The sequence below is a fragment of the Scophthalmus maximus genome, chromosome 13, assembly GCF_022379125.1.
Source record: "Scophthalmus maximus strain ysfricsl-2021 chromosome 13, ASM2237912v1, whole genome shotgun sequence".
NCBI classification, from domain to species: Eukaryota; Metazoa; Chordata; class Actinopteri; order Pleuronectiformes; family Scophthalmidae; genus Scophthalmus; species Scophthalmus maximus.
The window spans coordinates 3,952,291-4,024,379 of record NC_061527.1 but is presented as its reverse complement, the minus strand read 5'-3'; the positions used below and the strand labels follow the sequence as shown (position 1 = coordinate 4,024,379).

Sequence of the window (72,089 nt, the reverse complement as noted above, 5' to 3'; positions counted from 1 at the left end):
ACATGTAATTTAAGAGATCAAATGAAACGGTGGGTATGAACGCTTGGAAAATGACAGGTGGTGTAAACGTCATAAGTCGGGGGGAAAACGTTTTGGACCCTCGCGGAACATTCCTTCGAAGTCTGAGCGTCACTGAGCCGGAAGGTCGAGAGGTCAACACGGGTAAGAGTGTCTCATAGAGATGTGAGATTATCACTGTTACCAACCCAACACAATGCAACAGCTAACAGCTTGCTAAAGGGATTAGCTGTGCATTTCACTTTTTTTTTCTTCTTCCTCCAAACACACACACACACACACACACACACACACACACACACACACCCCGTTCCCTGGCAGAGTGTCGGAGCCTCGTCCATGTGTCACACAGATTTAGAGATTAATCAAACAGAAAAGCGACAGCGGGGGAGAGGGAGAAGAAAGACGGGAGGGAGGGAGCGGAGCCAAGTGCGAGAGGCCCCCGGCCAGGCAGTGTGAGGGGCCTCGGGAGGACCTCAGCACCGGCCCCTCTGCGGCCCTCGAGGAGCCTGCTGGATCACACACAAACACACACACACACACACACACACACACACACACACACACACACGACAAATATTGGGATTTGAGCTCCGGCAGGGCACAGGCAGTGATGTGTGTGTGTGTGCGCGTGTGCGTGTGTGTGTGTGTGTGTGTGTGTGTGTGTAAGCCCCTGAAGCAGATGGTCGGGGATGTTCGTTTAAGACAGACGATTGATTTTAGGAAACAGATATCCAGCCTCGTTAAACAGAAAGCACCTCTGAGACCTGGTGAGGGCTGGAGGGAGGGAGGGGTGGAGGGAGGGAGGGAGGGGTGGATGGAGGGAGAGAGAGAGAGTGTGCGTGCTTGTCTAACCTCTGCCACTGCCAACTGTAGAGAGATGGAGGGAGACGGGCAAACGAGGAAAGAATAAGCGCATGAGAGAGGAGAGTGAAACTGCACCCATTGAACTTCATCACCGCTTTGGGGGGAAAAAAGAGAGAGGAGGGGAAAAAAAAGGGGGGAAGAGAGCGAGGGGGAGAAAAGAGGAGAGGATAATGGGGTTAATGCCGACAGACAAGCAGCGGCGGTGTTGGGGTTAATAACACTTACACTCCGTCTCTCTGGGGAGGGAAGTAGGTGGCTAGGCCTGTATTTGATCTGCGGCTCATACATTACACGTGTGTGAGCGCAAACATGTGCTGCCTGAAGAGTGTGCGTGCGTGTGCGTGTGTGTTTACAGGCCTGGTGCGAGGCTGTTTTCTTACATAAGTCAAATCACCGGGCAGATGGAAATCAGAAATCATTTAATACACCTTACACAAAAGTGGTCCAGGCTAATCCAATTATCTAACGATGACACACCATTAGAAAATTACCTTTTCACCACCGGCTCCCGCCGAGGACGTAAATCTTTAATAATCTATTTAAACTAGATGCCGTCAACGTGTGTGTGCGTGTGGGTGTGTGTGTGTGTGTGTGTGGGTGGGATTAAATCAAAGTAAACTACAGTTCGCATGTTCGCAGCAATGAAAGAAAACCCAACGTCAAATATTGAGGCAATGAGACTAACAATATCAGGCTTTGCCAACATGTGCAACACTTTTTCGTATAAGATCAATTATTTGCTCATTGACTTTCATAGAAAGTAAATTTTACACAAAAAGAATAAATAGAAGCAAACATACCTAATAGTGCCGAAAACAAGCTTAAGTGCATATTTCTTTTATTTTGAACAGAAATCACGAGTCAACCTTGAGATATCGTTTGACAAAGTTGAGAGAGCTTATTATCTGCGGCCTGGCGACAAAGGATGAAGAAAAAGGGACGAAATTTAGTCTCTGGGTCTCTTTCATTAAAACTGTATTTTTTGGGGGGGAAAGCACCAAAGAAATATTTCTAAATAAAACGGCCCAATGTGAAGCGATCAAACTGTATCTGACGAATAAAGATTGTAGCTATTTCAAACACAAATCTGGAAACTGACCTGATGCACTTGTGCCACTGGTAACGGGATTGTTGGCTGGTGCATTTGCGTCATGCATGTTCAGTGCACGTATGGGAAATAAAAAAAATACATCCCCACATCTTTAACGATTTACCTGAAGGACTTGACAACGTAAAGCACTCAAAGATGATGTGGGCATCTAATCAGAGGAGATTGCAAATGATGGACCATAGTCAGTTTTTAAATGCTCCATCTAAAACATCACACGCTTACTGATCTTTTATGTGTTGATGAATTCCACAAATAAAAAGCAATGTCATATTCTGTTTTATTCTGTCCCTTACTCCCTTTCATTGGTGTCGTCCTCTTTCTGGCTCGTGAACCCATTTCTAATAGTCAGATTTAGAAAGACACTTTAATCCATTTATTTGCAGTGTTGTGAATACAAAATGATCTGTGATGAGGAACATGTGTTTGGTCTCCGCGGTGAGAGAGCTCCAACACGTGTGTGTGTGTGTGTGTGTACGTGCGTGTGTGTTAATTCCCGTATCCGTAGAGCAGCCGAGGCCGTGCCTTAACCTTTCGGGCTGAGCGGCGATGTTCGCCGGGATAGCAGACACACGACTCCCTTCTCCACACTCTCCTCCGCTAAAGGTCTCGGTCTCTCTCTCTCTCTCTCTCTCTCTCTCTCTCTCTCTCTCTCTCCCTCTCTCTCCCTCCCTCTCTCTCCCTCTCTCTCTCTCTCTCTCTCTCTCTCCCTCCCTCCCTCCGGTGTTGCACACTACTCCAGGTTTTTCCCTCCCTGTCCCCTAATCAGGGATGTGACATTGCAGTGGAGGTGCACAGAAAAGAGGTGATTGGTGAATTTTTCTTCCTTTTTTTTTTTTTTTTTGCAAAAGTGCGACCTGTTCGTGTTAAAAAATAAAATACAAAATAAAGCTTCTATCCTTCCCTGCATCCCTTTAATTGGCTAAAATGATAGCCTTTCATCAATTTTTAAAAAAGCTTGGCACCGCCGCTATTCCTCTCTCTCTCCGTCTCCATTTTCCCACTCCCCCCCTCCTCCCCTCACCTTCCGCTCCCTTTCTTCCTTTTTTTTTTCTTCCTCCTTTTCTGTTTTTGTCCCTTTATTCAGATCAAATCTTGGTCAGTGTGGATATCCACCGAGGCCACGCCGCCGCAGCCAAAGTCTTTGTGTTTCAGCATTACGAAAATTAGGATGGAGACTTCACCACAGAGAGGCGAGCGACGAGAGGTCTCATTAGTCGGCGGATCACAAAGAGGGAGATTATCAGTCTGCACACAACAGTTAGAGATTTAAATGACATTAAACGGACCGGCTGTCGTTTTGATATGATACCTCTATGTAAGGGGGGAAAAAAGGCAAAATCCAGCAAGGGGGGGGGGGCGTTCACCTTTTTAAATATTACATTGCTGCTATTTGATACCGACATCAGAGGCAAATCACAGCCACACTGCGAAGTTCGCTGTAGTCATTATTTAAAAAGAAAACACAGCTACGTCTTAATGCTTTTTTTTTAATTTAAGTCTCTCTCACTGTATTAATGTGGTGGCTTTATAAATAGAAAAACTGAAATTAATTGAATCATAATTTCAAGCTAAATTAAAGCTGCAAGCAGCAGTGGACGGGCCCGAGTACTCGCGGGGCGCGCGGGACGGCGGGGTGTGTCGCGCTCAAAGCGGCGCATCATTTGGGTAAACCTGCCATACACAGCACTCAAAAGTATCATTTGGGTAAACCTGCCATACACAGCACTCAAAAGTATCATTTGGGTAAACCTGCCATGCACAGGACTTAAAAGTGTAGAGCGGGGTGTGTCGCGGTCGAAGCAGCGCATCATTTGGGTGAACCTGCCATGCACAGGACTTAAAAGTTTAGAGCGTACTACTTCCTGTTGCCAGCAGGTGGCGCTGTGACGTGTGGTCAATATTGATATTTAGCTGTGTTTAGGCTGGGCTTATTATGATGCTTGAGAAATTTGGGACAGATCGGACCATGCATGTGTAATTACGAGCAACTTCCTGTTGGCAGCAGGTGGCGCTGTGGCTTGTGGTCAATATTGACATGTAGCTGTGTTGAGGCTGGGCCTATTATTATGCTTGAGAATTTTGGGACAGATCGGACCTAGTACTGTAGAACATGCCACTTCCTGTTTCCAGCAGGTGGCGCTGTGATGTGTGGTCAATATTGACATGTAGCTGTGTTGAGGCTGGGCCTATTACGATTCTTGAGAATTTTGGGACGGATCGGACCATGCATGTGTGATTACGAACCACTTCCTGTTGGCAGCAGGTGGCGCTGTGACGTGTGGTCAATAATGAAATGTAGGTGGGGTGAGGGCAACATGCTACTTCCTGTTGTTACCAGGTGTTGCTGGAGTAATTGGTTATAGTAAGATGTGAAAAAATGCCCCAAAGTCCTACTCGCTGGATCCAAAATGGCCGCTTTTCCTCAAAGAGCACTACATTTGTGGACACTGGACCCAAAATGTCGCCCGTCGGTCGTTGGAGATGAAAGTGGAAGTTTGGGGCGAGCCCACGGCCACACCGTTGCAGTGACTGAAATTCTTTTGATATCGTTTGATCACCAAAGTCTGTAGATGATACTGAGCGAATATGGAGTTACTGCGTTTAATCGTCTAGGAGGAGTTCGATCAAATAGGACGTCTGAAAATGGCCCGTAAAGCAAGAATTTGGCACATGTAATTGCAAATGGTTGACTCCCTGTTGGTTTGACGTCATGGTGCCCACGGGGTATTTTCTAGGTCCCGGGAGGATACACGTGCACAAATATTTTCATAATTTTACATAAAAGTGAAAGGTGGTGAAGTGGTCTTTGAAGGGACTTTGAAGGTCTGTAGGTGGCGCTATCGAGCCATTTTGACACAGAGCGACTTAAAAAAACTATGATTCAGAAGGGCTCCCCTCTCTGCACATGGTATTCAAGTTTCGTGACATTCCGAGCATCGCAAGTCCTTCAAACACACCATTTTTAGGTAAAAGTTCAGAAAGCGTCGCTACGGCAACGACCTTTGCTCAAGAGGTCAAATTTGGCACATTCAATGCCAATTTCCCCTGTTTGTCTTGGAGCCTCTTGGCTCCAAGAGGCTTTTTTGTAGGTCCTCCCATGCTGCAGGTGCTCACCAAATTTGGTTCAGGTAGCTCACTGTTTAAGGTGGGGGCTTTTAGTTTTAAGGGTTTTAGGGGGCGTTATGGCGCCCTGTGGAGCCATTTTGACACAAATGCGCCTAAAAACCATTTCTGATCCCAGAGTTGGGCCCTGTCAACGTGTGTGTGAATTTTCAAGAAGCTCCAAGAATTTTGAGTCCCTCAACCATCTATTCGTATTTTCGTGGCGATTACAGAGCCGCCACAGGAACAGCGTTTAAGATATGGCGCCGAGGCCCTAAACGTGACAAGACCAATTTGTCAGAAGCACGCTGACCGAATTTGAGGCCAGTGTGGTCATCCTGGCACGTACGGGACTCAAAAGTGTAGAGTGTAGCCTGAAGCAGATGGTCAGGGATGTTCGTTTAAGACAGACGATTGATTTTAGGAAACAGATATCCAGCCTCGTTAAACAGAAAGCACCTCTGAGACCTGGTGAGGGCTGGAGGGAGGGAGGGGTGGAGGGAGGGAGGGAGGGGTGGATGGAGGGAGAGAGAGAGAGAGTGTGCGTGCTTGTATAACCTCTGCCACTGCCAACTGTAGAGAGATGGAGGGAGACGGGCAAACGAGGAAAGAATAAGCGCATGAGAGAGGAGAGTGAAACTGCACCCATTGAACTTCATCACCGCTTTGGGGGGAAAAAAGAGAGAGGAGGGGAAAAAAAAGGGGGGAAGAGAGCGAGGGGGAGAAAAGAGGAGAGGATAATGGGGTTAATGCCGACAGACAAGCAGCGGCGGTGTTGGGGTTAATAACACTTACACTCCGTCTCTCTGGGGAGGGAAGTAGGTGGCTAGGCCTGTATTTGATCTGCGGCTCATACATTACACGTGTGTGAGCGCAAACATGTGCTGCCTGAAGAGTGTGCGTGCGTGTGCGTGTGTGTTTACAGGCCTGGTGCGAGGCTGTTTTCTTACATAAGTCAAATCACCGGGCAGATGGAAATCAGAAATCATTTAATACACCTTACACAAAAGTGGTCCAGGCTAATCCAATTATCTAACGATGACACACCATTAGAAAATTACCTTTTCACCACCGGCTCCCGCCGAGGACGTAAATCTTTAATAATCTATTTAAACTAGATGCCGTCAACGTGTGTGTGCATGTGGGTGTGTGGGTGTGTGTGTGGGTGGGATTAAATCAAAGTAAACTACAGTTCGCATGTTCGCAGCAATGAAAGAAAACCCAACGTCAAATATTGAGGCAATGAGACTAACAATATCAGGCTTTGCCAACATGTGCAACACTTTTTCGTATAAGATCAATTATTTGCTCATTGACTTTCATAGAAAGTAAATTTTACACAAAAAGAATAAATAGAAGCAAACATACCTAATAGTGCCGAAAACAAGCTTAAGTGCATATTTCTTTTATTTTGAACAGAAATCACGAGTCAACCTTGAGATATCGTTTGACAAAGTTGAGAGAGCTTATTATCTGCGGCCTGGCGACAAAGGATGAAGAAAAAGGGACGAAATTTAGTCTCTGGGTCTCTTTCATTAAAACTGTATTTTTTGGGGGGGAAAGCACCAAAGAAATATTTCTAAATAAAACGGCCCAATGTGAAGCGATCAAACTGTATCTGACGAATAAAGATTGTAGCTATTTCAAACACAAATCTGGACACTGACCTGATGCACTTATGCCACTGGTAACGGGATTGTTGGCTGGTGCATTTGCGTCATGCATGTTCAGTGCACGTATGGGAAATAAAAAAAATACATCCCCACATCTTTAACGATTTACCTGAAGGACTTAAAGATGATGTGGGCATCTAATCAGAGGAGATTGCAAATGATGGACCATAGAGTCAGTTTTTAAATGCTCCATCTAAAACATCACACGCTTACTGATCTTTTATGTGTTGATGAATTCCACAAATAAAAAGCAATGTCATATTCTGTTTTATTCTGTCCCTTACTCCCTTTCATTGGTGTCGTCCTCTTTCTGGCTCGTGAACCCATTTCTAATAGTCAGATTTAGAAAGACACTTTAATCCATTTATTTGCAGTGTTGTGAATACAAAATGATCTGTGATGAGGAACATGTGTTTGGTCTCCGCGGTGAGAGAGCTCCAACACGTGTGTGTGTGTGTGTGTACGTGCGTGTGTGTTAATTCCCGTATCCGTAGAGCAGCCGAGGCCGTGCCTTAACCTTTCGGGCTGAGCGGCGATGTTCGCCGGGATAGCAGACACACGACTCCCTTCTCCACACTCTCCTCCGCTAAAGGTCTCTCTCTCTCTCTCTCTCTCTCTCTCTCTCTCTCTCTCTCTCTCTCTCTCTCTCTCTCTCTCTCTCTCTCTCTCTCTCTCTCTCTCTCTCTCTCTCTCTCTCTCTCTCTCTCTCTCTCTCTCTCTCTCTCTCTCTCTCTCTCTCCCTCCCTCCGGTGTTGCACACTACTCCAGGTTTTTCCCTCCCTGTCCCCTAATCAGGGATGTGACATTGCAGTGGAGGTGCACAGAAAAGAGGTGATTGGTGAATTTTTCTTCCTTTTTGTTTTTTTTTTTTTTGCAAAAGTGCGACCTGTTCGTGTTAAAAAATAAAATACAAAATAAAGCTTCTATCCTTCCCTGCATCCCTTTAATTGGCTAAAATGATAGCCTTTCATTAATTTTTTAAAAAGCTTGGCACCGCCGCTATTCCTCTCTCTCTCCGTCTCCATTTTTCCCACTCCCCCCCCTCCTCCTCTCATCTTCCTTTTTTTTTTTTTTTCCTCCTTTTCTGTGTTTGTCCCTTTATTCAGATCAAATCTTGGTCAGTGTGGATATCCACCGAGGCCACGCCGCCGCAGCCAAAGTCTTTGTGTTTCAGCATTACGAAAATTAGGATGGAGACTTCACCACAGAGAGGCGAGCGACGAGAGGTCTCATTAGTCGGCGGATCACAAAGAGGGAGATTATCAGTCTGCACACAACAGTTAGAGATTTAAATGACATTAAACGGACCGGCTGTCGTTTTGATATGATACCTCTATGTAAGGGGGGAAAAAAGGCAAAATCCAGCAAGGGGGGGGGGGGCGTTCACCTTTTTAAATATTACATTGCTGCTATTTGATACCGACATCAGAGGCAAATCACAGCCACACTGCGAAGCTTCGCTGTAGTCATTATTTAAAAAGAAAACACAGCTACGTCTTAATGCTTTTTTTAAATTTAAGTCTCTCTCACTGTATTAATGTGGTGGCTTCATAAATAGAAAAACTGAAATTAATTGAATCATAATTTCAAGCTAAATAATAAATAAGCACATTTATAGAATTTTCCCACGATTAAGAAACGCATTATGTTTTTGTACTTACAAGAAATATTTGTATTCCTGTCTTTGCAATGTCTGTGAAGATAACAGATCGGTGTGTGTGTGTGTGTGTGTGTGTGTGTGTGTGTGTGTGTGTGTTCCCTCCCTCTGTACATTCCCTTGCATTTCTCTTCATGTATGCACCAAACACAAATTCACATCACAACATTCAGCCGCACTCAGAGTCCACGCGGCGCTTCCTTTGCCGTCCAACATGTAATTTCTGATGAATACATTTTTCTCGCCCTCCCTCCCTCTCTCCCTTTCTCTTTCTCCGTCCGTCTCTTGCCTGTTTTAGGCCACAATCATTTGTCATTTCAGGAGCCCCCCTTTTTCATACATTCGCTGTAGAGAAACGCTCCATTATCCGAGCCGACGATCTCCCCTCCTGTCTGCACGAAACAGACCAGCAGGGGATTCACTCTCACACACACACACACACACACACACACACACACACACACACACACACACACACACACACACACACACACACACACACACACACACACACACACACACACACACACACACACACACACACACACACACACACACACACACACACACACACACACACACATTACAGTCAACCGACACACACATATCTCCGGTTGAAAGCGAGAGCAGACAGATTTAAGGACGGCTGCTCTGAAGCCAAACTGACAGAAACCATTTTTTCTTCCTCTTTTTTCTTTTCTTTTTTTCTCCACGTCAAGCAAATAATATTTTACGCGACCCCGCGAGGTGCTGATGTTGATTTATTGCGCGAGCCAATAAAAACCTATGTTAATTCCCTATAAAACAGAACATTGTGGCACAAATGAGGGCGGCATAATGGAGTGTGATTAATCACATTACAGAGACACGGTGTGGTGACATGGCTACACACACACACACAGGTTATAATTCGGAGTCATAACTGTCAGCAGTCTAGTGGATCACATTGAGTTACAGGACTGACTGGCTTCAGCGGGCCACTCCATAATAAAAAATAATACTCAAATTAGCAGGGAAATTAGATGTGACATGGAGACATATTTTCAGTGTCACATCCAATTAATTCCCCCAATTTTCTTTATGAAAAATGAGCACTCCCTAGTACATAAAATTCCTGTAATAATAATGGCATTTTCTTTAATTTAGAATAAAGATAACAGGTTTTAAAATAAGCTCGGAAAGATATATCTATCAAATGTCTCGTCCTCTGTCTCCTGACAGCGGCTTTGTACCAGACGGCCGATGGTCAGAGGGAAGCCGAGCAACGCTCTCCGTGTTTTCTGTCGCTACGAATAACAATCTAATACAAATCTGAGTGACAATTAGATGCAGCTATATTTGATCTCCTAAAAAATTTTTTTTTAAAATCACAGTTTACCTTTTACTTTTCAAGTTAAAAAACAGGAATACATTTTTTTTAGTATTGGTGAAATTAAGGCGATCCACATCCCGGTGAGGCTCGCGGATGGAGAGCAGAGCGGAGCGGAGCGTGTGCGAGGGGGGCGAGTGAAGTCTGGTGCTGTGATGCCATCTATTGGAGCCCCGGCTGCCTCCATAGACAGGAGAGGCTCTTCACAGCAAAAAAAAAGAAATGCCGGGCAAAAAGACACTGCGAGGCTCCGTACTGCTCAAAAGAATTATGGGGAAATATGGATGAATAATGGGTGAATTAAAAAAAAAAAAGTGTGTAAATTAAACTGAGGGCATCTCTTTGTTAAATTTTTCCACCGACACGTGTAGTTTAAAAACAAACAAAAAAATCTCGGAGAACAAAATGTTCATTATCGGTTTGAATTAATTCTGAGCTAAAAAAAAATATAGAAAATAAATCACAGCATTTTGTTGAAGCAGAACAAAAATAGTGAAGATGGAAGCAAAGAAATTGGACTGGATGAGTAAAGTCAATATTGAAACTGATGAAAACGCCAACTGGCATTTAAAATACAGTATATATATATATATATAGGTATAGGTATATATATATATATATATATATATATATATATATAAGTAGAATTTTCTCATTCAAATGCCCGGCCAATACAAACAGATCATTTTGGGTTGTGAGGGCAGGATTATGAGACACGGTATAGAATTGTGGATTACACAAGAAAGAAAAAAAAGATTTGACTTCCTGGATATAAAAAAGAGGTTTTGTCGAGTTCTGCTCTCGGCTACGAGAAGGTGAAAATCTCATGCTGTAATTGTGTCACAGATTTTTATCCCTGTCGATTCACTTTCACACCTGATCTTCAGAATACGCTGGAAGCTTTGACTCTTCTGAATAAGACACATTAATAAGACTAAATCCTGAAACACAATTAGATGCCATTGTTTTCAAGATTTTAAAATATGCTTTTTTCTGCCAAAATATCTTGAATCATCTTACACTGTAAGATGAAGCAACAATATTAAATATGTAATAATCAAATAATAAGTTAAATTCATTGTTTTGACATTTAATATCTTCAAAGTGATAATGTTTAATGTCAAGAACAAAAAATTTGTGTTAAAAAAAAAAAGAAGGTCAACTCTACGAAACATCATTTAAATATTCACAAGGTACTTGAGGTAGAGCGGGTCGAGAGGTCGGTGGTTCGATCCCGGCTCCTACTGTCGGCATATCGGACTGTCCTTGCGTGGGATACTCCACGTGCCTCTTGGCACACTGGACTAAATTAGGTCTTTATGTAAGAATTAAATAACACGCATATCAAGAATTATATGACTAAACAAATCAATGTTAAAACATTACCTGCAGGTTTTATAAACCATTGTACCATGTTTGAGAAGGAATACTCACAAGATAGCGAATATCTTAAAGTAAAAAAGACAATATTGCCAAGTACATAATCTAAAAAGGATAAACTATCTTTCAGTGTAACACTAATCATACATCAATATATTGTAGTGCTGCTGCTGCTGCTGATCTGAGGGTTCTATATGAAAGCTCGTCTTGTTTTTAGGTAATGTGCACCCACTGGTTTGTATTTTGAGAGCACATATTGAACATAACATGTCAAAAAAAAACACAACAACAACCTCAGAGTGGACTTGTGTGTTTGTGTATTGTTGTGTGACCGGTGTACATTTCCTGCGAGAGCTGCAGAACGGTGTGTGTATTAGTGACACTGAACCTCTGCACAAAGGATCCAGTCTCTGGTTATAAGACCTGTGTGTGTTATGCAGATGTAGGAAAAATTAAATGGAATTAGAGCTGCAACAGTTAATCGATTACAAAAATGAATCGCCAACTATTCTGTTAATCGATTTGTCGTAGTTTTTATGGAAAAAGAAGTCAAAATTCTCTGGTTTCAGCTTCTTAAATGTGATTATTTTCTGGTTTCTTTGCTTCTCTGAGACAGTAAACTGAAAATCTTTGGTGTGTGTGGACAAAACAAAACATCATCTTGAGGTTTGGGGAAACACGATCGATATTTCTCACCATTTAATGGACCAAAGAACTAAATCGATTAATCGACATTGAAAATAATCGTTAGTTACGGACATGAATGGTTTTCAAAGCTTGATCCATTTGGTTTCCATCTACATGTTTCCTTCACACTTTCACAATTCTGCTCCGTTTAAGTTTTCTGCAAAGCATGTGCCAGAAAAATAACAGGTAATCTGCATAGTAGTAGTAGTATCTAGTTTTGATATGAGCATCATGTCCTCAATCACATATTCTGTAAAGAAGGTACAGTCAACATCGACAAAAAGGCCTCCGTATTAAAAAGAATTGTGATCGAAGATGGTTGCGGCCGTGAAAATCCGAGCGGAAGCATAATGAAGACAAAGAGTGACGTATTTACTAAAAGAGAGAGAGTGAGAGAGACGAGCTGCTCACATGGTTTTGGTTCAAGTTCTTTGAAGGTAAAAAAAAAAAACCACCGTTCCGTCAAAACATCTGGTTACTGAGGCTCTTGTGATTGACACGTGTCAGTATTTGAGATATAAACTAAAATGAGCAAAACAACCAGGCGTTGCCTTTATTTCCCCAACGTCCTTCCTGTAAATCCAGACTTAACAGATTCACCAAGGAACTAAAAGTCTGGACATTAAAATCCAGATCTCTGGGTTCTCAAGAAGAACATTAAACCGACTTTTAAAATACTCCACATTTCTAACATCTTTTTAGCAACAATATCAAATCTATATTTGGGGAAATTGGTTAAGTTATTTGCCTCCGACCACAAAAAAACCCACAACTATAAACCGATCCACTGTGATCACTGTCTTGCCAATTAAAAAAACAAAGACAAGCGGCTTCTAGTGGCCTGAAATCATAGCAAATATTGGTGAAGTCCTTTAGATGAAAGAGTCTTGGATTCATTTCTCGTTGATGCAAGTCAACGTTTGTCCGATAGCTACAGTAATTCAACAAAGTAGAAAGTTATTATATCACAAAGAAGCTTGAGCTTCAGTTACTGCGTCGTGGCTTTGACGTCAACGTTCCTCCCATGTCTATGAAAATATTCCGTTTGTTCAGTTGTTCATGTTTTGTCTTTTTAATGAAAGATACATTACTCAAATCTGAATAGCAGCCTTGTGTTCAGGACCATGGACAGCTCCTAATGGACGCTCTGGAAAACCCCCTCTGCCTCCTGCAGGATCTTCGTACGTAGACGACGAGGTTTGTCGTAGCCGCCGTGACGAACCACAGCAGCGGTTTTCAGAACTATTCTCTGCTTGTTTTTTTAATTAGGCAAAACTATAGCGTCAAAAACAGTACAAGATGCACCCACAAATCTGTCCAGCAGTGTAGTTTAGATCAAAATGAAGGGGGTTGCACGCGAGCAAGGGGCCATAGCCTTCCTCCACTTAATGTCCCTGGTCTCATATCACCGTATCCCTGTTGCAATCAATCCCATCCGCTGTAAGACATCATCTAACTTGAAGTGGAACTGTGACCTCTGTGAAGTTGTACCATAAAGAGATTTGTGCTTATCATTATAATTATCTTTTTCTGGAGGTGTCCTGTCGGGCAATCGTGATCAATTTGTGGCGAGCTAACCACACGAACTGAAGCCCCCTTCCAGTGTGGTAAGATGAACTAAAGTCTCTTGTTTCCTTTTCCAACCCGGAAAAAATAAATATGGACCGGACTAATTCAAAATCTTTTTTGCATTAAACAGGCCTATTTGTCTTCTACTGTATAGTTGTGCTTATATGTTACAATACAATTTGTTAAACCTCACCTCCCTGTGCGTTTGTGTTGTAGTCCCCTCTTCTGAACAAATTCCAAATAGTCAACTGAATCTAACAACATCCCACTTGTTACGAGTAGATAAATGATGATATCACACCAGCGGGGAGTAGTTATTGGCAGGAACGTCAGCATGTTGTCCGCCGCAAGCCGGGAGCCGCGACCGAACGCCGGCAGCCGCGACCGACCGCCGGAAGCCGCGAGGTCCGCCGGCAGCAAGCCGGCAGCCGGAGGTCCGCGGGCAGCACGCGGGCAGCACGCCGGCAGCCGCTACCGACTGCCGGCAGACGCGATCTGTTTTTCCGCACTTCAAGGGGGGAGGTGCTGCTCAGGTTGGGGGCGTGGTCGCCGCAGTAGCAGGAGTCAACTTACGTCACTTGACGCCCGGGCTGTGAATGGCTCGTTTACAGACCGTCTGCACCATCAACCCAAACCACGAATCAACGACTCATTGTTTTCTTTTCATTCTCCGTGGGCTGGCAGACACCCCAGATGACCAAATATACGTGGAGGCAGGCTGAAAAGGTGCCTGGAGCATAATATGGCCCCTTTAAAATACGCTTTTTTCTGCCAAAATATCTTGAATCATCTTACACTGTAAGATGAAGCAACAATATTAAATATGTAATAATCAAATAATAAGTTAAATTCATTGTTTTGACATTTAATATCTTCAAAGTGATAATGTTTAATGTCAAGAACAAAAAATTTGTGTTAAAAAAAAAAAGAAGGTCAACTCTACGAAACATCATTTAAATATTCACAAGGTACTTGAGGTAGAGCGGGTCGAGAGGTCGGTGGTTCGATCCCGGCTCCTACTGTCGGCATATCGGACTGTCCTTGCGTGGGATACTCCACGTGCCTCTTGGCACACTGGACTAAATTAGGTCTTTATGTAAGAATTAAATAACACGCATATCAAGAATTATATGACTAAACAAATCAATGTTAAAACATTACCTGCAGGTTTTATAAACCATTGTACCGTGTTTGAGAAGGAATACTCACAAGATAGCGAATATCTTAAAGTAAAAAAGACAATATTGCCAAGTACATAATCTAAAAAGGATAAACTATCTTTCAGTGTAACACTAATCATACATCAATATACTGTAGTGCTGCTGCTGCTGCTGATCTGAGGGTTCTATATGAAAGCTCGTCTTGTTTTTAGGTAATGTGCACCGACTGGTTTGTATTTTGAGAGCACATATTGAACATAACATGTCAAAAAAAAACACAACAACAACCTCAGAGTGGACTTGTGTGTTTGTGTATTGTTGTGTGACCGGTGTACATTTCCTGCGAGAGCTGCAGAACGGTGTGTGTATTAGTGACACTGAACCTCTGCACAAAGGATCCAGTCTCTGGTTATAAGACCTGTGTGTGTTGTTATACGTGTGTGTGTGATTAAGTTCCTCTGTGCGGAGGAGATAATGAAAGCGATCCTGTTGTTCTGCCTCGCTCACTATCTTCCCTCCACGGCGTCTCACTCTCTCTCCCTCGTCTCTTTATTCCCTTTGGTTTTTTACTGCAGGGGGCACTGATAGCACACTGCTCACACACAGCACACACACACACACACACACACACACACACACACACACACACACACACACACACACACACACACACACACACACACACACACACACACACACACACACACACACACACACACACACACACACACACACACACACACACACACACACACACACACACACACACACACACACACACACACACACACACACACACACACACACACACAATCAGGCCACGAGAAGTAAGGTACAAATGTTCAACAAATCAGAAACAGTGACTATTGTAATATAAGGAATATTATGCAGATGTAGGAAAAATTAAATGGAATTAGAGCTGCAACAGTTAATCGATTACAAAAATGAATCGCCAACTATTCTGTTAATCGATTTGTCGTAGTTTTTATGGAAAAAGAAGTCAAAATTCTCTGGTTTCAGCTTCTTAAATGTGATTATTTTCTGGTTTCTTTGCTTCTCTGAGACAGTAAACTGAAAATCTTTGGTGTGTGGACAAAACAAAACATCATCTTGAGGTTTGGGGAAACACGATCGATATTTCTCACCATTTAATGGACCAAAGAACTAAATCGATTAATCGAGAAAATAATCGAAAGATTAATCGACATTGAAAATAATCGTTAGTTACGGACCTGAATGGTTTTCAAAGCTTGATCCATTTGGTTTCCATCTACATGTTTCCTTCACACTTTCACAATTCTGCTCCGTTTAAGTTTTCTGCAAAGCATGTGCCAGAAAAATAACAGGTAATCTGCATAGTAGTAGTAGTATCTAGTTTTGATATGAGCATCATGTCCTCAATCACGTATTCTGTAAAGAAGGTACAGTCAACATCGACAAAAAGGCCTCCGTATTAAAAAGAATTGCGATGGAAGATTGCGGCCGTGAAAATCCGAGCGGAAGCATAATGAAGACAAAGAGTGACGTATTTACTAAAAGAGAGAGAGTGAGAGAGACGAGCTGCTCACATGGTTTTGGTTCAAGTTCTTTGAAGGATAAAAAAAATCCACCGTTCCGTCAAAACATCTGGTTACTGAGGCTCTTGTGATTGACACAACGTGTCAGTATTTGAGATATAAACTAAAATGAGCAAAACAACCAGGCGTTGCCTTTATTTCCCCAACGTCCTTCCTGTAAATCCAGACTTAACAGATTCACCAAGGAACTAAAAGTCTGGACATTAAAATCCAGATCTCTGGGTTCTCAAGAAGAACATTAAACCGACTTTTAAAATACTCCACATTTCTAACATCTTTTTAGCAACAATATCAAATCTATATTTCGGGAAATTGGTTAAGTTATTTGCCTCCGACCACAAAAAAACCCACAACTATAAACCGATCCACTGTGATCACTGTCTTGCCAATTAAAAAAACAAAGACAAGCGGCTTCTAGTGGCCTGAAATCATAGCAAATATTGGTGAAGTCCTTTAGATGAAAGAGTCTTGGATTCATTTCTCGTTGATGCAAGTCAACGTTTGTCCGATAGCTACAGTAATTCAACAAAGTAGAAAGTTATTATATCACAAAGAAGCTTGAGCTTCAGTTACTGCGTCGTGGCTTTGACGTCAACGTTCCTCCCATGTCTATGAAAATATTCCGTTTGTTCAGTTGTTCATGTTTTGTCTTTTTAATGAAAGATACATTACTCAAATCTGAATAGCAGCCTTGTGTTCAGGACCATGGACAGCTCCTAATGGACGCTCTGGAAAACCCCCTCTGCCTCCTGCAGGATCTTCGTACGTAGACGACGAGGTTTGTCGTAGCCGCCGTGACGAACCACAGCAGCGGTTTTCAGAACTATTCTCTGCTTGTTTTTTTAATTTGGCAAAACTATAGCGTCAAAAACAGTACAAGATGCAACCACAAATCTGTCCAGCAGTGTAGTTTAGATCAAAATGAAGGGGGTTGTACGCGAGCAAGGGGCCATAGCCTTCCTCCACTTAATGTCCCTGGTCTCATATCACCGTATCCCTGTTGCAATCAATCCCATCCGCTGTAAGACATCATCTAACTTGAAGTGGAACTGTGACCTCTGTGAAGTTGTACCATAAAGAGATTTGTGCTTATCATTATAATTATCTTTTTCTGGAGGTGTCCTGTCGGGCAATCGTGATCATTTTGTGGCGAGCTAACCACACGAACTGAAGCCCCCTTCCAGTGTGGTAAGATGAACTAAAGTCTCTTGTTTCCTTTTCCAACCCGGAAAAAATAAATATGGACCGGACTAATTCAAAATCTTTTTTGCATTAAACAGGCCTATTTGTCTTCTACTGTAAAGTTGTGCTTATATGTTACAATACAATTTGTTAAACGTCACCTCCCTGTGCGTTTGTGTTGTAGTCCCCTCTTCTGAACAAATTCCAAAAAGTCAACTGAATCTAACAACATCCCACTTGTTACGAGTAGATAAATGATGATATCACACCAGCGGGGAGTAGTTATTGGCGGGAACGTCAGCATGTTGACGGCTGTCGCGGCTGCTGTGATCCCACTGCAAGATGAGAAATGTACTTTGCCTCCCATAACAGATAAGGTACACAGGAAGCTGAGTACTGTATATATTCCTGTATGCTAAGAAGATAAAAATGTAAGAGATATAGCTGATAGACAGAGTGGAAAGCATGAGTGGACACTAAATTGTAAATGTCCGAACTCCTCACTAGAGCTGCAACAGTTAATCGATTAGTAATCGACTACAAAATTAATCGCCAACTATTTTGGTAATCGATTAATCAGTTCAAGTAGTTTTTATGGGGGGGAAAGGGGTCAAAATTCCCTGATTTCAGCTTCTTAAATGTGACTATTTTCTGGTTTCTTTGCGCCTCTGTGACAGTAAATGGAATATCTTTGGTGTGTGACCAAAACAAAGCCTCATCTTGGAGTTTTGGGAAACACGATCAACATTTTTCATCATTTTATGGACCAAACAACTAATCGATTAATCGAGAAAAAAAATCGACAGATGAAAATAATTGTTAGTTGCAGCCTTACTCCTCATCCTATTGTGTTTGACACCTTATGTATTTAACCTGAAAGTACAGTATATCACAACTAGAAATTATATTCACAATACTTTTTATCTTCTTCTTCTGGGAGTGACGCCTCTTGTGAAGTGTCTGTCGATCATTAAAACCATATCTAGTAAAAAAAAAAAAACCACTTCCCCTCAATGTGACGTCTCCATTTTCATACAGTCCAGCCATATATTCTTTCAATCTTTTGACAAAGAGGAGGCAGAGACGCCGATACAGAGCGCACTCACAGAAACTTAGCAGACTGAAGCACCTTCCTTTGGCGATTGAAACCACCATTTTTTCTCTCACGGGCCCGATTTAATCTTCGGGTTGTCCACCCCCGCGCTGCCGAGCCACAGTTTGAAGCCCACTCGTGCGTGTGCCGCGGGAGGGTGACGGCCGCAGACTGCAATGCCACGGGGTCTATCTGATAATTGACTGCCAAATAAAGGGCTGTTCCTCTTCGGAGTCCTCTCTGACTCCCACATCAATCAGTCTTCACTTAGAGGAGGCTTAGCCCGGCCCTTCACCGCCACCACCATCAACCCCCTCCCTCCCTCCACCCTGCCATTCATTCATCCATCCACCACTTCATTCCTCGCACCCCTCCCTCTTTCCAATTATCCGTCCATCTATCTATCTATCTATTGGCCCTGACCATTTATCCCTCAGCCTCGCTCCTTTCTTCACTCTATCCCATCAACACCACTTCTCTTGACGTGCTAACAGCTGTTTGACAGTAATGGCTCTAAAAGCAGAGCAGGGTGCCAGTCAATGTGTGTGTGCGTGTGGCTGTGCATTGCCTGTGTGTATAGACGATAGATAGATAGAAGCCTTGAGGCCTCAAGAGGCTTACACACGCACTGCCATCAATGACAGCTGTACTGTACTGTACACACTAAATCAATATTAGGTGTAAGTCTCTTCAATTTCACAGCTAGCGTTTCATTGCAAGCGCTATTTCTAAGTGATGGAAAATGCACTTTCAAAAATATATATATATTTATATTTATTGAATTATCAACATGTTCAGTGCAATAACATTCAGATAAAAGGTCTAGAGCCGAAATAGTGAAATGCATGAATGCATGCGTGTGTGTGTGTGTGTGTGTGTGTGTGTGTGTGTGTGTGTGTGTGTGTGTGTAGAAGCAGTTCAAAATCAATACTGTTGCATACAAAGCAAACACTTTACACAGAAACTGTTCATCAGGAAAAAAAAAATGTAGTTGCAAAAAATATTTATGACTTAAAGTGTGTTTACATCAGTTGCATGTATGCAGGGTTAGGTTGTGTGTGTGTGTGTGTGTGTGTGTGTGTGTGTGTGTGTGTGCGTGTGTGTACTCTTGCATGTGTGCATATTCACCCTCAGTCATTTGTCCCTCCCCTCCCCAGACTGTGTATTGTGATGCTGTCAGCTTGCTGTTTGATGGATGGCAGACAATTACAAGAGGCCTCGTCATCTGCACCATTAGTTATAGATCCACACGTGCGCGCACACACACACGCACAGCGGCGCTCCTTAAATCCCACATACTTCTTCTATAACACACTTAAACACCATCTATGGAGCCTATAATCTTTAAAAACTAAAAAACGTATTCACTCCTTAAGTGCCAAAGTGTTTCTTGAGAGTCATGAAGATGAGAACAACAGAATAATAACAATAACAGAAACCAACGTCAAAAATAGATACTAAGGCCCAGAACCTCCTGTAGTGATAAGATGAAAATTAGAGGAACATTTAGAAAACGTTGTGGTCCTCTGTTTAAAAAAAAGTATACTTGTTAAACCGTATAAGTAAATATAAAAGGGCTGTTTTGTCAAGACTAACAAATGAAAGATGCCATTTTTAAAACCTTGCAGATTCACAGGCGATGGAAACAGTTATTAAAAAATGTCTGATCGTCCTGTGAGCATAAATCTACCTTTTAAATTTGGACAGTGTCACCTCTCTACTTCATCAACGGATCAACACCTGGAGGTCGAGAGCAGCAGCGGCCCCCATCCGGGATCCATCTTAAAGGAGCTTTAACAGCTCCGCTGTCCCCTTGTTCCTCTCCGTCCACTAATGCAGCTCCTAACGCCCTCATCACAACTTCGCCATAACCCTCATTAGCTTATCAGGACAAGACAAAAGGGGGACTATTAGCACCGCCTACCACAGCTCAGGGGCCGAGCCGAGGTGTCACATGGAGATAGCAGGTATTGCCGGGGGGGGTATCCCCTCCATCCTCGTCCACACTGATACAACTCTGCAAAGCTTCTCATCGCCTTATCGTCTTAAGACAATACCCGTCCCCGCCCTCCTACCGAGAGAGGTTCCCGCTGGTCGTCCATTACACACGGCACCCGAGACTCGAACGCACGACCACCTAACTTGCCCCCTTCGCCCGCTCCGTATCCTCATTACCTTATCGCCACGGGACAAGGCGGCGCACGGGTAGCTTTGGTTCGCTTAAAGGCCTGGAAGTGATTGACTTTGCTGGCTTTTGGATCAGCCGTGGCGGCTAACGTGGCTCCCGCAGGCCAAGGTGAGGGCTGCCTTAATGCAGCGGCTTTGGGGGCTGTAAGCCGCCTAATTTTTCAGCTTCTATCGCCGTGGGCCGGGGCTTTTTTTTTTTCCGGCGAGCGGCTGCTAAGACAAAGTACGCCGCGAGGTTAATCCCGGGCGCCGGAGAAGTCGGAGGGTATTAGCGGATATTTAAATGATGGGGGCCGATTCACACCTGTTTCCACGTTCAAAGTGGGTGAAAGTAGATTATTTTTACTACAGCAGGTTTTTAAACGACGCACCAAACTGAGTAACAAAAGCAATTATGCAGTACAGTAGTATGTTTTGAATTAAATTAGGATACATTTGTGAGATTATGACGGCGTAGAAGTTTAACTTTGTAGGAAAAGAAACCGTCATTAACATTTTACATTTTGAAGGTGCATTTCACGATTGAAGCATGTACTGTAATACATGCATACCTGACACCTCTCCCTTTTGTACTACTACTACTAGTAGTAGTAGTAGTAGTACTACTACTAATACTATTGTACTGTATTTCTACCAGTGTGTTTTTAATGTTTAATTTTTTTTTAAATACAATTAAGATGGAAGCAAGTTCCAAGATTAGACTGTTAACCTTCATTCACACCCAATAACTAAGAAGAAACACACCGACCACCCTTTCTTAGTAAAGAACATTTGATACAACGTTTTGGTCGAGTTCAAAGTTTTATCATATACCACAAGAAGGCTTATCTTCTTAAGGTATATCATATATCATATGATGGATAGTTAAAACCATCCAGACAAAGATTAATGATGACATACCTAAAGAAAGTCTTTGACTGAAACTTTGTATCAAATGTTTTTTTGTGTGTGCATGTGTTTCTTCTTCCTCTTCTTGGGTTTTCTCTGCTCCGCCCACACACCTGTGACAAAACAACATTTTTGAGATTTTCGAGGAAGTTGCACAAAAGCAAAAAAAATAAGTTTAAAACGTAGAAAATGGAGAGCGAAAACTAAAGACAATAATAACAAATCAAGTAAATGTTCCAGGTTAAATGAGACCAAATAGTTCAAACAGGTAAATCTGAACATTTTCTTCAGGCATTCAATTTAACATATGCCTTTTTCATTAATTTCATTAATATGGATCAAACTAAAAGTTTAAAACATTGTCACATGATAAGTTCAGCCTTCATGCAAGTTCTAGTATTTCAAGATGGCACAAACTACGAACACTTCCTGATGAGTATAATGCTAATGTATCACGCACAGTATTATTTTCATAAAAGTCTGTTCCCCAAAATAATGATTAAACTTTCTACATTTCGTTATTTCAACAAAGCACACACCACCCTCATCTGGTAGCATGAATCTGAATAGATATCAGCAGACTTAACCAACATGACATGACACTTTAATTGGTTTCTAGCAAGAGAAAATTCCATCTGTAACTTTATTATTTCATTTTTTTAATAATCGCTCATAATTTTGTATGTCAGCACACTCATAACACGCAAAGTGTGCTCTCGCGCACATGCTGTTCTGTTTACGCTGTCAAACACCTGCCTGTGTGACAAGTGCTGATTTTTATTACAGGTCTGGTTGGAAGCACCCTGGCATTAACTGTCAGTCCCGGAGGAGAGGAGGCAGTTACTGCCTCTGATCGTCTCGCACGGTGTGTTGTATTTATTTATGCAGCAGCAACAACAGAAACAGGAATACGTTTCAACGGATGTGCTCTGCACTTAAATCTGCTATTGAAACGTATCTTAAGAGGAGGAAGAAAAAAGGAAAGATTCTAGAGGAAACATTTGACATTTTAAAATGTCTTGCACCCAAAACACGCATCAGTATTCGAGATAAATCTCGTTCTCTTAGTTAAACCTTCTACACGCAGCTGTTTGGTGCATCTGCAGACTCCTCGTGTGGAGTAACCGGGGGGGGGAATCAGAGTTCAAAGGTTAAGTACAGAAGCTGTCCAAATCAGTAGGTCAACCAGTCGACGGGAGGAAATGACGGGCTTAATGACGGCTGGGGCTGTTGCAAATGACTGCCTGCACGCACGCTCGACGCACGCACGCTCGACGCACGCACACGCACGCACACGCACACACACACACACACACACACACACACACACACACACGCAGGTGCACTCTCACACACGTTCACAGATTACAGCTGAAATCACACCGTCTGTCTGTTCCCCCCCCCCCCCCCCCCCCCCCCGTAATTGGCGACAAGACACAGCCACCCGGTGACGGGGCGCCCCGTAGGTCCCGCCCACTACTTTAACAGCCAATTAGGGGTTATTAGAGGGTCCTCGGGGAGCTGCACGGGTCACGACGCACTGCTAACGTGGCAAAAATTAATAACCCGTGAGATTTAATAGAGACAATTCTGCTGCTGCTTCTACGATTTGAATAAAAAGAAAAATACAACAACGTATGACTAAAATGATAAGACAAGAAGCAGCTGGAAATTACATTTACAAAAAGTCACGCTTGATGTTTGCTGATCCCCTTGGGAGTTTGTAAGGCTTTCTTACAGCTACACTGGTTTATATATCTTCAAGTGCTGTTCCTTTAAGATATAAACCCAACAGACGTCTAGGATTTGAGGAAGATCTGAGAACTTCCAGCAGAAGATCAAATGTTCCACAACTTTCACATCCAAAGTTAAGATCTCCGCTCTTCTATTGCGACTTTGAATAATTCCTCTGCTTTTATTTACCTACTACTGTGTTTCAGGTACATTTATATTATTTTACACGTCATTTCATTCATACCATTTTAATTTACACTGCTTTTCACTTGAGTTTTTGAAAGGTTGCTCTAATGCATGTCTTTGCCTTACAGTACGTATAGCACTTTAAATTCTCTTTGTGTATGAAGGTGCTACACATACAACTCAATATCAATATTCTATAAATGAAACAAGCTAATGATTCTTTAACAGAACAAGGGTCTGCCTGGACATAAATCTAGGCAGATTTTTTAAAAATCTATGTATGATTTCATAAGTCAATTAAATGAAACGCTCCCATTAAATCACTGATCCCATTTTCTGCCCCCAGGTCACTGAGGTCACAGTGACAGTTTCTCTGTTGCTGATCCCAAAGCTCTGGAGTTGTGCATCATCCCACATGAGGTCGTGTATCACTATGGATAGTTTCAAATTTTAAGTCATATTCCTTTTTAATTCTGCTTTTAATTGAGCTTCATTCTGTCTAATGATTCTGTTCATGTCTGTCACTATTTCATCACATTTAAAAAATATCACTTGACTTGAAAGGAACAGAAGTTATAAAACCTAAAAGTTCTTAAATAAAGGTACAAAAACTGTTGTTTGATTTGCGCGGTGTACGAGGAAGTTGAAATACTGCAAGACTTGAAATATTACAGCATGTGACTGCGCACGCGCACCCCCCCCCCCACCTCTGTACCGGGGTGCCAGGGGTTGAGTGGTTTGTTGGTGGCTATCAAAGCGGCGATGCGTGCTGTGTGACTAAGTGACTGTAAACCCTCCAGACAGACTCGAGACGCTGCCTGTACGTGGCCACACGGAGAAAAACCCATTACCAATTCTGCTCCAATTGAATTTTAACCAGCACATTTGTCGCGGTGCAAATTTTGACATTTCAATACGCCAACAGAGAATTCAGCTCATTTGAATATGGCTCGCTTGTTTATTATTGCCGGAATTTAAAAAAGACAAAAAACAGGAGGAAATATTAGTGAAATTTTATCTAAAAGTGTGATGAGTAGCTTTCAGTAAAGCTGGGTGAACTTCACATTCACACCTTGATCAATACTCCCCAAATGTATGACACAATAATTCAACCAAATAAAAAAATAATTGACATTTGCCCTCCGGTATCTCGCCTTTTCCTCCACCCCATTGTCTCGTTTTTTTATTTTCTTTCACACCTCTGTTGTGTATTGTCACCTTTATTAAGTGCAGTGTGTTCAAATCATAATCCGTCTTTAAAGTTTGTTCGTATAGTCATTTTTTTTGCTCCAAGTTATATTAAGGTTGCCTCCCGCTACTAAGGTTACTCATTGTTTTGATATATTGTAGCTTGTTGATAAGTATTTTGACAAAAAAAATGATTTTGTTCATTCATTTGCAACGCCTCATATAATAGGAAACTCAACAGTTTTCTCTGTTTAGTGATATGTAACGTGACATGACTGATTCTTGATCAATCATCACGTAGAGATAATTAGCAAAAATTAGAGCTGAAGCTAATTAGTGAGTAGGGAGAAAAATAATATGCAACTTTTTTCATAATTGATACTGTTTCAGTTGATCATCAAGCAAAAACTTGTGGAAAAAAATTCTCAGGTTCCAGATGTGAAGATGTGAAGATGTGCTGCTTTACTTCGTGTCAGGACACCGTCTTCCACACAGGGAAGTTGTGACTGGCAATTTTTCACAATTTTATTTTTTTTTTTAAACGGGACAAAAAAAGGTCAACTGAATGATTGACAATGTAAACAATCGCAGCCCCTCGTAACTTTCACAGCAAGACGTCAGACAAATGAAATGGCGGAGAGTAGAGTTAATAGCGGTGCACTCAGCAGCAAAAAGCGACTCATTAATAGTCATGTTACGCAATCTACACTGAACCCTCAAACCCATTAATAAACATTAATAGGTAGTGGCTGTGGCACGAGCGGCACAGCTGAGATTTATTGGCTATAAATGATTTAAATAATCAATTTGTCTTAAAGTCGTCCTGACTAATCCGTCATCCAACTTGTCTGTCCTTAAGTGATGACATCATCTCCAAGTGAACCCTGCACCAAGAAAAAACTGCTGGAAATCTATGACAATGATGTTGATTATGAGAAGAGGTAGAAACATCAACCTCCTGAGTGACTTCTAGAAGCCCAACATTCATGATAAAAGTAATTTGGATGGATTATTTCCAATAGTAAACCCTCTAAACGCTCACATATTCCAGTTTTAAAACTCCCCCAACTGTTTTCTGTATTATTACACCGATTTCACTGTACAGTTAAATTATGTCGATGGTGAAATGTCTCTGCAACAATATAATCCCAGACAAAACGACAAAGTTTTGCGGCAATATTGCCAGAAACAATCTCAGTTTTTGACGACATAAACACATCATGTTTAGTCGACACAAGGGATGATTTCATGTTAAAATATCATACGATATGATAGTGACGCATTTACTTTTTTAGGTGGACAGACTTCTCAAGGGCCTGCACCTCACTTTTCAACCCCCTCAATAAGAAAGTGACACTTTTCCACCGGCTGAATTTCGTTCCTGCACAATGAAACAATTCACTGCATCTTCACTGAAAAATGTGACTGAACTGAACCGAAGTGGCGTCACATTGTCTATATTTCACTGGTTATTGGACAAGATCCGAAAAAATAAACATAGTGTGTATTATATTAATGTTACAGACTCTATTGTGCGACACTGGAATAGAATGTATCTCAAAAACTATCCAACGAACTCTGCATATTGCTCACAGCCACGACTGACAGCTGCTGATGACATGGGAGTGTCATCACCACTAACATGTGGTATCATGAAATCATCATCGTCGTCATCATCAATTCTGAATCTAATTCCTTGTGATTGGCTGTTAAACTGTGGTGAAAATGACCACCCACAACCAAAATCTCTAAATTCAAGAAGGAAAAAGAGAAAAAGACTTTCTTGCAGCTCAGGAACTTGTTTGACGTTAAACACAACCAAGCACGAGAGGCACGCCATACACACACAGGATAAAAAACTTGATAAAGAGTACGTGATTTCCATCCATGGTTTTAGCTACAAAGACACGACTACAAGCGTCAAAACAATTTGAATTCATCACTCGATAAACATTGAGTAAGGGGGGAGAAGCGATTGCTTTCTTAAAGATATACAGAAAAACTACAGAATAACAGGTGAGACAAAAAAGTGTGACAGTGATATAGATACTGTGTGTGTACCATTATATCTGTAATATCTATAATAGAAATTGTCTTAACTCACCAGTGTCTGTTACGCAGGTTGAGACTTCAGGTAACAGTCCACTCACTGTCGACCAGGCACTGGTCTGTAGGCCACACACACACACACACACACACACACACACACACACACACACACACACACACACACACACACACACACACACACACACACACACACACACACACACACACACACACACACACACACACACACACACACACACACACACACACACACACACTTTAACGACACGTTGTCAGAAAGTAATGGAATAAGTACAACTTCCAAGAACGACCGCCACTGATTGACATCATCAGAACTGGACGTGACGTAGCTGGTGCTCACGCCCGTCAGGGTCTCAGTCCTGTGACGAATAGAATAACTCAGGTGAGCGGAGAAAATCACCTGCGTGTAGCAGTGTCCGTGAATCACGTGCAATCACTCTTAATCGTTCATATGCGCAATTTCAAATTTACCGTTATTCCGAACGCTCCGACCTGTAATAATCCACACAGGTGTCGCTCAGGTGATAATCGCTGCAGGTAAAAACGCTGAGCGTCCCCTCAGGAGTCAGGTGCTCTGCTCCCGAGACGAGTGGAAGGGATGAAAACAATGGAGCTCAAATCCTCTTCCTGCTCCGCGTAATCCGTCAGCACAATGATCCCTGCAGAACGTTCCTCCTCCTCCTCTGCACCGTCGAGACTTCCCTGCTGCACCCAGGAGGTGTCGCACCTCTGAACAGAAGGCCGGCCAGCCGGCCACACACACCTGCAACAGGACAACAGGTAACCAAGGGACGTCAGCCTTCAGTCTCCGGCGCAGGTGAAACCATTCTTTCTTCCCCCTTCTCTCCTCCTCAGCGTCGACAAACTCTGTCCGCTCCTCGGAGTGCGTCTGCCAAGAGTGGCCGGGCGCAGCCGTTCCTGTTTTGCCGCTGTTTGCCAAACACACACACACACTTACACTCACACACACACAAGAGAGTGTTGTGGAGGTTTTTTTTTGTTTTTTTTCTTCTCCTCAGCATCCAAGCTAACCCTGAGCCGGGGCCCGGTCTGCCTTTGAGATGCTCTCTAGCCCACAAACACAAGACGGCTTTCATTATCTTGCCCGTCGCAGCGCAAGGCCTAGCTTCTAAAAGCTACTGATTTCTTTCTTCCCTTAGCCCCCTGCACAAAGGGAGGGCATTTTGTAAATTACTTGCTCGTTTCAGACCAACAAAAGGTACTTTCATTGACACACACCCCCCCCCCCCCCCACTGCGCTGCCTCCATCCTCCCGCCATTTGATTTTGCTCAAATTTGATTACAAGGCTCGGAGAAAAGAAAAAGGAGGGGAAGAAAGGGGAAGAGGAAATAAGAAAGCCCCACAGATGGCGTGTTCATTCAGCGCCGTGAATGGCTTTATGCGGGCCGCCTTTATACATGTGGCAATCCGAAAGACGCCTCACTGAAAAAAAAAAAAGGAACTTGACAAAATTACTGGTTTGGCGGTCTCTTCTTACACAACTGACAGGGGCGAACTCGGAGAAAGAAAGAGCCTGCTTCTCTTCTTTCTCCCTTCCTTCCTTTCTTTGCTCGCTTTTGTCTCTGCACCTCACGCTCGCTTACGGAGCCGCAACACCTTGATCAACACAGACTATTTGAGGCGTCTGATTGGCCAGATAAAAAGTTTGCTTTGCATGCCTGTGTGTGTGTGTGTGTGTGTGTGTGTGTGTGTGTGTGTGTGTGTGTGTGTGGTTATATTAATACCCGTCTGTCCTTGGGCCTGACGTGGGTCACATTCCAAGACAGAAAAAAAGTAGCATAAACAGGAATGGAATAAATAAAATGAGACGCACTATGAGTGTTAGAGTCAATATCACACACACACACACACGCATACAAAGCTCAAATCAAACAGCTCAGACTGATCTTGAAAACGTAAAGCCAACACAAGGCGGAGTGCTCTGTTCTCTCGCAGGCTATAATCCCGTTTCCACAATGGACAGCTCACTTTGCACTTGTTTTCCTCAGAAGGATAATTATGGGTCTAAACACACACACACACACACACACACACACACACACACACACACACACACACACACACACACACACACACACACACACACACACACACACACACACACACACACACACACACACACACACACACACACACACACACACACACCTCTACCTCTTACTTTCTTTCTGATACACACACACTAACACACATGCAGCACAGTAGCCAGGGCAGAGTGAACTGCAGGACTTCTTATCCTTATACCAGATGGCCGCTCTGGTCAGAGACGCTAATGGACAGGAGGAGTCCGTTCGTTCCTGGATCCGCTGACCGGTCAGGTCATAGGGGGAACAAGTCGGACATGACACCGTGGACATCTTCCACAGGCAGAAATTCAATTGCTTGTCAGACCTCACATTGCGCTGCCTTCGCTCCGATATGAAAAAGAGGCGAGCAGCCGCTGAACTGTCTGGGACCAGGCAGTAGAGGAAGAACAGGGTCTTAACACGAGGAACTATCATGGAGTCTGTGTTACACAAAAAGAAGACTATAGGTCTACAGCTTTTTCAATTTCAATAAATAAAATCGTCGCCGTCAGTCTGGTGGACTCAGACCAAGTGCGGAAGAAAGCTCACGCACAACTTGGGCAACCTAAGACGAGTTTGAGGCAACGTAGTATCTCCTACCGTCCCCAAGGCCAACAGAGGGATTGAGAGGTTCAACCAGACATTAATTAATGGCATCAGGCCACATCTGGCAGACATCTTCCCTTCTCAGCTTAATGCTTTCTTCTTTACGCCATTCCACCTAATCTACAGCTTCCTTGGGAATCGACTATGGCCACAAGTTACGGTCAGGTGAGGCAAAAGTACAACATGGAGATTGAGAGCACATCTTTGTCAACCCCACTGCCGACCACACCAGAACAAACTTCTCTCCTATTGGCCGACGGGCCACCAACCAGCCTGGAGCAGCAACTCTTCCGTCAATCCGGTGGATCACAGTGGCTGACCCGCCATCTTCAGAAGGCGGCACCTCCCCGTCCGACCACACACCTGGACGTCACACCAGGAACTGATGCTCCATGACATGTGGATGTGGGCCCAATTATGTACTGTAGTTATGGTCAGTTATGCTGCGTCGACTTTGATTGTTGTTTCTTCCGTTTTGTAGATAGTTTTGGTTACTTGTGACAACCAGGACACGGCTTGTAGGAGTTTGCCTGCTACAAGTTTTGAAAGGCCAATCTGTTCAGGCCTCCCACATAGTTTCAATGGGTGGAAAAAATCTTGATAAATGTTATTATTCTCTGGTTTCTTTGCTCTTCTATGACAGTGAACTGAATATCTTTGGTGTGTGGACAAAACAAAACTTCATTGTGCGGTTTGGGAAACACAATTGACATTTTCCATTTTCATTTTACGAACTAAACAACTAATCGAGAAACTAAACGACACTAAACAGTTAGTTGCAGCCCTACGTGTTGTATATCAATACTATACAAATACTACATTTCACACGGTAACTACAACTACATGTGCCTAAATTGTGTGGATTTTTTATCACAGTCAAAGAATAAAAGGTAAAAGGTGAGATTCAAGAAAACCGAAACACTATTTTTCTATTTAAAAAAAGTAGTTTACGTATACACACTGCAGCTGAAGTCATCGCACCTGAACTAATCTGAGGAGAAACATGGAGGACGAGATGTCTCTTCCAGTCGAGAGAATTGTTTCAGTACAACAAAAGCCATGGGTTGCACAATCCAGGCACAGAGAAACACACACACACACACACACACACACACACACACACACACACACACACACACACACACACACACACACACACACACACACACACACACACACACACACACACACACACACACACACACACACACACACACACACACACACACACACACACACACACACACACACACACAGATATAAAGCTGTAGAACGCTGACAGGACAGAAGCGCGGCTCTCTCAGCCTCCATATCTACCACTTGAGATATTAGTACAACCTGCCGTCATCACCGGTCGACCCACATTACATCTTCCCGCCCAACCTGCCTGACCGAGTACGAACACACTTTTCCAGGAGATGCCGAGGTCTTTTTTTTTTTTTTTGTAAATGAGGACAATTCAATTCTGTTATTGCTGATGGGGCCAGGGATTCCCTCAGTGGTCAGAGAACATTCACAATCAGCAGCTGGGTCTCCATCCTGAAAGTAATTATTGTCTCTCAAGATTAAAATGGAAAGCACTGGAGATTTTTTTTTTTTTAAAAGGCGAAAAAATACACACACACGATAGAAATGACCTTAATATTATTTCTCTCTCTGGCTATTTCCATCGGCAGGGTTTGATAAAAGGATTATGCAGCCAGCTTTATGCGACTGGAGTCAAATCTGTATGTGGAAGGAGAGACCGTCTGATTGAATAATTCTTGTTTCCTTTCTGCCAAGCTAGCAGTCCTCTTTGGCGGGGGGAAAGTAAGAAATCAGCATTATGCCAGATTTATACATGTGCTCAGTCCGTCCGTCCGTCTGTCTGTCTGTAGTCGTCAGTACGTCTGACCCCCACCCTGTCCGTCTGTCAGAGGAGATGCAGTATAAACATATTCAGTCTGTACATTTCAAGCAGGCTTCCTTTGTGACTAATGTCACACGGCACATGGTCCACACATGTTAAAATGACATGATGCTGAGCCTCCTTCTTGCCAACATCCGACGAGGTCCACTCAAGAGAACATGGGTGAAAGACCATAAACCAAACATCTGGTATGTACAACATCCGAATCTTCTGCACAGGATGTAGAACCATGTCGACTCAGTTGTGAGTTTACTTGGTACACCAAAACAGTTCTGCTATAAATCCATGACACTTGTGTTCAGTTTTTATAAAATGGTTTTTGAGAGGTGTTGCATATTACAATTTGCGATGGTGCTGAACTGTGCAGCACTATATTCGGAGATGTGTTTGTGTTATTTGACTGTCATGGATATAAATGGGGAGGACAAAATATTAGCAACACTTTTCTATACACCGCAATACAATTCAACAGAACCACAAACAGCCTCCGAAGAGACCAGAGAAGAATCGTCTTGGCTACAACAGCCAAGAACATTGAGTAACACGAACAACATGACGGTGGGATTGTTGTTGTTTGTTTGAGCCATTTACTTTGTCTTTACTTTATCAATCTTTAATGTGCACGTAGCACCATAAATGTGGCCTCGATGTCAGTTTGCAGTCATAATCCCACATTATGGTGAAAATATGTAAACTGTCACTTAAATGGTGCAACTAAAGATTATTTCCCTAATCCATTAATCTGTTGATTATTTTCTCGATTATCCGATTAGTTGTTTGGTCCATAAAATGTTGAAAAACGTCCATCCTGTTTTCCAAAACTCCAAGATGATGTTTTGTTTCGTCCACACACCAAATATATCCAGTTCACAGTCACAGAGGAGCAAGAAACCAGAACATATTCACATTTAAGACATCAGACAATTTTAACTTTTTTTTCATAAAAACTACTTGAACTGATTAATCGAAATAGTTGCAGATTAAGATCCCAAAAAACTAACTCAGCAGGAAGTGCCTAAAAGTCTGTCAGAGTCTGGAGGTTATAACCATTATCCGGAATAAAGATGAAACCTGGGTGTTGAAAATAAATATTGGGGAAAAAATTGCAAGACGCCAAAAAAAAAACATGCTTAAATCTCAACTGAAATATAAAAGGAAAAACAATCGCAGAACAACAGTTAAAACTGGGATTTGGCATGGAAAGTGACCAACAATCAAAATCAAATTCCAGCTATGAATGGATTTCTATTCAAACGCCTTCAAATAACAAAGCTTTTATGCGCCTGCCGTTATCCGGCATCATCATCAGTCAGTGCATGCTGCCGTTTAGCCTATTTGACCCCAGAGTTTTATCATAACAGGGTTGTGACCCGACGACCTGCAGTCATTACTGCCGTCTCCTCCAATCAGCCTACCAAAGCTCTGATAAAGACCCCTGGGACCAAACAGGCGGCTGGAATAGAGGTGACATTTGATTTATGTGTGTGTGTTTGTGTGTGTGTGTGTGTGTGTGTGTGTGTGTGTAATGTGCATGCACGCCTCTCCGTTATGCTTCTATACTTGTGAGGACCAACACATTGAGGATATGTTGATGCTATTCCACCTCGTGAAGGGGCTTAGTTTAGGATTAGCACTTTGGTTTAGGGTTGAGATGAGAATTAAGATGAAGTTCAGGTGAGGAACGGGGTTAAAAAATGAAGATGGTTTGGAGTTTGAACTTAGGTTTATGTTAAACAGTTACTGGAGGATGAGTCGGAGGGTTTGGGTCTGACAAAGTAAAGACTACATCCACATTAGAGCTGCAACAGTTAATCAATTAGTAATCGACTACTCAATTAATCGGCACCTATCGATTAATCGGTTCAAGTAGTTTTTATGAAGAAAAAAAAGTTAAAATTCTCTGATGTCAGCTTCAATGTGAATATTTTCTGGTTCTTTGCTCCTCTGTGACAGTAAACTGAATATCTTTGGTGTGTGAACAAAACAAAACATCATCTTGGACATTCAACATTTTTCACCATCTTATGGCTTTTCTTGGACCAAACAACTAATCGCTTAATCGAGAAAATAATCGACAGATTAATCGATAATGAAATTAATCGTTAGTTGCAGTCCTAATCGACATACGCACATCCTTATATTTTAGTGGATAAAAGAGCATTCGGAGAGTGCACACCTCCTCCCCACCTACAGTATATATGGTTTCAGCCAAAACTTTCATTCCCATCCTCATCAGACCGACATCATTTTCAAATGTTATGCATTTGTGAACACATGATTCAAAAAGTAAAATTGTGCCCCATCATGCAATAGTCAAAAAGTCCCTGGATCCAGATCCAGATCATCCCATTTAATCCCCTGTTACCATGGTTGAGACCTTTCTTTGATATCTGATAAGAAAAAAAATGTCATGCATATCAGTCCATAACCTTTTTGCGAACAACAAACCGAACTAAACACATAACCTCCTTGGTGGAGGTATTAAAGGATTTTTTTCCTTGCTTTTCTTCAACAGGCTTAAAAAAAGGTCAAATCAAATCCATTTGAACAAACATGAATCTCAAGTGCAAAGAGCAGAGCAACAATGCAACAGATGTTTTCACCCTGTAGTCACACGGTTCTATTAACAGTGGATCATATGAATACTTGAAAATGTAAAACTAAAGTGACAGTGAGCGTAAATATACATTTAAAACGCATATTGAACTTAAAATAACAATAAAACTGTTTTGTGATTAAAATCACATTCTGAAAATCTCCAAAAATCTTTAATAGTTTTTCATCTATATCAAGAACTATTTCATTGAAAATATCAATGTGTAGTGACTTTGTGCTCGTTTTAAACTGTTGTACTGAAAACACACCATTTTCTCTCTGTTCAATGCAATCTTCAGAATAATTTGAAGATCATTTATTGATCCAGGATCCAAAACAGTTACTACAGAAAGTGGCAGACAGAAGTAGAAGTACTAAACTTGATTCGAGGGCCTGTTGCATCCCTTGTCGATACAGAGTCCGGTGGTACTCACCCCTCCGACATCATTTTTGTTTAAATCATATGATTTGCTTAAAAAACCACCCAGGTCACAAAGAAATACTTACTGTCTGTATGAATTATGAAGCTTTCAGAGGAGTTGACTCATGTCAACATATTACAGAGAAAGTCAAGCCATTTCTCTTCTACAACAAAATATTTTTTTTTTCAGTCTCCCATCTTGTTGGAATTAAAAAAACAAACATATTGCAGATAATCCAAGACTGTTTTCAAACACATGCCTCTAGTTGAATTGATTGAGCTTAAACTTTTACTGATGTTGAAATACAATTTCCTGTGGATCAAAAATCAAAACCACTTCCTTATCAATTACTTAAAAGTAATTTGTTCGTATAACAAGAGACCTAACTGCTTAACTTGTATGTTGAGTAACCAGACCTGTAGGCATCTCAACAATTTACAGCAGATGATTTTGAGTAAGAAAAGATTTTATAAACAAAACGCTTTATATCACATTGAAGATAAAGAAGCATCAACAGGCACAAGACTGGAAATAAAATTATTCTCCGGTGATAAATGTATAAATTTGACCATATGTTTGGAAAAAAAGTCACATGTCTGAACGTAACAGGTCAGAAAGCCAACAGGAGCTCCACACCCATTGGTAGAAATGAGTGGTTCTCATGAGGTGTCACAGAAAATGATTGGTCAGGATATTAATCCTCGTGACAAGAGGTCACAGCACCAACCATCACAACCTGACTCCAGCCGAGAAGCTCTCAGGATGAATCCACTTTCAAATTAAGTTTTGTTTTTTTTCATATGTGCAAAACCAGAGGATGACAGCTTCACCAAAGTGCAACACACTCACGACCATCTCTTCAACAAGGGATTCTCCAAAAACTTCGGTCGACGATCAACTAGTGATGAAACTTTTCTCCCGGGCTAAATGTTCCATTACAAAGCGGGTCACGTTGGTCCACGGACGTTTCAGCCTCCTCCTCACAGCGTAAATGCAAAGTGCAACTCACAACAACAGTCGAGACGCAGCCCCCCCTGCACGCAACTAAACTTAATATCATCCCTCTTCATCTCACAGTCCCCCTCCTCAGTGAGTTCAAAAACAACCAACCCTCTCTGTCCCCAAAGCATCTTATTGTCATTCCTAATCGTCCCCCAGAATCATAAACAATCACAACTTTTTTATGCAGCATTCTCTGTTTATGCAGTTCCCTTAAGGCATTGCCTTTTAGACTCGCTTCCTCTCTCCCTCTCCGGCGACAAAGATGTCGGGGGGGGCAAGAAAAAACAAATCACTGCGAAGAGAAAAGAGGAAGAGAAAAATAACACAAAACAATACAAAGTCTCCTGAAATACCTTGCGGATGCCCAGAGGAAGGCGCTGGACAGAGCAGATGGGCAGATAGGTTTCCCTCTGTCCTCCTCCTCTCAGGCTGCCTCCTCTCTCGGCGTGCTGGGGAGAGTGACTGCTCACGGCGACGCCTGGCATATCTAATTAGAGCCGGGCTGCCGCCACTATCGGGCAGGAGGATCTACCTCTCCGATCTCTCCTGACTCAATCTTCCCCATCTCTGATTTTCTTTTATATTTATGCCGGAATATTTAATTGTAGACAAAAGGTTACTCTGGGCTCTATTCACCGCGCGCAGGCAGAATAATCTCCTTTAAAAGGTTTGACATTTCAGGCTTTTCAAAAGGGGGCTGAAAAAATTATATCCCCGCTTTTGTTAATCAATGAAGTAGAACTCCCCCGAACAAAAGAATTAAATTGCTTGGTTGGGTTAATAAAACACACAGAAATAGCTGCTTCCTGTGGGCTTTTGTGCTTTCCACTGCCCCCCCCCCCCCCCATATGCAACCAGCACTGTAATTCCATATGGTTTGGAGTGTGGGGGGGGGGGACTCTCATTTCAAGGAGACACACAGTTGGCTTTTTAAATCCTATTGAATGAGCAGCCTGTGAGTCTGCGGCTGATTGGGACCTCTCGCCTGAGCCTGGCTGTTTGGCTGCCCGGCCTCTCTCCATTCAAACATGACTTCCACCACCAAGGAGAGACAGCGGGTCCACCACAATTTACAATTTCTATACTGTCCCTGCGTCGGAAAAACATTGTAATTATACAAAATAATAGGGGCAATAATTAGGGCCCTTCACTGTCCCTATTGTGTTCGCTGCCGCCATCGACGTCGTCGTTATTCCGGGTCCGACGGCGGCAGAGACGCAGCAGGGCACGATCGGGTATTAATTTGCTGCTCGCAGACAGCCTGCAGATGTTCACGGCACATTCCATCCTGCAACTAGCCACCGCCTGAGCCGCGGTGCCCCCCCTCCCACGATGTACGTATTTACGTCCCTGTGGCAGCAGCGTCTGGTTGAGAGCCAGAAGCCACTACGGCGTACTGCCGTTTTATCTAGAGGCCTGCTGGTATGTGTCAACGCTTTGTATCCTTACATGTGAACACTAGTCGCATGTCATGGCTGCTACGGGAGCAGCTCTATTAGCAAACTAATTCATTCAACAAACTAAAAATGTGAACAAAAATATTCCTGGGTTTTTAGTTTTTTTTTGTTTTTACTTTGAGTAAGAAACAAGAAAAATCTGAAGCTGTCACCCTGAGCTCTGGTAAATCGTGAGCAACTTGTAACATTTGAGGCTAAACTTTTATGAAACTGATTAATTAACACACAGAAAAGACACGTAACAACATTATGTCTATCTCAAGGATGTTGAGTCGCACCGAACTGCTCATATTTCCCCGGGCATCAAACATGTGGATACAACAAGATGTTGGAGTTTGACAAAGCTCGATCTGCATCTCTTAAGTGGAACAGGAACGAACACTTTCACCCCAGTGCAAACGCTTTCAGGGTTCGTTCTTCCGAACACTGTTAAACATATCACTGGAAAAATAGAAAGACGACAAACAGGTACACGAACAATCAGCAACCACTCACCTGCACTAGCCTTTAAACCAGAGCGTTGACTGCGGACGCCTGGACGGGAATATTCATTCTACTCGCTGCAACTCTCCTCTTCTCCCTGTGGGATCACATAACAAAAAGATTTGACAAAAAGTTTAAGTAAACAACTTATTTTATTGTGTTGACTTAAAGCAAGACAATAACTTTGGAAAGAATAAACAAAGCTTTTTTCATTTAACATTTCATACCACTAGCAAATAGCATTTCAGTAAAATCAGGGGTGTGGGCACAACACACAACACATGTGCTAGCCACAGTTTCGTTATGTGGCCCTGAGGGACGAGAGGATAAAACTCTCAGGGGCCAAAAGACACGATCTTAGACTTATAAACAAGACAAACTTTTACAAAAATTGAACGAGGAAACAAGCAGTCAACTACACAAGATAGGTTTGTAAATTGGCAATGGTGTGGTGCAACCATGTACATTTACCCAACTTGTGTACTTAAGTACATTTGAGGTACTTGTACTTTGCTTGAGTCTTAACTTTTCATACTACTTCCTACTCAACCACTGTAAAAAAATATTCACTGGTACAAAAGTGCAACTGTGCAATATTTATATTTATTTTCCATGTGCAACTATTGCTACCGCTCCGTATATAGTATTTATATATTTATATTTTCTTATATTTTGTACATACCTATTGCTTTTTTAAATTTATTTAAATTTCTTTCTATATTCTACTATTTTCTGTCCACTTTGTTGCTGTAACGACAAACTCTCCTCATTGTGGGATGAATAAATGTATATCTTATCTTATCTTACTTCTTCTTTTCCTTCAATCCCCTTCAATTATTTGACTTTTTAGTTTCTAATTATTAAACAAATGAGGTATTTAGCAGGCAAAACATATCAATGTATACATCAAACTACAGCTAAAGTACAGATTCAGCTCAAACAATTGGTCAATTAACTAAACAGGCGATTAACTAAACAATTAATTTGAAGTTTGGACACTTTGGTAACTTCTTTAACAAACCAAACAATTTAAGCACAAAATAATCAGCAGATTAATCCACAATCATTACACAAACATCAGAAGTGTGTTACTGTAAAATTAAAAGCCAAACATGAAAGAATTAAAACAGCAGCTGTGGTGTAGTTTTAAAAGATCATGTTGTTTGTGGGTAAAAGCAAACAAAAGTAAAACACCACGAACGTTAGCCTTCCAGCAGATGTGGAGTAGCACTTTAAGCTAGCTAACATGTGATAGCCGGCTAACAACAGCATCTAACTTACAAGTCCACATAGGAACCCACAACTAGTTTTGAATAGTTTATTTTTTTAAGTTATCACTTTTGAAATAAAGGAGGTTAAACCGTGTTTTTAAACAGCCACTGTAAGGTTTAATTGAACCTACCGGCAACAGCCCCATGTCGACTTCCATCTTGGATTAGCATTCAGGTAACTAGCATGCACGAGCAAACAGCTGCGGTGGGAAGAGGGCGGTGATTAAATAGTCCCGTGGGCGGGAATCCCTCCTCCGGCGGATGTCAGTTTTCCGCCCAATCTGGCAACACTGGTGCCCGAGGTGTAAACTGTAAAAGAGGGGCGTGTGTAGCATAGTGTGTGTGTGTGTGTGTGTGTGTGTGTGTGTGTGTGTGTGAGTGAGGTGGAAGGGACAGGTGTATACAGGTGTGTACAGGTGTTTTATAAACAACAAGATGCCAATTATTGCAGCTTTTGGTCAACGTATCAAACCCAAAAGGTGCTGCCCGCAGTGGAAATGATGCACTTCTTGTGGAGGCAATTCAGGTACATTATTTCAAACTATTTCAGAATCATCATCGCCGATGTCTATCTTTAAGAGACTGTCCAAAAAACCCGGTGTTGAAATCATAGGGGAGGAAAAAAGACGAACTGCAGAACTTGCCCAGGAATCATAGCGTTTTTAAGTTTACTGCAGTATTAAAGTCATTTATTGATAGTTGTCATTAAATGTAAATCATGTATAGAAAGAGGAGAGGCTAAAATATAATTCGGCATATGTAATTTTACTGTAAACAAATGTAGGCTTCAAAAAAATCAAATGGCTGAAATTTAAAGGACAAAGTGCAACTCACTGAGTTCATTGTAACATCCTTTTTTTCTGGTGGAACTTTTTTTCTACATGTCAGTGAAGACTAATTGAAGATTAAACAAAAATATATTTTTATATTATGAGCGAGTTTTTTTTATCAGTCAGACCTGGCAACACGCTTTTACGACAGTTCTTCGCCATTTCCGGCATAAACAACACACGCGCGAGCCGAGCGACTCCCGGAACACGAGAGGTCAAAAGTTATGATTGTGATCTTCAGCGGACACGGAACATAACACGCGGACATGGTGGGTCGTCGGCTCGTTCGATCACCAACCGGAATGATGATGTAGAAATGTCCGCGGGCTCAGGAGTTTGTTGGAATGTCGTTCATTTAAAAACACGAGCTAAGCTAACGTTAGCTTCACTCGAGTGTGCACGACGCGACCAAAACACAGTCAACGTCTGATTTTCCTTTTCGATCAACTAGTTAACCAACGTTACTGTAACATACGGTCATAGATAACGATTTGGATGATCGTAGCCAGCGTTTGTGTGTAATTGCTAAAGTTAGTGTGTGTATTCTGCGACTACAGCTTTTATAATGCATTTGTTTACATTGCAGCTACTAATGTTTTCTCTCCTCATCCTCATCCCTTTATCTTCCCTCTATCTTCTTCCCTCTCTCATCTCTCTCTTCTTCCCTCTCTCTTCTTCCCTCTCTCATCTCTCTCATCTCTCTCTTCCCTCTGTCATCACTCTGTCTTCCCTCTCTCATCCCTCTGTCTTCCCTCTCTCATCACTCTGTCTTCCCTCTCTCATCTCTCTCTCATCCCTCTCTCATCCCTCTGTCATCACTCTGTCTTCCCTCTCTCATCCCTCTGTCTTCCTTCTCTCATCCCTCTTCCACTTCCCTCTGTCTTCCTTCTCTCATCCCTCTTCTTCTTCCCTCTCTCATCCCTCTGTCTTCCCTCTCTCATCCCTCTGTCTTCCCTCTCTCTTCCTTCTCTCATCCCTCTGTCTTCCTTCTCTCATCCCTCTGTCTTCCCTCTCTCATCCCTCTGTCTTCCCTCTCTCCTCCCTCTGTCATCCCTCTGTCTTCCCTCTCTCATCCCACTGTCTTCCCTCTCTCATCACTCTGTCTTCCCTCTCTCATGTCTCTCTCATGTCTCTCTCATCCCTCTGTCATCACTCTGTCTTCCCTCTCTCATTCCTCTGTCTTCCTTCTCTCATCCCTCTTCCACTTCCCTCTGTCTTCCTTCTCTCATCCCTCTGCTTCTTCCCTCTCTCATCCCTCTGTCTTCCCTCTCTCTTCCTTCTCTCATCCCTCTGTCTTCCCTCTCTCATCCCTCTGTCTTCCCTCTCTCATTCCTCTGTCTTCCTTCTCTCATCCCTCTTCCACTTCCCTCTGTCTTCCTTCTCTCATCCCTCTGCTTCTTCCCTCTCTCATCCCTCTGTCTTCCCTCTCTTTTCCTTCTCTCATCCCTCTGTCTTCCCTCTCTCATCCCTCTGTCTTCCCTCTCTCTTCCTTCTCTCATCCCTCTGTCTTCCCTCTCTCATCCCTCTGTCTTCCCTCTCTCCTCCTTCTCTCATCCCTCTGTCTTCCCTCTCTCATCCCTCTTTCTTCCCTCTCTCTTCCTTCTCTCATCCCTCTGTCTTCCCTCTCTCATCCCTCTGTCTTCCCTCTCTCCTCCTTCTCTCATCCCTCTGTCTTCCCTCTCTCATCCCTCTTCCACATCCCTCTGTCTTCCCTCTCTCATCCCTCTTCTTCTTCCCTCCCTCCTCCCTCTGTCATCCCTCTATCATCCCTCTTCCACATCCCTCTTCTTCTTCCCTCTCTCATCCCTCTGTCTTCCCTATCTCATCTTCCCTCTCATCTTCCCTCTCTCATCCCTCTTCCACATCCCTCTGTCTTCCCTCTCTCATCCCTCTCTCATCACTCAGGCCAGTTCCATGGTGGCAGTGGGACTGGCTCTGGCAGCAGCCGGGTTTGCAGGTAGGAAGAAAGAAAAAACCCAAAGATAACTTGGCCAAAATATGATTGTTGTAAGTTGTACTATAACATCGTGGGAAAAGTCGTAATATTATGAGAATAAAGTCGGAAATTCAAGAGAATAAATCAAAATATTACGAGAATTAAGTCGTACTATTACAAGGGGGAAAAGTCATAATATTATGAGCATAAAGTCAAAATATTACAAGAATAAGGTTATAATATTAAGACAAAGTTGTAATTTTCTGAGAATAAAGTTGTAATATTATGATATTAAAATCGTAATTTTACAAGAATAATGTCTTAATTTGACTAGAATGAAGTCGAAATATTTCGAGAATAAAATCGTAAATTTGGTCTGTGTTATTTTAGTGCAGATATGTCAGAAGAGCAGTCACATGCGTTAAAATTAGGACTTTATTCTCGTCACTTTACGACTTTATTCTCATAATATTACGACTTTATTCTCGAAGTCTCACTTTTATTTTATTTCCCTCAATGTGGCCCTAAAAACTCTGTCCTATTGATCTGCACAGGTGGTGTTTTTATTGTTTTGTCTGCCCCATTTCTAACGGTGATTGTAGACAGAATAACAAAAAGAAACGTGTCATGTCGTACAGTTCAACAGCAGCGCAAATAACATTCTCCCAAATGATCACGCTCTTGAACAAACACACTGTTTGTGTCAGAAGTTCAGAGTTCTTTGGAGAACCGTTCCTTTAGACTGCATTCGTTTGAGCTAGGTGTACCTAATAAACTGACACTGTATATTTTTCTCACAGTAAGGTATTAAAGATAATTTTGTCATGGGCGACGTGAGAAACTTATTAGAAAAAAGGGTAAAAGATATCACCAACGGCAGCACGTGAAACGGATGTCATCAGTTTTACAGTTATCACCATCCGCAGTCGACTCACCTTTCAGAACAATGGGTTTTTTCATGCAATACTTCTTACCATGTTGAATGTGATCAGCTGGGCAGTTGGCATCCGGTGTTTTAGGTGGATTAGCCCTTTACCACCGGCCCACCACCACTCTTCTTCTGTGTCCCCCCAGGTCGCTACGCCATGCAGGCCGTGAAGCAGATGGAGCCGCAGGTGAAACAGGCCCTCCAGTGCTTCCCCAAGACGGTGAGTCATAGACAAGAAGTATGATATATCCCCATAATCCTGCTATGATGTGTATGAAAGTGGGTTTTTCCTGCGAGTAAGGACTCCCCAGCATCCGTTTGTTAACTGCTCACGTTGTTGCAGGCTTTCGGAGGGGGATTCTACAGAGGTGGGTTTGAACCAAAGATGAACAAGAGAGAAGCGACCCTCGTTTTGGGTGTCAGGTAGGTGGACACGCTACACACACACTGCGCCTGTTAGGCTTTTACACGCGTGAGCTCTGAGCACAGTCCACCGGTGATAGTTGTGGCGATTGTGTGTTTTTGCTGTAGCCGCCATTGATCCATTGATTGTTTCCCCCCACTTAATTTTTTATTTTATTCTAGTTCTTCTCCATGTTTTTTGATTTTACAGGACTCAGGTCAACTCTGGTTGTTCTTAAATGTGCTCTATAAATAAACTTTCCTTATACAGTAAATCATTGCACAGGCAGAATCACACATACAGTATATATATTTATATTTGGTATTTGGTATTTCAAAATTTTATCGAAGAAACAAACAAGTCAAGGAAACAAAGTGGGGCACCACATACAGTATAGAAATGGATTAGGTTCTTTCCTAATTTTCCCTTCAGGCTGTTGCTTGTCACTGTTCTCTCCACAATAGCAGAAAAACACATTGATAACAGCCTTTATTCCTACATATTATTACAGTAATGATTCCACTGATGTTCTCCTGTTTTTGTATTTTTGTTTTCCAGTCCCACGGCAAACAGAACTAAGATCCGAGAAGCCCACAGGAAGCTGATGATCCTGAACCATCCAGATAGAGGTGAGTGGAAGCTCTAAACAGTTTCCCAACCGTTCTTGGAGATTTTTGCTTTTTACTTTTATTAGATTGCTCAGCAGTAAATGTCACTGACTACGTTTACATGGACAACAATATTCTACCAATAATCCAGTGTGAAGACAATATTCCAAATTAGACACCATCATGTAAACTGCATGTTCTGATTACCTTCCCCGAATAAGGTCATACTCGGAATCAGCAATAATCAGATTAAGACGTGAAGTATTCCCATTTTAGTCGGATTATGTAGACATGTACATGTCTTAATTACGTTATGACGTCCTTTTGCACTTTTTGCAGCATTTTGCAAAATCAACATGTTACGAACTGCTTGACTTCATCATCGGACTATGCTCTGTAACTTAAAACTGTGAATAACATTATCGATATCTCTAATACAGAATTAGATCAATAGTCAGATTATTGGTATCCATGTAAACGTGGACATTGAAAGGTTTTACAGGTTCTGAGGGGAATGTGTAAACACTGTATTTAGCAAACTCTGAGATTCGTAGTGTGGATATGAGAGTGATGAGATGTGACCATGGACGTTGTGCGTGTGTGTCGCAGGTGGATCTCCCTACCTGGCAGCAAAGATAAATGAAGCGAAGGATCTGATGGACGGACAGACGAAGAAACAGAACTGAAGGTGCTGGTGACGTTAATGTGACGTCACACTGCTCTTGATCAAGTTGTGTGACCGACTGTCCTGCACAAGCGCCAGACTTTTCTAACGGATTATTGTCCAATAAAAATCACACTGTACAAACTGTTAATGGATGCTGTCCCTCGTTTTTTCATGTTTCAAATTTGTGTACCTTTCAGCAAAAGAACCTCAAATAGTAGCACAATACTCATAGAAACTCCTTTTCCTTTAAGTACATGAATATACATGCATCGATGTTCGTAATACACTTTAGGAAGATACCCACTTGATTTGACTCACTCATACTGCTGAGGCGTCATTTGATGGACATTTTTACAGAGAACGAATAATACAGATTTCTTTTGCTTTCCAAAAACACAGAATGAACAGGCAGTGAGCAAAACTCTTCTCATGCACTTCTGGACATACGAGTATAGTTTTTAAGGCAAACTTGAACAATGCAAATCGTAAATAGTTGCTTGATTTATGTAATTATTTCATGTGTAGATTTTAAAGTGTCAAACTGACACTGCCTACTTTATGGTGACATGGAATGTGTTTGAATTGTTTGTGATATTTCTGTTGCGTTACATTTCGTGAGAGAACCAGACACAGTTGGGTTTTCGATCTACACGGAAGATCCAAGTTTATTTAAGAACTACCTGCATACAAAACATATTGCACATCAACCAACCAGAATGATCCTTTAAAAAACAAAACAAAAACAAACATACTGGAAATCACAACTCTCAGTAGTCCAAATTGTCTTTCGTCTCCAAAATAACCGCTCGGTCACGTGTGGTTTTAGTGTCAAGAAAAAGAAGAGCTTCTCTTGCTTTGTGTTTTTGTTTTTTTTTGTTGTTGTTTTTGTGTTTTTTTAAATACTGTACATTTTTTCTTTTTTCATAATAAATAAACCAAATAAATCTCTGTCCTGAATGGAACAGTCGTGACCAGATTCCAGCCAGTCTATGGAAGAATTGTGAAAGTGACGCTGGCTTGGTTTCCCAGAAACATCTCTCACACGGGGGGGGGGGGGGGCACTGGATCTCCCCGCCCCAACATGATAAGTCACGTAAGAAGAAGAGAAACAACAACAACAATAAAATGTGCTTTGACTCTCGTTAAGCTTCTTATTGGATTTCGGATCATCGGTGTGTCTTCTCCTCCTCCTCGTCGTCGTGAGATGTTTCCAGGAAACCTCGCGCCGATGGCTACATCTCGTCCGGCACTGAACAGTAACAGGTCAGTTTCTAGACTCGACTCTACAATCAACTTTTTCTTTTTTCTTTTTAAACAAAACAAAACCAAAAAATCGTTTCAGTGCAAAGAAAACAACTCTTCTATTGTTTCTTTCTTTTTCCAGACACTCCATAATAACACATTTCTTCTACGACCCAAGTGGTTGCATATTGAAAAAAAACAAAGCAGCTAATGTCAAACTCTTCCAACAGATATATATATTTTTATATATATATATATATATAAATGTAAAGGATAACTGGACTCATTCGCCCCACAAACATTAAGAACAGACACACCTGATTTCGAAAAAGATATGCCTCCGATCTTTCAGCGTCGGCCTCGCACCTGCCGACAGGTGCCGGTTTACGTGCAGCAGAGAGGAGACGCGCTCAGCTGCGACGGGCGAAGGCGTCCGAGTAACACGGAGAAAAAACGAACGAGCGAGAGGATCTCAAGACAGACGGTGTGCGGAGCCGGGGCGACGACATGTTTCCGATCTACTCTCAAGGCACAACAGCTGATCGCGCGTATGTCAAAACATACTCGGGGGGGTTATTAACAAACCCAATTCATATGCACAAAAAACAGATAGTGGAAGCGTCTTTCTTATTCTGAAACCCTGCTGTGATATTATTCATACCGATAAAAACTGCTGCATTCACACCACAGTATTGGGTTTGAGTGTGGAACCCCCCGAAATACTTTGTTCAGTCCGAGCTCTCGACGAAGAGCGGACCGAGAGAAGTACGGTTGAGTAGAGACGTCTTGTGTGTGTGTGTGTTTGACTATCTTTGGCAAGCTCATACAGAAGAATAGGAAAAAGTATTGTAAAAACAAAAGTGTAATAAAGTGGATAGTTGGACAGAACACGTGTGAAGAGGGAGGGGTTTCGCGTCAGACCTCGAGAACTTGCACAGTGAAACAGGTTTCAAATATTTGTAAAGTTAAAAAAGAAAAAGAAAGAACAGTGCTTTTGTATTTCGATGTTTCACGTTCAAGGCTGAGAGTGAGAGAGAGAGAGAGAGAGAGAGAGACAGTGAGATTCAATCTGAGTGCAGCCGCGGAAGTTTAAAATATTTGAAACCATTTCCTTTGCCGAAGGGGGAGTTGGACTTAAGAGAGTCCGTTGACGACGGCGGCGGGTTGCGGGTTCGAGTCCTCGTAGGACACCTTGGCCGGCCTCTCGGCGGCGGCACTGCCGCTGTCCTCGCGGTCAACGGCGGCGTTGTTGCTGGAGCCGTTGGTGGTTGCCGGGGGAGACTGCGGGCCGTGCTCGGCGATGGCGTCCACCTGACCCTGAGGAGAGACGTGGCACGAATAAGTGAAAAACTTACTCACCACTCACAGACACTTAAAACACGTGACGTCTGAGTACTGACCACATCCTTGTTTTTCTTGGGCTCCTGCGACGTCGTCTCTCTGCTCTGAGACTCAGCCCTGGATATGTAGTCGGCCACGGTCACTACACAGAAAACAGGAAACGGGAAAACCATTGGTAAAGTAATAGGGATAGAAAACAAAACGCTGGCAGACGGAGAGTCTCATCCGTGCTTGTGGAGCGCTACACAAATCTGTCCCATGTTCAGAACTCGTTCTCCCTGTGGAGCAGGAGAACAGGAACCATGGAGCAATCGGAGCACATCCGGAGCGATCGCTGTGAAAAGGTTTCAGACGGTTACAGACCCCTGTCAGACAGTCTGGGAGGGAAGTTACAGGGACGCATACTGGTGTAAAAAGGTTTTAGTAAAGAATTATGAACACGGGAAAGATGCAAACAAACTTGAGTGTGAGCACATCGCTAACATTGTTAGATAATGCTGTTCTGCATTATTAATCCCCAAAACTGCAATCCAAAAGTTTTACTTTAGTATGTTGGTGGCTACATAAGCAAACGCGAGGCCTGGTGCACAACAAGCCAGTCAGAGCAAAGCCCGGGGGGGGGGGGGGTGAACACACTGGAAGTTGCCGTGGTTACCTGGCTGCCTCTCCTCAGGCAGGCGAAGGTGGCGACGCCGACTACGGTTACGACGCTGAGGTTTAGCTCCTGGGTCATCTGGGTCATGACAAAGAGCGATTTCTGACTTAAAATTTTTACTTTTAAAAAGCCACACTTCAAATGTGACTGTATTCTGTAAAAATGTATTGAGAGCTGTTATCCACTGCTTTTAGACTTTACAGCTGCTTTCAGGCGTGAACTGAAGTCCAGACATTTTCCGGGAATTTTCCTGCCATCCCTGTAGCGCCTGAATGTTCCGAAGATGTTCCTGATGTTGTGAACGCGTTTGACTCGGACATGTTGTGTTGGACTAGCACTGGTGTGGTTCTGGTCTTGACTCAGTCTCACCCTGCCTTGGTCTTGGCTCGGTCTCGGTCTCGGTGGTCTTGACTACAACACTAGTGTTTAGTTTGTGTAGTTTATAAAATGATCTTTCCAAATGCTACAGCGGTCCCTGCTTTTAAATCTCTTCTCAAAACAATTTTCTTTTTAAGCTTCCATCTCTTAATTTACTATATTGATTTATTGCTGTTTTTATCCTTTTGTGAAGAACTTTGCAACCTCATAAAGAAAAGTCTTATACAAATGACGCTCATTACTATCATAAATCATTTGACTTCCATACCTGTTCCATTTTCACTCAGCGAGGCGTTGTCGGACTCGCTCATGCCGTCCATCAGCGTGGCGTCCTCGTCCGTCCTGCGTCGCCGGGACCTCCTGCGGCGGTTGGCGGGCATGTTGGACTCGCTGGCGTCCGTGTCGGCCGTGTGGTCCGTCTCCGTGTTCGTCTCCAGGACCGCGTAGGCGTGGTTGTCCTCGGGGTCTGCGGGCGCCGCTGCAGAGTCACAGTCAAAGGTCACGCACGGGTAGACGAAAAATTTCGAAATGAAACCTTTTCAGAAAAGGTGCGTTTTTTTTCCTCTCTACACTGTTTGTCCTCAAATTAATCTTTTACAAGATGAACCAGATTTACAGTCTCAGTTAAGTGAAAGGGAACATGATGACAAAACAATCTACCATTCTGTTCCTGAGGCATGTTGTTAAGTTATGGCCATAAAAGTGTTTTACAGAACAGTTCGATGTCACGTGAAGTTAACTTTTGACCTTTTGGATCACATTAATTTTATCCAATAAAGTAATTTGTCTAAAAATTTGTCCTAACTAGCACATATATTCTTAAGGCCAAAATCAAGTTTTATGATGTCTGACCTTGACCTTTGACCACTAAAACTGAAGTCCATCTTAAAGAGTCCAGGTGAACGTTGGTATCAAATTTGAAAGAATTCCATCTCAGCATTTCTGAGATATGGCGTTCACCACGGAAAAAAGACTTTTCTGTGACCGTGACCTTATTTTTAAAAGCATATTTTACCATAATTGTTGTTGTATCCTCCTCTTCCTCCTCTTCCTCTTCCTCCACGGCCTCTTCCGGGTCCTGGCCTCCGGCGACCGTCTCCCCGCTGGCGTGGGCCTCTCTCCCTGTCCCTGCAAGTCAAGTCAGTCAAGTCAGTCGACCAATCAACATCTCACGCGAAGGATTTGATATAAAAGCAACAGGAAGATGAACATGCTTGTACATCTTTGGATTTAATTGTTTAAATCACCTGTCCTGGTCCTCGCCAGCCAGGGACCAGTCGCTGAGTTCGTCCTTGCGCTCGGAGTCGGTCTCAGAGGCGTTGGACTGCTCTGAGTTGGTGCCTGGAATCACGAAGTTGGGACACATGCTTACAGATGCTGGATCTTTAGTTTGATCAAGACTCCTACACTATTTTCTTTCAAGTGCTACATAAAACAGATTTTCTAATATTTGATTTGATTTTAAAGGGGCGTACCATATCCAGTGCTGTAGCTGTGGCCTCTGCGTCCACGGCCGCGACCATTGTAGGAGCGGCTGCCGTGCAAGGTGGACGAGGAGGCGTTGGCGCTGCCGTCGGCATTATACCCCCCTCCTCCTCCTCCTCTCTCCCCCTTCTCCCCTCTCTCCCTGTCATTGGGTCGGTGACCCTGGGTGATCTGACGCAACTGTTCGTCAATCTGCATCCGCTCCAGACGAAGCTGCTCCACTTCCTGTGATGGGGGAAAAGGAAATAAGTGAACCGGTAAAACAGATTAAGGAGAAAGAGAATCAGACAAAAAGGAGAAACAAAAGAAACAGAAAGTCATCACTGGATACACATCAAACACACATCTACATCACATCCAGTGTGTGTTCTGTTGCTTATTCTGAATCTCGCTAGGCTGGTTCCCTGTGTAAAATCCACAATCTGCTTCAGCGCTTCCTCTAGCTGCTCGCCCTCTGCAAGGAGCTCCACCATGTCCTACACACACACACACACACACACACACACACACACACACACACACACACACACACACACACACACACACACACACACACACACACACACACACACACACACACACACACACACACACACACACACACACACACACACACACACACACACACACACACACACAGAACATGCACACAGCACAGAACATGCACACAGCACCGGATAAACACACACATACATACACACACAAACAGTGCAAAATACACACCACAGCAGTTAAGTGATTGTGATAAAGAATATTAAAGATGATCATGAGTTTGATACATTTTATGGCATTCACACACAAAAAAATTGATATTTTTATATGGAATCTTATTTCACAAGAGGTGGTAATAAATTACACGTTTAGCTGGTTTATACTGAAAATCCTCAAAATAGAATAAACTCAAAGGGATTTGTGGTTTTTCTGATGCTGGGACGTGTCACTCTGATTTATTTTGAACAAAACTTTTATTGTGATCGATCGATCGTTGAGTCTGACGGATCCTGGTGTGTTTCATCTCATGTTTAATGTTGTGACATGGTGATGGACAAAAAACAGAAGCCACACATAAATATATGACTCCTGCGGTTCCTCCACCAAGTTTAGTATTTAATTTTACACAAGTCTATAAATTATTTTTATGGTGTGAGCAGCGGGCGTCTTTCTTTCAGGGAAGGCAGCTGCCTCAGCTATGAGTGCCCCTTTTAGTTACTGCATATAAAAATCTAGCTAATATTTTTGCATATGAAACGAGGTATACTAATGTGTATATTGTTCATATATTTAATAATTTCAATAATATGTGTCTAAGGAAACTAAACTGGATAAGAAATATATTATTACAGATTGGTTCTACGTACTTCTCTACCAGATATCACTTGGAGTGCACAGCACAAAATCATATTTAGATTATGAGAGATTATGAAGCGCTGTAGACGTGCGGATAGCAACATAAATGTGAGTTAGGCCTCATGTATGCAGATTAGTACGTGTCACATTTCATGCAACATTTCATGCTTTTCAAGAAAGAAACACGATAAAAAGGTTCCTGAAACGGCATCGGATAAAGAAAGAGAATTGGCCAAAGCATAAACAAACAAGCCCTTTTACCCAGTTCAACACAAACACACACACATTATCACATACAAACACACACAAACGTTCCTTACATTGAGGTAAGAGATGTGGTACTCCAGCAACACCTGGACGTTGCCAATGCTCTCCTTGGTGCCCACAAAGGTGAAGGGAACCATTCCCTGTGTCGACAAAACACGAAAAAACACAACACGCATGTTAGTATGGGACTGAACCAAAAAAGAAAAAGGGGGGGGGGGGCATCGTTTGTCCAGTGGGATAAAACCACAAGCAGTGAAACACACGCTGCAGCAGCAAGCTTACTTCCTGTCGAGGCTGCTTGTTGTCGTTGTCTCCTTCGATCCGGACCCTCACCACGCCAGACTTGTCCACGATCTCCTGGATGACCTTGCCGTTCTTACCGATCACTTTGCCTATAGAAAAAGAGCACAAGGGGGAACAAGTGGCTGTGAGACACAGTTGCCCAAAACCTGATTAACGGGTAAAAAAAAGAAATTAGTATCTATAATAAATAACCATGGTATGTGAAGAATTCCTGCATTTGGAAAATATTAGTTATATACAGGGTTGCACTAGTGTTATCACAGACATCACACAGAGCATTTCATTTTTTACCAACAGCCCTGTGATGGCTGCTAGTAAAAAAAATGTTTCTTAGGATTTCCAAGCTCAGACAGGAAGCGTGTTCGTCGACATACCAACGAGGTTCCTTGGCACCTGGACAGAATCCTCCAGAAACTCCAAGAAGTTCCTGGCCTTCTTCACTGCCTCTTCTGTCTAGAAGACGACACAGTGTTACTAATAAACACAACAAGCATCTGTATGTTCGGTTAGGATTAGTTACATATACACAAGTACAATTACGTCAACTCTGTCTCTCTCAACATTTGTTGCTCTAAACTCATGTTTCCTGCTCCACACACACACACAAACCACCCTACCTCCCCATAAATCCTGAAAGTGCCGGTCTCCTCATCCAGCTCGATAGCAGAGACGCCCGTGACTTTCCGAGCCTGCTGGATGTTGCTGCCGTGGCTGCCGATAGCGAGGCCCATCAGATCCAGTCTCACCGTGAACTCCTCCTGGAAGGATGACACCATCTGCCGAGAGGTCTAAAAAAAAAAAAGAATGAAAAAATGTTAGTTAGTTAGTTAATCTTTCGGTTGGTAAATAGTAGAATCGGAAAATATAATATATATATATAATATTCGTCTTTTAAAATCATTTGTGCCTTATCACTTAACTTTTCATTTCCAGGCGTATTAGTGTTTTTCTATAAAATGTCAGACACTCCAGAATAAAACAATCAGACTTTTCTTTACTAATAACTCCTTTGCCATTACTCTTTCATCTGAGAAAGCATTTGTGAATAAAATAGGTTATAATTATTTGAGTATCAGGTAATGATTTTGGGTAGCCCACAATATTTAGCATTTATAAGCAGCACATTAACATTTAATAATTCCTATTAGAATGATGTAGGCGTTTATTAATGTAAACAACTCAACCGTGGTTTCCGACTCACCTCCAGGTGTTTGGTAGCTTCCTGGTTGCGTGACATTAGCAGCAGCTTGGTCCTGATGCTGCGCAGGTGCATTTCGCTCAGCAAAGACACGCGCTTCACCGTTGTGTCGTTGGTGGACTACACACACACACACACACACACACACACACACACACACACACACACACACACACACACACACACACACACACACACACACACACACACACACACACACACACACACACACACACACACACACACACACACACACACACACACACACACACACACACACACAATAAAAGACAGAATTATTAACTAGACTAGAGAGAAACACAGATCAGAGTCGTCTACTATACAAACATGGTGACCAGAGATTAAAGCAGCGACACACTTACCACAATCACTAGTTGGCTGGTCTCTGGGCAGTAAGAGATGCGACAGGCGCCCACGGCTTTCTTGAATTCCTTATGGGCGTTCTCACCCTGGCACCTACGACACAAAAACAATTTCATTATTTTAACAGTCCAATCTTTAACTTAACCTGTTAACCCCTACATCTGGCATACAGGGGACATACAGGGGACTGGGGTCGATCTTTCCACCACTACTGTTGTTGGTGTGAATTAGCTGTACGTACGCTTCTTGTAGATCCTGAGGAACGGGGACAGTGCACTTGTGGAAGGTGTTCTTTGTGAGCGCCTTGTTGGTGTTGACGGGACGCAGGCGATCGAAGGTCACTATCTCGTTGTAGGTGGCATCACAGGCTGCGTACTCAATCACGTAGAACTGGAACATAGACGGGTTCATAGTGTAAAATTAATAAATCTTCTGACTCCAAAATGGATGTATTTTAGCATGTTGTTTATATTGCCTTTTATGTCTATGGTGACAGTTTTTTAAATTGGCACTTTAATAAAACAACACACATGGTATTTTAGCAACGATATAGAAATCCTTTTCATGTAAACATTGAGCGTGTAACAATAGAAACTCATCTTCTTCGTGAATAACACTCACTTCTCCCTTCATCATGCGGACTTTAGCCAGCCACCAACCACAGGGTTCCTGGTCATTGGCTCTGGAAAGGATCTGCCAGGAGATGAAGACAGAGTGAGACACCGACAGGAAGCGACGGGGAATGAAAAGAAAAAAAGAAAGAGATAAAGGAAGTGTGTGCGTCCTCCTCACCTCCACCTCCTCGCCCTCTCCGATCTCCTTCTTGACGTCGGCGGGCACCGGCGCAGGCAACCTGACATCACTGAAGGGCACCTGGCGTTCTGGCTGCCAACTGAAAAGTCGAGAGTAGTTTCCTTCCTTTGTCAAAAACATGGCCGTTTCTACATTTGTCTTAAAATATTTTTTTTAACCTGACATGATTTATTTATGACTGCGGCCGGAAATAACAACTCACTTGTTCTCAAAGGCAATGGTGAGAGAGTCATCGTGGATGTCTTTGACCAAGCCCTGCAGGGACACACACACAGAGACACAGACAGAGAAAGGGACACAGACAGAGAGACAGACAGACAGACAGACACAGACAGACAAAGAGACACAGACAGAGACAGACAAAGAGACAGACAGACAGACAGGGACAGAGACACAGACAGGTGTGAGCACATGAGAACGTGACAGCTGACTGAAATGAAGAGAGCAACTGACGGCAGGACAAAAATAATACAGGGGGAATTTGTTTTGATTGTAGAAGAAAGGTCTTGACTTAGTGAAGGACACTGACATAATTTCCTGCTGCTCTGCGAAGTACAGAACTCAGAGGGGTGTGAGTTTGAAGAAAACGAAACAGAAACACTGTCTCGTACACTTCCCTTTGTGCACCCTTATCAAAATCTTATTGGCTATCTTGCCTTCAACAGGGCGGCGCCTGAGGTCTGTTTCAGTTTCCTTATACACAAAATACCATGTTGACTTTTGGTTGATACTGATATTTGCATGTAGGGGTAAAAAACAAAAAGGTAAATAGAGTATTAGAGAAAAATCTTGTAGAGCTCTGTAGCATTATTACTCTGTACATTTAGCATCTCCAGACAGATATTATGTTTCACCCTGATGAGCGTGATGAACTGGAGAACCACTGTGCAATTGCGTTTTGATTTTAGAGAATATCATAATATCCAAATACCCCATTTCATATAAGCGCAAAAATCTCATTTAAGACCTGTAACACAAAAGTTCACAGTAGTGCCACGATATATCCCGTCATTAAATATTGTTAACGTTTATTAATATTTAACAATAGTTTGGGCAGTTTATCAATGGTAGAAAACAACAACAAAACAACTTAATTCTGAGTAACCAAACTATTGTTTCTGTCTCATTAGTCATTTATCAATTCATAAATAAAATTCCACTCGCACCTAATGTACGTGTCTAGAGTGAGTCCAGACAGACGGCTCAAATAAAGTGCGATGATCTGCACGGCTTGACACAACTGTCGGGGGCGGGGTGTGTGTTTGTGGGTGTATTCTGGGTCAAGCGTGTTTCTATAAGCCGTGTGCAACATGCCAAAAGGGACTGGCGTTTGTAAATCAAAGGGCAAAGTAGATTCTGGTTTACTGTCTTCTACACATTATCACTTGCTCGGCCGTGAAAACACAGCAGTTGTAACAATTTACACGGAATTCTGTAGCCCAAAAAACATGGTATGTAAAGATGGTTACATTCCCATATTTAACTTATTGTCAGAAATCCTATAAAAAAAGAGAACAAAACCAACTATTAAAGTATCTTAATAACAAGCTCATAGTTGTTGAAAACATTATGCAAAGTAGGTTGTTTTGACTTCAACACATAAACACACTGTAGGTCAACAAGTAGGAATCCACGACTGAAAAGAATACCCGCCAAATTCACTATTTAAATTAGGTTTGCTTTAAATAATGAAAGTTACTGGGACTTCAAAATAACCACACTGTGATTCGTGACGCAGCTTTTCGAGGGGGTTTCTATCTTGACAGTGGGTTTGGTGGCGAGTGCAACAGACAGGACGGGCGCGTCTGCGTGACACTGCGGTCCTGTAACCTCATGACTCTCAGCCTGGGGAAGAAAAGAAGAAAAGAAAAAAAAACTGGCAAAGCCAGGCTGAGGACGAAGTGACTCATGAGGGCTGAAGTGACACAGAAAGGCAGAGGAGAGGAGGAGGAGTGGTGCGAACCTGGGGCACAGAGGAGGGAATCAGGGGGTGATGATGAGAGACCAGAGGAGGAGATGATGGGAGTGAGGAGGAGCAGGGGACACTACTTTGGGGTCTAGAAATAGCTGCGGTATCAGTGACCCTCCCCCTCCCCTCCCTCCCTGACATGCCAGCCGGTCGGGATTGACAAGGAGCAGCTGACCCACACGTACACATCCAAAAAATAGCTCGGGCATGAGGAGGTGTCGAATAAATAGACGGCGACAGGCGTCGTGTGGCTGCGACCAGCGACTCCCAGTCACAAGCAGACAAACTCGCCGCTGGCTCTCTTGAATATCACAGGAGGGGGTGGTGGGGGGGGTCACAAATGTGTTGCACGGCGGACACACGACTCCAGCAAACCGAATGAACTGATCCAGTTTACCGACAACAACACATAGCTCCCACTTTAGCTCCATCGCTTGACGTCAACTAGCAAGTAGGCTAACTTCCGGCCACCACACGTCGAGTCTATTCACTTAACAAGTGTTATAATAAATCCCACGTATGGAAGAGGAGGGGGTCGCGTGGGTTCCTCTCTCTCTCTCTCCGTGTGTGTGTGTGTGTGTGTGTGTATAGAGAGAGAGAGAGAGAGACAGGTCGCTTAACCGGTGACACAGGGCTGGAGCTGCGATGCTAGCGTTAGCCGGCTAACTCCGGCTAGCTAGCACAAGCTAGGCACGAGCTAAAGCTACGAGTCGAGCGGCGTCGGGGTTGAGGGCGCAGTCTTCCGTTAGACTCGTCCACCGATGTTTCTGTATCGTGTGGCGGGCTCGTCGTGTTCGGCGGCGGGCGGACAAGCCGCATATTTACCTTGTAATAAGCCCCGTTGGAGCCACGGACCTCCACCGCCAGTTCCTCCATATTGGACGCGCAAAGCATGCCGGGACGACAGGTGCTCCTTCAAGGCACCGGGGGGGAGGGGGGAGGAGGGATGGGGGGAAGGTGAGGTCGGTATTTGGTTTCCATACAAATGTGCATAACTCATTAAAAAAAAACAGTTATGATGTGTTTATTTGTGTTAACAGATCAATCAGCTGCTCTTCTTGTCATTTATTAATAAGCATCGATCTACTGGAGAGTTAGGTGGAATTGGTTAGTGCCCAAAAACTAGAGGTGTAGTAGACGCGAGGACCCAGGGACCCTCAAAAAGTCTCAAATTAAAACTTTAATATCTTCCATTTATTTTTATTTTTTTACATCATTAACATTATTGTGTAAATTATGTACATATCATTGTTTTGTTATACTCAATTTCTGTTTTATTTCATCATATTTATTGCATATTCTTTTGCCTTTTCCCCATCGTGGGATCAATAAAGTTTAATCTTATCTTATGTTATCGTTTTGTTGTCTGGTAAAATCAGTTTGTGTTTCTTAAACAATATTTTTTGTTTAAGAATTTTGTTTGTCGAGCAATTGTCAAGGGCTTTACACTGGACAATTAAATCACAAAGAAAATCAAGACAGTAGTAAAATCAAAATCAAAATCATAAGATAAAAAGATACAAGCAATCCAATCAGGGTCATGATAAAAAAAAGTTATTCACAAGGAGACTACAAGTAAATACAACACAAATAGTAAAAAGTTAAACACTTTGTGGAAGCTTCACAAAGCAATTTCAGTGTTTTGAGAAAAGAGGGTGAAATTTACTGAGATATCACATTCAGCATGTTTGTAAGGAATGTGTTATGATAACCATATATGGTATGACAAAATAATAATCCCTTCAGATGCGTGTTCTTGTTGAGTCATTTGTACAAGCATGTCAATAACACCACGCCATTGCTGAGAAATATTCAGATCTTTTTAAAATCCCAATGTACTGTAAACATTATCTTACATAGGATATTGCATGTAACATGTAGAAGTCATAATTCTTATAAAATGAATACACAAACAGACTCTGTGCTCCCGCTCCCAGTGTTTAAACCTCCTTCTGCGTCTTAAAATACAACTTCACAGGTGACGTGATACAGAATCATAAGGGAAAGGGAAAAAAAAAATCATACAATTTTACAAATCATTCCTCATCCTTTTCTGGGCTCGATGTAAAAAGGTAAAAAAAAAGAAGAAAAAAAACGATGGAGACCCCGCCTCACTTTCTATTCTGATTGCTCTGTTGATCTATTTTACAGGCGTGGATCTTGTCCAGTGATTCTTTTCTCGGTCACAGTTTGACCTCTGTAAATGCAAGTCAGCTCAAAGTGATGATGTGCAAAGCATTTCTGTCCCGATGAGAGTTCACTCTTCCAGAATGATAAGAGCAACAGCAGCCGCCGAATGGGTTGGTGAGCCTGAAAACGATGTTCTACGGCCAATCTGACCAACAGACGTAGCCGGGACATAATAATAATAATAATAATAATAATAATAATAATAATAATAATAATAATAATAATAATAATATGAGATATTTTGAGTCTGTGCCCAACAGAACAACCTCCATCACAAACTCTGATCAAATTATTTTCATTCTGTCTTTGCAGAAGTGGTGAAGAATCACCAATACAAACTACAACTTACAGTAAAGGTTAGTCATGTAAAAGGGCCCAATTATTTTTGGGAAACTGTATTTGAAGTATCAAAAGTAAAAATTCTTATTACAGTAAAATGGCCTATGTGTGTTTATACTATCATGCAACATTAAAATATAAGCAGAATTTTATTGTTGTGGTTGGTTTAGGTTCAGCTTATTAAAAAAACTATTTGAACTATTCAGGTTGCAACCCATTATTACTGTCATAATCCATCAACTGTCCATTAACTGTAGCTCAAAGACCAACAGTCTGAACCGAATCAGTTGTCAAGTAATTCTCTGATGATTGACAGTTGATCTATCAATCAGTGAAGCTCAAATCCTATTGGACAGTTTAATCTTCTTGTTCTTATTTTGTATGAAACCATAGAGTAACTAGTGACTGTTGCTGTCAGAAATATGTTAAGGAGTAGGAAGTACAGTATTCCCATCTGAAATGTAGTGGAGTACAAGTATACGAGTAAGAATGACAGTACATAAGTATAATTGAGTAAATCTACTTTTCACCACTACTTTGCAGCACACACTCGGCTGTAAATGTCACCGCATCTTGTAGAAAAAAAGCCTAATTTAAATGTGATGATGATGATGATTATCATCATCATTAATATGACTGTGGATCTGGATGTACTAATGAAGAATAATGAAGAATCACCATGTGACCTTTGCTTACTGGTGCGTTGGGACGAGTAAAGCCTTCGGTTCTAAGTGAATGTAACCTGGTTCACACTCACAAAGACTTCTGAAGTTATACGTTTGTTGTAATTTTACATTTTGTAAAGTTGCAGATTAAGAGTCACATTCATTTTGGCTGATGCTTTCCTCAGTGTGCAGGCTATAGAGGAACGTTAAATTGCTATATTTCTTTTCTTCCCCTCCCCTCCCCTCCCGGCTAGTTTGCTATTAACATGCTTAGTTTACTATAAACATATCTATATTAATCAGAATTGAATATTTCATACCATTTTTAGCAATCCTTGACTCATCCTGCACAGAAGAAGTGACGTGCTGCAGTGTGAAAGCAGCAATATACAACGCAGCCGTTGTAAACACTCAAACTCAGCCACCACAGTGTCACAATATTAATACAAAAAACTGCTTGACTGACTGACGTCTGAACTGTGAATTCAACATGACTTGGTTCACACTGTTATCTATGGAGCTCATGCTCAGCTGGAGACTGGTGTTGGTCAGAGACAATTTTCCTTATTTAGGTGTGGTTTTTTTCCTCACTTTGACAAAATTCTCGGTCAAGGCTGCTCCGCAGCTGCTTAGACCTGGCAGACGAATACAGATGAGACTCCGCAGCCTGCGGCTCATCTCTTACAAACAGCCACTGTGACACCTAGTGGCCAACACTTTCCCTCCAGGGGAAACGGGTTCTGGTGTGGCACCACCACGAGACAACGTGTATAAAATCAAGCTGAGGTAAACGCTTGTTACCGAGGTTCAGATCAATCCCCTGACTGGAAATACTGTAACATTGTCAGCAAGAAACAATGGGAGCAATTCTCTCGCTTTGGCCGATGTTGAGCACCTGATCACACACAAGGTTTAGTTAGGACCATTCAAAATGAGCAGTTACTGAAATGAATTGATCTGGAGGTAAATGAACAATAACCCCCCCCACACCACAATTGAAAAGAAATGATATGTGACATGACAATTTACTGAATCTGTTTGTGTCTAATCTATACCATGATGCCGTGGAAAGCTCTCGACTGTGTGTGTGTGTGTGTGTGTGTGTGTGTTATCGGGATAAAAATGACCGACTGGACGTTTGAGACAGTTTAGTCAATAACTTGTCGGCGTTGTCGTTCAACAGGTTCTGTAGAATTAAGTATTTTGTCTCACCTTTTGTTTTTATTGAGGTTAAATATACCACAATATCACGTAAAAATGATGTGGCATAGAGAATATGACATCCATATTTGAAAGCTATATGACATCCACTTCAGACATCAATATATATATATATATATATATTAGTATAAAATATAATTTGTTATAACGTAACCCCAAAACTTTTTTTAGACCGTATCCCACAGTGACCCTATATATGAGGAGCTATATGCACATACAACATTACACATGAATGAAAGAATCAAAACCTTTATTGCCCCTGAGGGACATTGCTTTACACAGAGAGCATGAAAAATGAAAAACTGCCACATATCAACGAACACGAAGACATTATAAAAAGCGTCATTTGTTCGGGATGTCAGGTGCAATATCTATCGAGAGCAAACATGTAGGAAAAATAAAAGAAACTGAAATAGAATGGACAAGGACTTATCCCTTCTTAGAAATCAATCCAACTGTGGCCAAATACAATTCATAAGAAGAAAAATGAATAGTGAATAAATAAATGTGCAAATTGGCAAACAAACACACTCCTGTAAATATTCAGTACGTAGAAGAAGTACACATTATTCAAAATAAAGAAACTATTATAGTAGTACTAATAGTAAAAAAAGGTACTAATAAACTGTAGTAGTACTAATAGTAATTACACTGTACAGTTAAATGAAAAATTCAGCGTTCGAGTCAATGCATGTTACAAAACAGGTTTAGAAAAACCGACGCACGAGGAAATGAAGAAGAAATGGGAAGAAACGTGAATCTTGAAGGGTGTTTTTGAGGCGTCGCTTGATGTTTTCATGACACTGTGGCGAGACGGAGACACGTGCTCCTGCCGTGTTTGTTGTGTGTGTGTGTCTGTGTGTGTGTCTGTGTGCGTGTGTGTGTGTGTGTCTGTGTGTGTGTGTGTGTGTGTGTCTGTGTGTGTGTGTGTGTGTGTGTCTGTGTGTGTGTGTGTGTGTGTGCGCGTGCAGCTCTGTGGTGAGAAACCTTCTGCTCGGTCTGAAGACATTACCGCGGGACCCCTCACAGCCCCTGCCTGAAATGGTCCGCGCTCACGTTTCTTGATTTAAACCAGTTTACCAATTCCATTATGCTAAGCCCGAACACTGGTTTGGGGGGGAAATGATGAACGATTATGTGAAACACATAATCTCCATGCTGCACCATCGCTGCAATGTGACGGCCAAATTTCATTCATCCTATCCAATTTCTGCCTTATTTAAAGGGAGGAAAATTACTGGTCCCAGTAATCAGATATGTAGCGCGGCTGTGTGCAGGAGTTAAGCCCACTCCCATTAGGCTTTTTTTTGCCGTGCTGCTGCTGCAGTCAAACACACACACACACACATACACACACACACACACACACACACACACACACACTCTCACACACACTCACTCACGCACACACAGGCGCGGGACGACAGATACACATGTTCCACATGTCCGACCCTCCTCAGCTCTCACATCCCCTTTCACCCGTTTCAAGGACTATTATTTGGCCTTGATATATTCTCCACAACATCATGCGTTAGCGACGCCAGTTTGAAACACAGTGGTCCCTTAAGTGGTTTAGAGGAGCTGCACACGGGCAGCTCTCCCACACTTCAGACTCTCTCCTTCCTCCTCCTCCTCGCCTGCCTCCCTCCATCCCTCCCTCCATCCCTCCATCCCTCCCTCCATCCCTCCCTCCATCCCTCCATCCCTCCCTCCATCCCTCCATCCATCCCTCCATCCCTCCCTCCATCCCTCCAACCCTCCCGCCGGAAACAAATGTCCCCTTTTTTGCAAGAAAACAACATCATTTAAAAAAATTTTTTTAAATGAGGCTAAATTAGATAAGAATGCAATTTTGTCTTTCTGGGCGTGATTATCACACTGACAAAAAAAATTAAATTGCATGTAATGGCGAGACACACCGTGTCATTTGTTTCTTAATACGCTCTGGATATCATGGGCTCTTAGAAGGCTCACAAACAGAGGGAGGGCGTATTGAGCCTGTTTGTTCTCCACTGCACACGTCCAATGCATTATAGGTGTAATTGAAAATTAGTAGTACATCTTTTTTTTTTGTCCAGGGGTAATTTATGAGGCCTCATTGTCCCGTGGGTGTCACCTCCGGGGGCCTGTTTCTAACAAGGAGGCCCCCGGCCCCCCCCCCCCCCCCGTGCCGCACACTCTTTCTGCTTTGTCACTAATCGTGGCCCTCCTCTCCACTGAATTGTGATTCGGGGGAGAGAGAGAGAAAAAAAAGAAAGAAAAAAGGAGCCTTGTTGGCTCGATGCGACGAGGCTGCCGGTGACGCTCTCGCCATTATCAAAGATACTCTTGATCTTTTCAAAAGCAGGAAATAGATTTTCTGTGGTGGAGGGGATGGGGAGGGAGGGAGGGAGGGTGGGATGAGGAAGAGGAGGAGGAGGAGGAGGAGGGGGGGGAGTAATTTGCACTGCGTCCATTAGTTCTTCATTAAAGCAAGATTAAATTGCACCTCAAATCACATCTGCCTTTTTCTAGAGTAAAGGGTGACAGTTTTAGGGCCAAAACTAATTACTAGTGCCGATGAATGAGAGAGGGAAAACAGGGCTGTTTTTACATGAGATAGTGTGGCCTGTCATTATATTCAGACTAATTCCACTCTGCCTGCTCTCTTAATGAGACCAGAACGTCCTCACATCTCTCACCCCCTCTCTCTTTCTCCGTATCTGCGCCGCGCTCCAAATGTATAATTTCGAAAGCACTCGGAGCTCGCATTAATTAATTTCTCCCTGCGAAAACGAGTGCCGGATCTGTGATGTTTCGGCATTGTCGTTCGGAGAGAGGGGAAAGAGACAGACAGGCAGACAGAGATGGACAGACAGACGGTGAGGAGGGGGGGGGGGGAAAGAGAGTGAGACGGTTGGCGAAAGGGTGAAGGAGGAGAATAAAAGTGAGGCCGACTGCGGAAACGCAGAGTTTACATCTGCTTGGCTTCTTCTCCGTCTCCTTCTACCGCGAGACGTCGTGTGCGTCGTGTGAACTTAAGTGATGGAAAAGATATGTTTGGTGCCTTGAATGAAAACAAACTTCGTGGTATAGAAAAATGGAACATATGGTATCAAGTAAACGTCTGCAGAATTTTAAAAAAAAATCATCATTTTGTCACTTGAAGGTGGTGTTGTTGTTAATGTTTCAACGTTTCATGTTAAGGAGGTTCACTCCTTTTGCTCTTGTGCATTAAGTCACTATTCTGCAGGACACACTTTACCAATCGAAGTCTCTTGTAAATGTTCTGCAGCTCCGAGGACGTTTCTGTTCATTCTCGCTTCATATCAAATCTTTACTGCAAACTCAGAACCGTTACAAACTTCCAGCAACTTGTTGTCCTTACAGTATTGAATTGATTTAGATTAGAATCGTCTATGTTTCTGTGTTAGAAGGTGCCGTGTCTGACATTGAGAAGTGACGCCAGACAACAATCCTGACATGACCTATAGTGACCTACACTTGGTATCTTTAGCACTTTGAGATTGCTTTTAGCAACGAAAAAGTGCTCTATAAATGAAATGTATTATTATCATTATTATTATCTGTTCACATCCCGTATGAAATAATATACTGAGATGTTTCTATTGTACTTCAAGATTTGTGGTTTGGCTGTTTGCACGTGACTAGAGCTGCCACAGTCAATCCATAAAAATCGATTGTTAATCGATTACTAAATTAATCGCCAACTATTTTTCAATAATCGATGAATCGGTTCGAGTAGTTTTTCTGGTTTCTTTGCTCCTCTGTGACAGTGAACTGAATATCTTTGGCGTGTGGACAAAACAAAACGTCATCTCGGTGGTTTTGGAAACAGGATCCGACATGTATCACCATTTTATGACATTTTACCGTCGACTGATCGAGAAAATATTGGACAGATTATTCCATAATGAGAATAATCGTTAGTTGCCGCCCCGGCCGTGACCAAGAATCCAGTGTCATAATAACCTCAGGACGACTGAGGATCATCGATCTGACCTTTGTTTTGCACCGACAAGACGTTCAGCCATTTTTTTTTTCCGTCATCAGCACTTTCCATTCGCAAACCCACGCTGTTTTCTGTAACTGATGAGAAACATTTCATGTAATGTCACCAATGTCACGCCTCGGCCCTCTTGCCCTCCTCCCGCATCGCCAGGCGCTCCCCTCCCTCCTCTCCAGGTTGAGGGGTTGGTTAGATTAGTCTAAGAGCCGGGAACAGCCGAGTCTCACAAACAGGATTGGGCATGTTGTCTCACAGTGGCAGCGCTCGCCGGGGGGAGGGCGACGGGAGAAGTGCCGAGTACACCAACTTAACATGCGCGCGTTTGTTAACAGTGCGCAAAGTTGAGACGTTGGCATCTTCAAATGAGTCCACAATGCGGCGAGGCTCCGGCTCGGCGCTGGGTGTAAATCTCTCACTGCACGCCGCAGCTCTTTTCAGACTCGCCGGCTGATTGGCCCGCGCAAGGCGGTTTTTGCCATCCTTAAAAATATTATTTTTTTCTTACATACTGTGCATTTTCTCCCTCTCGACTCCCCGCCCCCCCCCCCCCCCCCCCCCCCCCCCCTCCCGCACGAGGTACCCAAACCTCCTTTCCTTGCAAAAAAATATATATGCACTAGCACTAATTTTTTTTTTTTTTTAAGCAGAGGAATCACCCCACATGGTTTCTGCTGAAGTGAGATTTGGCCGCAGAGAACCGCGTTGGTTCCAGAAATTCAAACCTCATACCATTCCGGGCCGGGCTTATCCTAAGCTTGTTAGTATGTGTGATGCCGGGACCGATAGGGACCTTCTACATTACCATAACGCTGCTGAATTAACTATGATCTTCCACTGCACCGGGAGGAAAAACTGGCCCACAGAAGTTGTTGGGTTTTTTTTTTTTTGCAATATGCTGCGCAGGATATTATGATAACATGCCATAATAAATGTTTATAATCTACTTAGAGGAGGGCCGGGGGTTCAAATATGTTTCTATATTAGGCTTATTAAGGCTCTCGCAGATTTCCTGTGCCACCGTCGGAACGGGGCCCGAGTGGAATGTGCACACTCGAACCAGGGATGGGGAAAAAATAAAAGGGGGTGATGATTAATTAAAGTGGAGATTGTGCGGCGACCACCGGATTGTCTCTCAGGAGTTTTTTTAACTTTATTTACAGCTGATTCAGGTATTCACAGAATGGGAGTTGGCTTTATTGGCCACGTATGTGAACAAATACAAGGAATTCGACTCTGCTTCCATATAAATGGACATGCATACAAATATTGTACATATTTGAAACCCAAATATTCCTTCTTTTGGCTTTGTTTGAGCCTTAACATGACATTAAAGAAGTGGGGATTTATTATTTGTACACTTATATCCAGTCTGTGGACCCGTAAGCATTTCAACCATCGAGTAGAGGGAGAGAAAGAAAACTCCAAAAAATATTCCGTTTGTTAAGTAGCAGGACAAAACATATTTCCTGGCAGGACGGGGTTGTGATGGAATATCAGTAACGTCATGGCTGCAGCCTTGATCAAACAGGAAAACCAAAAAGTCTGTTTTTCTGTTGTTGTTGTTTTATGATTCATATACAGTTTTCACTTTTGAGCAACTTTGAGGTTGGAGGAACTCCGCATGTATAGTGTCATGTACAATCTGTGTTGGTGAAATACTCAAATACAGGATGTCCCTTTTCATATTTTTGTGAAGTTTGGCAATTTCACAAGATGACGTTTGAACAACGTTTGGCCGCTCGGCCGTTTGAGTTTGTGAAGCCTGATCCACCGGAGCGTCGGTGGCTTTTCAAAGGGAAGAGCTTGACTTTTTTTTGGGAAGCGCTGATGTCCGCGTGTCAACATGGCGGCGGGTCGTGTTGCCTTCAGAAATAGCTGTGTGATGACAGCTGTGACAGCTGACTGCTGCTCATACCTGGATGTACGACTGTGCAGATTAGGAGACTCGGTATCAGCCAATCATCGGGCAAGAAAAACAAAATAAGCATATTTCAAACTCTAGGCGTCTGAATCGAACAACGACTCTGCCCGGTCCATGTTACATGACAAAGAGCCGCCACTGCACCACACATGAAGTAATGATCAATCACGCCACGCGCATTAGGGCGACACACTCCCAGAACGATCCTTATTATGCCGCTCGTCTTATTTTTTGATAAACAGTAATTTGGTGTCACGGACGACGGCGACGGGTGAATGGGACTTGTCTGTCTATCTGCCTCTGTGCCATTCAACGCCATTCCTCTGCTGGCGGTTAAGTCTCCCCTCTCTCTCTCCCTTTTCTCTGTGTTGACACATATACATATCACACAGCAGGATTAGCATGACGGTGACTGTAACAAACCTCTGCTTTTTTTTTTTTAAGAAAGATGGAAAGGGGGGGGGGGCGGAAGCACCCTATTCTATAGTGGAGGTGCCCAGCCAGAAAATAGCATACTTAGACAACAATGGCGTGGTAAGTACCTTAGCAAGGATCAGTGCTGGCAGAGTGAAACACATTACAAAACAATGGCTGTCAGCCGCCGCCGAGCTGCCACGAGCTGCCACGAGCTGCCACGAGCTGCCACGCCGTCATCCGTCAGGGGACAGAGAGAGAAGAGGGAGACAGAGACACACATCATCATCATCATCTTCATCATCATCAGCATCATCAGCATCATCAGCATCATCTCGCCCCTCGTCGCCGTAAACACCGGTGTGAATGACTGGTCACGGCGGACTACAACCACGCCCGCAGACGACCCGCCCCCCTCCTCAAAACTGTGGCATGTGGTGTCGTTCCACTACACGATAACAACACGGATGTGGACGCAGAGGGACGGATGTAAAAAAGTGCGCCTCGCTTACACGTGGTTTGATCTTGAGCTTAATATCCTCTTGTTGTTGTTTTCCCCCCAAATAGATTACAAATATCAAAGACGCAGATATTAATCAAACATGCCACATCTATAATGATAATTTATGAATATTATAAGCAAAAATGCCTCCAAAATTCACTAGTATCAGCTTCACAAAAATTTGCATTTGCTTTTCTTTGTTGTGGAACATTTTTAACTGAATTATGTTTCGGTTCTGGATTTATGGTCAGACAATACAAAACAAAACATAAGACGTCACCTTCGACGCCATTTTTTTTTTATCAACTGATCGATTCATCCAGAAATGAATTTGAAAAATCCTGAAACATATTCAGTAGGTGTTGCACTTATGTTTACAAAATGACAGGAACCGTTGAACTAATGAAGTTGTGTGCTGTGAGGATAAAGGACTAACAATCTGAAACATTTTTATTTTTTAAACTATCCTAATTTTTCTTTTAAAAAAGGCCAATAATCCTGCTGTTGAATTATGCAAAAAAAGAAAAAGAGAATATCCGTCAATTATTACCACTCCGTATCATGCCTTCAGAATTACACATTTACATTCCAATATTTTGATAGGATCTAAATCAGGAAGTCAAATATATTCCAGTTTTATTATTGGGCCAATAATGAGTAGAGATTGTTTAATGCCAGTTAAAAGAGGAAAAAGGGGGCTTCAGTAAGTAGAGTGGGTGGGGGGGCGTTACTAATGATATAAGAGCGAATGTTGGAGCATCTCCTGGAAATCTGGCAGAAATCCTAATGTCGCTCCTGTGTCTCCCCCCCCCCCCCTTTAATGCAAACCAAATGAGGCTGCACTGTAATAAGAAGCTTCCCAGAATTAGTTTCCGTTTGCAGAAAATTGCGAGGGGGGAAAGAAAAAAAAACCCTAGTACTTTTATCTATGAATTTCACTCCAGCATAAGCAAAAAAAAAAAAAAAAAGGAAGGAAGGAAGGAAGGAAGGAAGGGGAAAAAAAGCCAGACCCTCCTCCGACATTATTTGGATGACGTTCCATCAGTGGCAGCAGCAAGAAATAACATTGTGCAAATTCTATGCATGTTAATGATAAATAGGAATCCACCTGCTCACAGATAAAATGAGTTTAATTCCCACCCCCCCCCCCCCCCCACACACACACACACGCTCCCATGTGCCTGCCTGGCCTTTTAGAAATTACTTATGCACAGCTATTATTAAAATAGGGCCAGAGCAAATGAGAAAGAAGTGCTATCTCTGGAGAGAGGGGCCGGGTTTAGACTGCTGCTGCTGCTGCTGCTGCTGCTGCTGCTGCTGCTGCTGCTTCACACAGTCAGCATTTCTTTCTCTCTCACACACACACACACACATACACACACACACACATACATGCACCTATGCAAACACACACACACACACACATGCACATATGCAAACACACACACACACACACACATACATGCACATATGCAAACACACACAGATGGAAGCTTGTGCGCGCACACACACACACACACACACACACACACACACACACACACACACACACACACACACACACCTCACCTCCTTACAGCTCTTGCAGCAGCTCTGACCCCGTGTTTACTAAATTAATCCAAATCTTGTTTAGGGGAGGGGGAGGTGTAATGGAATTTGCAAGCGCTGCGACAACACCACTCTGCACGAGTGTCTGCACAAAGTGCGTGCGCGTGCTAACGTGCGAGCGCGTACACTTTGGGCGCGCGCTTGCTTTTGCATCCGAGTGTGATTTCGGCGTTGGAAGGGAGCGTTTTCTCCGTCCGTCGGGCGCACGCCGCGTGCTTGCCCCCTGCATCTTCCCAGAGCAGGCGAGGATGTGTAACAATCGAATGCCCAAGGCCCCCGGAAAGCCTCGGTCACAAAAGGTGACTGGAATATTTCCATATGCGGCAAAGAGCAGCGGGAGAGGAGGGCGGAGAAACGTGGGCCAGGTGTGAACGGAAACAGGAAAACAAGGTCCGAGCGGGAGTGGCTCTGTGCACACTGTGGACTGTTCTGACCTCAAGTGCCTTGAGACAATGCGTGTTGTGATGCGGCGCTGTACGAATGACACCGAATGGAATTGAAGTTACCGTCGCCCCTGCTCCATTAGCAAATCAACAGACACCCTTCTCAGGATGTTCCGACGGCCGGCTGTGCAGCCTCTCTCTGAACCTGGACAACCGGCCTCTCCGGGCGCTCCGATCCACTGATGGGACAGAGGAGAAAGACAAACATCCAAACGAGAACTCATTAGTGCAAAGACACATCTACAGTGGAACTGAGCTGGACGCTCGAGGGTGGTACCCTGACGCTGAGAGGAAAAGAATGAGCAGAGCCTGCTTGGAAAGGACGAGCGACAGGGTTCACACGGTGGAAACGAGCGCCGCCAAAAACGCGTTGTAAGCCCTTTTCCGCAGTTCAGATGATGTTTCTTCTCCTCTTCGAACGTGAGTGCGCTACAGTGCGGAGTGAGCGATGCCGAATCGCCCTTCGTGAAAGCGAAGAGGAGTTCAAAGAGACATCACGCAATGACTCCGAGGAGGCGCAGAACAATGGCGGCTCGCGGGGAGGCGATGTCAAAACAGTGCTTTATTCGTTTGCAACGGCGAAGACTGTATATATTTTCTGGCCCTGTGAAAAATGGGCTCGACAGCTTCTCTGACATTGAAAATTACCCTGTCACTGCTATTATGTTTCCAAATGATATACCATGGTTTACAAATACTATGGTCATTATCAAAAAGACATGCTGTTGTGTTGACACTTCACCATTTGATGTATGTATATGTGTATATATGTATATATATATATATATATATATGTATATGTATATATATGTATATAGTCTGTAACAAGACACAGATCTGGAGCTATTAGACATGTAATCCATAATTTCCCAACAGTCAGTACAACTAGAGCTGGAATGATGAATTGATTAATCTACCAGTCGACTGACAGAAATATTGATCCACGTGACGTCACCCGTTGGTTTGTGAAGGGCCGTTTTGAAGCCTGGAGTTTTTCGCATTTTCATACACAGTCTGCAACTAACGTCCGACACCAACCAGCATCCAGGTTCAGCTTCTCACTAAACCCCACTGACACTGAGGGTAAAAGTGGCCTTGGGGGTCCTGGCTGGTCGGCGGCCCCCCAGGGCGTCGGCCCCCTCTGCCTGGTGGTTGATCCAGTCCCTGTTAAACCACCTGAGTCGACACTGTACGTCGGCGGGACAGAGGCACGTCCGCCCGTCTCCAGACCAAATTCCGGACGACCTCGGGGGAGAGATTAGAGGAAGTTCCGAGTCTCCGCGGGGCATTGTGACAAGCGGCGAGACGAGAGCCGGGCGCCGGGCGGCGGGCTGAGAGTGTGATTGAACGGCAGCAGAGCGGCCGTACATCTTTAAATTCCTCATTATCCACTAACACACAGACGCCACGTCTGCTCCTATTCCATTACTCACCCCTCCGCATTGTCATGCTCCGAGAATTCAATGTAGTAGCCTTTTATTGTAGAAAATGAAAAATGTCATTGCCCCCCCCTCTCTTCTCCCCCTTCCCCCTTCCCCCTCTCTCCTAACACTAATTTAAAATGTCTCATCTCCCTCTGCGTGTTCAACAGTCTGATTGCCTCAGTGCTGAAGAAAAAGAGGCCTAAGAGGAGGAATCCCCCCTCTTTGTCAAAAGGAGACCAGGTGAGAGCAGAGGAGGAGGAGGAGGAGGAGGAGGAGGAGGGCGGGGAAAAACGGAGCGGGACGATTCATGAAGGCGAGAATCTGCCGCTTCATCAGAGTCGGTCAAGCGGGACACTAGCGGACGGGACCCCGCACCTTCAGGGACTAAAGGTCTCCCTATTCTTTTCTTTCTTCTCCCCTCCAGCGGTCGCACCGCTCTCCGTCCTTCTGTCATTTCTCAGGGAGGACTTAACCTCCCTGAGAAACGGAGGTCCTTCGGGGCCTGCAGGGTGAAAAGGGACAACGATGAGGCGTCTGTGTGGCTCAAACAACCGTGCGTGGGCTCATGCGCTTCCATGGACGATTTTGGTGTCTGTGGGACCGAAGAAGGTTCTTGGTTTGAATCCCCGTTTGGTCCGACCAGGCAACCAACCGAACACGGCCTTTCTGTGTGAGCTTTGCACGTTCTCCTAGCTGGTGTAGGCTAGTGGGTTACACCGCTGACCTTTGTACATGAGATCGGGGTTCGATCCCAGGTCATGTGGCCCCCGCCAGGACGACGGGTTGTGATGGCCATTTTTAGCAAGACTCACAATACATTTAACTGGGATTATTTTTAAAACAATGGGATTCATTTATCACTATGGAAAATATCTAGTTTGAATCAGCGGGTCACAACCTGTAAGGGGCCTGGAATTAAATATCGTATATTATTATTAGATAATACAGTCAGTTGGTAGTTTATTAGGAGTTCTTCACCTCAACTAACGCACTAATGCAATTTATTTTGTCTACTCCATTTCATCGTATTATTGAGAGCGGGCTGAATAACAAAGAAACAACTCAGCACCACAACTTACAGAATCCAAAAGTATCGTAAAGTTGAATAAACATCTCTGTAAAACATTTTTAAATAAATACAGACCATGAATACCTTCATGAAGGTTGACTTTACTGTGGGACTGTTGTTTTAGTCTGCGTTAGATTCAGCCTTCAGGGTGTACCCAATAAACTGACAGTGGCTTCGCGTCGAATAAGATGACGCGAAAATCGTTGTTTGTGTCGTGCATCAGTCGGTTCCAGGTTCGCTCGCAGATTCATCTCAATAAAGAAATTAATAATCATGTTTATCCTACATAAAAAAAAAGCTATTCCTGACTGTGGAGGAGGCGCTCGCCCCGCCTGGTGTCCACAGACAGTGTTCCACTGCCCTCCGGTGGAGTCTCAGGCACCTGCACGGTGACCAAGAATGGATTTCTTCTTTTGCCCAAACTGCACTTTGAGGAACGTTTGCGTGCGTCCCCCCCCCCCCGGACTCACTTACATGGAGCGACTCTAACATGACTGAGGTTCTGTCATGGACGCTTCTCTACCGCTGCAGCTAAACGACCTGCTAACATGCGGCCACCGTGACAAATCGTGGACGATTCGACCTCGCATCCAGCAGGGAAGTACCGCCAGGGAGGCGTCTGTCCGGTCCCGAACTCATCCCACTGCGTGACAACAGCCCTGAACACACAGCTGAAGTCACGCAGAAGTCGACTGCGACGGAAGGTCTGAGCCCCACAGAGCACCGGATCCCAACGCGACGGAGTCAGGCCGGCCTAACCTAGTTCTGAAAACCATGAAACCAAAAAAAGATGCAACAATGAAACATCTGCGCTGCTTAATGAAACGGAGCCTCTCCACAAGGAGAGGAAAACAATACCATCATTTACAGTTTGGAGATTTCTGCAGCCACATATTTGCCATTATTCTCTCTCCAGAGTTTATTGAATGTACTTAAGTCAAAACTCAGGGAAAAAGAAGGGGCACACGTGCTTCTTGA

At 43.1% G+C, this 72,089-nt stretch overlaps 2 protein-coding genes across 8 annotated transcripts; one reads left to right on the top strand and one right to left on the bottom strand.

The window, feature by feature from the left end:
- Positions 1-38,940: 38,940 nt before the first annotated feature.
- Positions 38,941-44,072, top strand: dnajc19 (DnaJ (Hsp40) homolog, subfamily C, member 19). 2 transcript variants are annotated; one of them, XM_035646609.2, is made up of 6 exons: positions 38,941-39,078; positions 41,288-41,339; positions 42,393-42,466; positions 42,590-42,669; positions 43,208-43,278; positions 43,867-44,072. In XM_035646609.2, exons 2-6 carry the CDS (start codon positions 41,297-41,299, stop codon positions 43,941-43,943), a joined length of 345 nt encoding a protein of 114 aa, XP_035502502.1. In that variant the 5' UTR covers positions 38,941-39,078; positions 41,288-41,296; the 3' UTR covers positions 43,944-44,072. The 2 variants fall into 2 exon arrangements, with proteins under 2 accessions (XP_035502502.1, XP_035502500.1); XM_035646607.2 differs by lacking the exon at positions 38,941-39,078 and adding an exon at positions 39,525-39,651.
- Positions 44,073-44,557: 485 nt separating this feature from the next.
- Positions 44,558-56,220, bottom strand: fxr1 (fragile X mental retardation, autosomal homolog 1). 6 transcript variants are annotated; one of them, XM_035646596.2, is made up of 19 exons: positions 56,132-56,220; positions 53,540-53,592; positions 53,317-53,416; positions 53,146-53,217; positions 52,766-52,914; positions 52,524-52,617; positions 52,144-52,260; positions 51,560-51,730; positions 51,317-51,395; positions 50,922-51,031; positions 50,693-50,788; positions 49,370-49,501; positions 49,016-49,250; positions 48,788-48,881; positions 48,556-48,668; positions 47,809-48,018; positions 47,163-47,240; positions 46,567-46,649; positions 44,558-46,483 (listed from the first exon to the last, which is right to left on the bottom strand). In XM_035646596.2, the coding sequence occupies exons 1-19, from the start codon at positions 56,198-56,200 to the stop codon at positions 46,301-46,303; spliced, it is 2,238 nt and encodes a 745-aa protein (XP_035502489.1). In that variant the 5' UTR covers positions 56,201-56,220; the 3' UTR covers positions 44,558-46,300. The 6 variants fall into 6 exon arrangements, with proteins under 6 accessions (XP_035502489.1, XP_047192587.1, XP_047192588.1 ...); XM_047336631.1 differs by having other exon boundaries at positions 50,693-50,779; XM_047336632.1 differs by lacking the exon at positions 47,163-47,240.
- Positions 56,221-72,089: the final 15,869 nt, after the last annotated feature.

Excerpts from the sequence above, each read along its gene's own strand:
- dnajc19 (XM_035646607.2), top strand. Across the intron at positions 41,340-42,392 it reads GGCAGCAGCCGGGTTTGCAG|GTCGCTACGCCATGCAGGCC; the intron begins GTAGGAAGAAAG and ends GTGTCCCCCCAG. Across the intron at positions 42,467-42,589 it reads TCCAGTGCTTCCCCAAGACG|GCTTTCGGAGGGGGATTCTA; the intron begins GTGAGTCATAGA and ends ACGTTGTTGCAG.
- fxr1 (XM_035646596.2), bottom strand. The coding sequence starts at position 56,200 with ATGCTTTGCGCGTCCAATATGGAGGAACTGGCGGTGGAGGTCCGTGGC. Across the intron at positions 51,032-51,316 it reads GGTGCCAAGGAACCTCGTTG|GCAAAGTGATCGGTAAGAAC; the intron begins GTATGTCGACGA and ends CTTTTTCTATAG. Across the intron at positions 50,789-50,921 it reads ACAAGCAGCCTCGACAGGAA|TCGACACAGGGAATGGTTCC; the intron begins GTAAGCTTGCTG and ends TTTCGTGTTTTG.